At 36.9% G+C, this 72,089-nt stretch overlaps 1 long non-coding RNA gene across 2 annotated transcripts; it reads left to right on the forward strand.

The window, feature by feature from the left end:
• The first annotated feature begins 22,331 nt into the window (after positions 1–22,331).
• On the forward strand, positions 22,332–32,777 carry LOC113969504. Of its 2 annotated transcripts, none has more exons than XR_003534879.1 (3): positions 22,332–22,419; positions 30,114–30,277; positions 32,171–32,777. It is a non-coding gene; the product is annotated as an uncharacterized LOC113969504 (long non-coding RNA). The 2 variants fall into 2 exon arrangements; XR_003534880.1 differs by lacking the exon at positions 22,332–22,419 and adding an exon at positions 25,667–25,760.
• The last annotated feature ends 39,312 nt before the right edge of the window (positions 32,778–72,089 follow it).

Here is a 72,089-nt window from a genome sequence, read left to right on the forward strand (position 1 = left end):
ATTTTAGGAATACTTAAGAAGCACATAATGAATAAACCTCTTTTAGCTATAGATATATTTACTTGGACCATCATATAGGAGGCATTCTGGTCTAGAAGAGTTTGTTGAGCAAAAAACTGTAAAAGTTTCTGATTTCTCAAGAGTTTTAGAATTAGTAGTTGGTTGTTGGTTTTTTTTTTCTTTCCCAGGGGCTTAGGAAAAATTAGGAACTGGCTGTACCCTCATACTCAGCGAAAACAGAGTCATTCCCTTCTTCCATTTTACCAAAAGGTGATGTGGACTTATAAGGATCTTCCCAGGTTTTGTGATTAGCTGATGCCTGTTGGAGGCAATATTGGAAGGAGCAATTACACAGCTCAGTGCTGTGCTGCTCCCAGTTTCTCTCTCTGGAGCTGCAGGAATGGCAACATGGAGACAACCTCTCATTCCCACTTCTCCTCCCCTTGAGAATGGATGTCTGGGAAAGGTAGGAGCAGCCACTATTGAAACAAAACTGCAGTTTGGAATGGACTGAATGTCTGAAGGAGTTTTGTTTATTTTCTCTTCTGTGGTGGCACATAAATGGAAAGGGGTTTGGCAGCACTTATTGCAGCAGAAAGAGCAACACTGTAAAAATTACAAAAGAGGACTTGACAAACATGTAAAGTGGTTTTTAATTTCAGACACCCTGGAGCATGATGCATTTGAAAATTTATAATTGGGAGCTTGAAGTTTGATAGATTTAATTGCAGAAGATAGTTGAAATCCTGAGCCCAGCGAGTACAAACAAGGATATATAGAGTTGTGAAGCTTTCTTTTAATGTTAGAGAGCCACCATGTGCATAATATGTGTCTTGTTTGTATCATTCATGCCCTGACCCCTCCTTCCACAAGCAACTGAGTTAATCTCTAATTTTCAAAGCCTGTATTTTTGTGTCTCAGCAGCTATAAAATGCACATATTAGAAGAATATGAGTGGGGGAATTCATTAGCCTCAGAGCAGCCCTGTAACTGCAGGAACCACGGAGGGCTGTTTGTCTGCCAGGCTGAGAGCAGCCCATGTAAGTCCCATGTGTTGTCAGCTGTCAAGTTAAAATCACTCTGCTACATCCTGAACAGGGTTAGAGCATATTTCTTCAGAGAAAAAAAAAGAGTTTATATCATCTGTTGGTTTGGGGTTTTTTGGGGGTTGCTGGTAGCTTTTTTGTCCTTTGTTAGGCTTGCTTTATAAATACATTTATTTTAGTAATCTTTTCACATTTACTCAAATTTTCCAGCAGAGAAATTGCATATATATGTCGTCATCTTATTTAAATGCAGGGTTTGTTTTTTTTTTTATTTGTCTGTTTTTGTCACACTCTCACAGTATGTTCAAACACCATTCAGCTACACCTCTATTTACTTATTTAGACAGGTCTACAGAATTAATCAGCTCATCTGGGGGTCAGCAAACATTTAAATGTTTATGTTTCATTTAGAAGGGCTTTTTATTAATATTATTAGGCACTACCAGTGCCTCTGCTGGTTGAAGCTTGGAGAGCTCAGTGCTGGTGATGGTTGTTCCTAAAGCACATCTTACAGGAAAGCTTCTCCTTCCTCCTGGACCCTGAAGGTATTGCTGTTTAGAAGAACATTTTTAATTACTCTTTATGATGTTGCAAAACTTCCTTTGGGCTTTGTAGAGCCAGTTACAGATAGAGAAGGAATATTATCTAGAAGCCAGGAAGAATAATCACCTTGAGAGCTGAGGTGAGAGTTGGAAATCCTATGGTGTGAACAGAGTGAAGGACAGAGAGGTTCCCTACAATGTTGGAGGCTGCTGGGCCAATTGCTGCCTGTGTTACCTGGAGCTTCCAGAGGGTTTCCAGGTGTTCATCCAGATAAAAAGCTGCTCCAATAAAACTGTTAGAATTGTTTCTATGTTTCTTTGTTTTGCTGGCTCTTCAATTTTTTACTTTATAATACTTGTTTGATTAAGACCTTAGAGGTTGATTTGGTTTTTGTTTTCCTAAGTTTTATTATCAAATGCCTCTTCTGTTCCAAATATAGTCAGGGAGATACTTGTAAAAATTATTACACTTATTTAACAGAGAGAAAGTTAATGATACATAATATTAAATACAAATCTTCTTCACATTTTCCCAAATAAAAGCAACTGCTACAGCAAAACTTAAAAGCACTACTTAGCCTTGCTTTAGAGTAATCCAGGAGTGAAACATAGGTACCAATATTGTAACATCTTCTCAATCACAATGGGATGCTGAACTATGTAATTTTATATATAAATCATTTTCTAATATGTCTGCACTCTGGGTGGGTGTAAGTTTTCTCAAATAGTGTGAAAATAACAATCATATAATATTAGCATCTTATTTGTCTCTCTGTTGTGCTTTTCAAAAGATCAGAGCTTTATAATTTGTTGGAAATACCTAAGAATTACACAGATAACTTAATGAAGTTGTTTTGCTCCTCCATTGAGTATAAACATCTTTAGTGTTGAAGGATTATCACTGAAATCAAGGCTTCACTGGGTAACAAGTCTTAGTATAGCTATTTTGGGTAATACTCCTTTCAAAATGCAATTACTGATGGTACTTTTCTCACAAATAGCTTGAATGGGGCTGGTCCAAATAAGAAACTTTTTTTTTTTAAGAAATGAGATTGTTTCAGTCTAGACACTCATTAGCTTATGAGGAGTGGAGTGTAGGTTTCATGCTTCTGTAAAGAATTCAAGCCATTGGTGGGGGAATACATAGAAAGAAACAAGTGGAAAGAAGGGAAACTAAAGTAATTAATTGCTTTGTGTTCATGTGTTTTGCTGGGAAACTACAAAACTAGTTTTGAAAAAAAAATGTTCACTATGGCATTATATGGTCTTTCTTTCATGACTTTGGCATTTTTATTCAAATATGAGTTTTGGAAAATTTTCCCTGATTAGTTAATTCTCTGTTGCTGTACTGTACTTTGTCTGTAAGTTAATTTTCTTGTAGCTGAATAGCCCCTGAATGCAAAGAATCCATGAAAAAGAATTGGGTGGCTGGTAATGGAAGGAAGCAGAATTTGTCTTCCAGTCAATTGAATACTGAAAAATGCAGCAGAATTCTCTAAAACTTTACTTTATTTGGTGGAGCAATTGGTCTATTGTTTTTTCATTAATTCTGATATTCCATTTAATTTTCTGTAGTTTCACTGGAAGTAATCAACTTCCTGTATTAAAGCTGCTGTTGAGGAGAAGTAGGTTAAGGATTTAGTTCAGATTATATATATACCTATATGATGTATTTTATGCCCATGAGGAAATGAGAGCTCAGGTTTCAGCAATGCTGTCTTGAGATACTACAGACTTTGAAAGTCACCACTTTGTAGGACAGGTGTGTTCTGGAACTGCTGGGTTCTTTCACTGAGGAGATGAGATCTGAAGACACAGTAGAGATGATGCCTTGTAGACTTTTCTTGGGTTTTTTTGCATTTTGCCTTTAAAAATTTCCTCTTTTAATTGTAAAAGCTCTTCCTCTCATCTCACTTTACTGCCCTCTCACACTGATGCAGAAAATTACATCATTTTAATGACAACTTGGGGCCATTTTTTTAAGCTGTAGAGAGCTCTATTATTTAAGCTGATAAGAGTTCTAGCTTCATACCTTATAAATAGCTATCAAACCCTGGCCTTTAGGCACTTATTATCTACTGGTGACATTTTCTTATATCAGTGGGCTATATTCAGTGTCATACCTGGTCACTGCATATTGTTTCATTATTTTGGCAGTGATGTTGCAGCAGGAAGGATGTTTTCTTGCTCTCTGGTCCATCTCAAAGCAAAGTGGCAGTTACTCAAGCAGAAAGCTGATGTTTCTGATTTCCCAGCTTCTTATCTTTGATAAACTGGCACTAGAGGTGTCTGGGGACCCTGAACACCGGTGTGTTTCTGACCTTTCCTGTACATCATTCCTGTAGCAATGGCAGCAGATTAAGACTGAACTTCCTAAGGTATGGCTGAAAAATTCAGAAAAGCTTATCTTGGGTTTTTGTTATGTTTGTCATTACTAGGATTAATCATATCCACTCACACTATTTATATCTTTATGTTCCTTCAAGTAGTCAAGATCAAAGCCATTTCTAATCATTAAACAGCCAACATACGTATATCTCCAAAGCATGCAGAAAGGAATGCAAATTTGAAAGAAAACAAATCCTAAAAGAGCAGTTCTGCAAAACTCTGCTTCCCACACATTCCAGTTTGATTGATTGTCACTTAATATTTTATTAAGTAGCAAAGTCTAATCCCCCTTGTGAGACCTCTTAGTCCCCTCTCCCCCTGCTCCTCCTTCAGAATATATAACATTTAAATTCATCTCTCTCTGATGAATAAAGCTATTTTTAACCTGTTTTCAGTACTAATCTCACTTAACCTGGTTTTAGTATGCATGGGGCAAAACAATGCAGTTTATGAATTATGAGATTTTTGCAGCTAGAATGGGAAGGCATTAATTGATTGCTGTACTTCAATTAACTATTATTGGTGAAAATATACATCACATAAAAAGAGTGGTGCAGTGTGTGAAATACAGATTATGCCCTTCTTGCCAAATGTGGCACAAAACTCCGAGGGCACAAATCAGAGCAGTTCACCTGGGTTCATACTGACTGTCTGCTTCACCTCTGGGCAAAGGGTATTGGGGTAGTATCATTATTCCCATGCTCATGATGAATATTCTATAAATGCCTTTTTTATCCTGTTGGCTGAATGGGAAGAGGGGGTCAAATATCTGGGCATTAGGGGCTTTGAGTCTATGTGATTTGTGGAATTGGCTCTGTGTAAACTCAGGGTGACTGTGGCACATTGCAAAAAAGTTTCAAAAATTAGGATAGTTTTAAGATAAATGTATCGAATGTTATTTTGATTTTGAGACAGAATCTGGTTTGTATGAAGAGGTGTTTTCAGTGTGAGAGAATAAACCTTTTCCTTTGAATACCAAGACTAAAAAGAAAGTTACAATGTGCAAAGCCTGTGCTGATGCAGTTGTGTTTGTTGTCCCAGCAGTTCTTTCTGAACAGGGTCCCTTTTGGTGACAACATAAGAAAATAGAAGAGCCAAAAATTACCAAAAACCTAAATTTAATCATTTGAGGAAAAGGCTGTAGATGGTGGAAGCTTTCAGAAAACCACTCATTTGATTCCCAGGAAGGTGTTGTCAGTGGTGTTCTGTTTCTGGCATTACTTGAGCAGAACAAAGGAAGCTGCCAAGTGGCACTGTGGCTAGCTGTTCTTTGAAGTGTTTAATGTCTTTTAATTAAAAATATCATGAAGGTAGCTGTCAAGTTTTGAAGTAGCTACACAAAAGCACTGAAATGCATATAGTGAAGCAAACAAAAAGGTGTTATTTCAGAGCTCCAGATTTAATCAGTGCATTTTGCCCTAAAAATATGCATTTGAACAGAAAAGAAAAAAATGATCCAGCTCTTATGATTCTGCATATACTGACTTTCACCACTTAATCCTGGGTTCAGCTTTCCTAGGCTGAATTTTGTAACATGAGCACTGAATCTCCAATCAGGACAACGATGGCCAAGAAGTTGGTCTGAAGGGGCCAGTTTTAAGGGGTTTCCAGCCCAAGAACATAAACAGTGGCATGTGGTACTCAGCATGAGTTCTGAGCTCAGAGGGGTTTGGTTGTCCCCTGCCAGCAGCCAAGGATGACACAACCATTCCCTCACCCCCTGTTCCCAGCTGGGGGGCGGAAGAAGAGAATAGAAGAGAAAAGCAAGAAAACTCACATGTCAGGGCAAAGACAGTTTAATAAGGAAAGGGGAATTAAAAAGCAAAATGAAAACACAGGTAACTGCCACCTCCCACAGGCAGGTTGATATCCAGCCAATCCCTGAGCTATGGTGATTTTGGAAAGACCCCCAACCACCCCGGTGTGACTGCTGAGCATGACAGTCCATGGCAGGGACTGCCCCTCTGCCCTCCTGGGTCAGCTGTCCTGGCTGGGCCCCCTCCTGCCTCTTGTCCATCTGTCCAAAAATACACCTGTCAGTACAGAACTGTGCAAACAGCACAGGAAAGAAAAAGATACAATCACAAAGATTTATTCTGGAATTTCTGGGAATTTTTTTTTTTAGCCATTTTGGGAATACATATTTCTTCCTCAAGAGGTAATTGGCCAGTGTTCTGGAATTTTTGCAATCAGTATTTGCCTGAATAAGAAAACCACATTAAGACAAAATACTCAATTGAAATCAAGGCAGTATTTGGCATTCAGCCATTTTATAACCATACTCTCAGTTACAGATGCTATTGTTCAGTCAGATTGTGGATACTGGTTGAGTGTGGGTAAATGGGATTTGTTCTCATTTTAAAACTTGCCAGAAAGTTCACACAAATGAACTGCAGTCAACTGCATCTGAGCCCAATTAAATGGAGTTTATTGTATTAAAAGAATTGGATGGTTTGGATTTTACCAGTCATATCTGCAGACAAAACCTAAGTTTTGGTATTGTTTGCTAAGTTTTCAAAGGCACGTTTTCTATCAGACAAAAAACATTCTTTGTGATGTCGACCCTATTTTCACTCACTACAATATTTGCACTCTCTCATATTTCCTCTCTTTCAAAGAAAGTCAACTCTATCAAAATCCAAGTCCTCTCTTCAGTCTCTGTTTTCATTTGCTCTTTTACAAATGAACAATGAAGATTTCTTTTCTTCTCGGTCTTTGAACTGTGAGGCAAAGGCACAGGTAGGAAATTTATACATAGAATGGGTTTTTTCTGTTTCCTCGAGAGCTGGTTGAAACAGAAGCATTTTGGACATGGTGAGAAATGAGAACTTACAGAAGAAACCACTACAGCAAACAGTATTTTACTTTTGCTTTAATAACTTTCACATTTCTTGGAATGAATATAAAATAAAATGACTAGGAATATCTTAATTCAGAGGTGGAAATGTATATATTGACTGAGTAGCAGGAAAATTACATACAGATCCTCTCTACTTAAGGTCTGTTGAATTAATGCGCTTGTAGAGCTTTAGATTTCTAATAGTTTTTTTAGTCCTGTGAAGAGATGCATTTTTTAAACCAATGCTTTTGGATGGTTCATATGTGTTAATGTAGAATAATTCAGTGAAATGTGAATCCTACACCAGCATTCAGGTTGAACTTAGAGTTCTGTGAGGTGTAGGACAAGATAATCTCTGTTTTTCAGTATAAATGAAACAATTTTAGCACAAACCTCCATCTTTTCATCAGAAAACTTGTTATCATGTGGCTCACAGAGTTTAACAAGTTTCTGTAGTTGCTGACAGGGCAACTTCTGGAAGTGCCAGACCAGGTTTTAATGATGTTCTTTTATTCCAAGGAATTTGTCAGGCTTCCTTTGTACTTCTTAAACCAACTCCTCCTTTTCCTGGGGAGCCTTTTTGCAATTCACTGGTTACTGTGTAACCTGAACTACGTTAAGAATAAACCTGTAATTTCCCCCATCACATGAGAGCTCTCATTCACACATTTGACATGACATAGATATTTCATATTATACATATTATACAAATTAAGGTAAGCTTCTCACTTGCTGCATTTTTTAAAACAAAATGTTGTAGCAATTTCTTGCTGCTACTCTGAGCTACAGTTTCATGTATTGTAATGATATATCATTGGTGTGATCAAGAAGAGTTTTTCCTTAACTTTATTGCAAAGTAATTTGATTTCCACAATGCTTTTCTTTTCCCTGTAGTCTTTTTGAGAATATTAAAAGATATTAAAAGCTTCTTTTTCTTTTTTTTTTCCAACTGAGAGGTTTTTTTGGCCTACATTTTGCATTAAAAATTGTTTAAAAATTGTTTTTTCTAATTCAAAATGATGTTTCTTACATTTCAATTTTACTATGTGCAATGGCACTTCATTATTTGGTTACAGTTTTAATTTTAAGTTCTAAATTGTTGTGAGAATTTTCACACCACATAGTGAATGCCAGATATCATCCTCAGCTTAGTAAATATCCCTCTGTGTTTCAGAAGTGAGGAGCTACTTTTCAAACCCTTTTGACTTTGCAAAGCGTGCTGTGGAAGCCACAGGAACCACAGAGACTTCTTCTGCCCCTTCCGTTTTCCTTTTTCATTTGCAGTGTTAGTTTGTTTAATTTGACAAGTTCTGATGACCAAAATGTGATGCTAAAAGGCTGAATAATAGCCCAGCTGATTTCTGTCCTTTCTGGAAGAGAAATGTGCCAGAGACAAGCTGTCCTCTCTGGCAATCTTATTAGAGAGATTGAGAAACGAATGGAGCTGTTAGAAAACCCAGTCAGGATGTATATGTGAGGAATTATGGCTCTGCCCACGGGGGTGAAAAGCAATGACTCCATTTAGATTTTCAGAATTATGGTTTCCAGAAATGTTACAGAGGAGTAAAGAACTTTCCATCTCCATCGTTCATCACATAATTGGCTGAACCCCTGTCAGGGTTCACACGGCTCCTCACGTTGGCGTCATTAGTCTCAAACTTCCAAGACAAAGATAAGATTTCTGCTATGACATATAATCAAAAAGATATTACTTTTTAAAGATAAATAGTTCATTCTGTTCTCTGATCTGGATCTAATAAACTAAGATCAAAAGAAAGCCATTTTTTGCTAGTTTATGAAATGCTACTTTTGGAACAGGAGTCAAAGCTTATTCTGTCTCTTCAGTGCTGCAATTCTCCAAACTGGCCCTTTAGCAAAGATTATCAGTTGTTCTTATTTCATGATTGTGTTTTAGAATTATTGATTTCTGATAAAAGAACTATTCACTTGCTGTCAAAAAATTCAGTACAATTTGTTTTTAGAGTGTTCTGACTTCCTGACAAAGTCCTCATGTTTTATATATATATATAAAATGTAAATATTCATTGTAATTGAACAAAATAGACAAACAAATAGATAAAAAGGCTTAAATTCCAGCACCTTTTTGATTGTTTTACATCCTGATAGGACTGCAGGGTGGAGTTTTTATTGTGATATTTTTTCCCTTTACTGAGCTAATAGTTTTATTGAGCTGCTTTTTTTTTATTTCTTATGGGGTTTTCTGTTTGCTTCTTTTTTATGTACTGTATTCATTAATCAGTAAATAAAAGATGTGCAAACAACTTAAAATGAATTAGTGTGTTAAATCTTAAAACAGGTATATTCAAAAAGGAAACAACTTGACTCAGTGGATTTAATAGTTAGGATTGTTTTAGGTTTAATGAATGTGATTTATTTTCATAGTGTTGTTTTCATAATGGTTAACTGATAAGTTAGATTATCATTCCACCAGGGTAGTGATGACCAGTGTTTAACCAAGATGGTTCCAGTACTTTCACATTTCTGCTTGAGGGCTCAGCTGCAATTTCAACCATGTTTTCAGGCTAATTCCACCTTTCTGATTTCTCGAGCAACAGCTGTATCTTTACTGTCAGTCACTGATAGAGGTGCAGTTAACAAGTTAATACTTGGCCCAAAGATTTGGCTGTGGCTGAATTATTTGTATCATCCAGTTTTAAGCTTTTCTTGCTGGTTTGTGGGTTTAGCTCCCACTATTGCATTTAAATAGTTTTCTGGGATCTCTGCCTTGTGCTATAAATGAAAGTGAGTCGTGCACCTGCTGTTCTGAGTGTTCCTATGAGCTGTTGTTGCATTATTTGCAAGTTCCTGGAATATAAAAGACGTGTAGGGCATGAGGCAGGAACCAGTGATTGTGAAAGTACAGAAGTTTAAGGACGTTTTGAGCCTCCATTCTTTTTGTTCAGAAAGAAACAATCAATCTTAGTTAATACTGCATCACTTGTTTATCTTTTGTACCTTATGTAAAAGACCTCTTTTAGCTTCTGTTTCACCATTTGATGCTGATTCCACTTTTTTCTTCTGCTCTGATTGTTTCCAATGTTACTTACAAGGCATGTTATTACAGATAAACACCATAATTAGTGGGTAAATGATAAGGCTTAATTTTATTCTGAGCCCACAGGGCCTGAATTAGAGAATATTTGAAGAATGCTGACAAATTTCCCATTTTTCAAATGTCACTTTGTTGAATAATGAAAGGAAACATTAGTGAGGCCAACAATAGAAATTATTATAGTTCATTATATAGTTTGTAATAATCTTTATAGTTAGTCTGCAACATTAGATTTTGAAGTTCATTGAGTGCTCTTCTTATTATTACTTTATATTTTATGTCTAACTTAACTCTTGTTGGTAGCCTAACTGGAGTTCCTTTTGAAGAAGGTAGGGATCCTTATAATATCAGAAAAAAATATTTCAATATTTAATATATTTAAAGTTTAAAATTGCTATTTTAATTTATTTACTTTCATACATTGAGTTTCAATTCTATTTTTTATTTAGTTTGGATTTAGTAAGAAGATAACTGTCCCAAGACAAACATTCTCATGGACAGAGTATTTTAAACAGTATATTGCTACAGTAAGGAATGGAAGGACAACTTCAGTTTGACTCTGGTAAGTAAGTATTCTTCAGCTTGTTTTCAGATGTTGAACTGGTCTTAATAGCAAAATTTATGGAATTCATACAACTGCTGTTGAATATATTGGTTTAGAAGGACAGGATGGCAATTAAACTTAGATGATTGTTGATTATAATAGAGTTAAGTTGTTATAGCAACGAGAGCTCTCATCTTTCCACTGTGCACAGAAAAGCACATACTAAAGAAAATAAAGGGAAAAAGAACTATCTTTTCCTTTCTCCCAATAGTCTGCAACATAATTAACATAATTGATATTCAGAATTTTTCCTTTTCTAGTACTTAAACATTACAATGCAAATACAATTAATTCTGCAATCACCAGACATAATTCACTGAAATAATTCCATTTTTTTAGTTAATACTGAAATTAAGCTCTCTATCATCTTAACCATTTAAATAAAAATATGTAATAATTTCAGTCTTTTTAGAATTTATAGGAACATTAAGTTTGTTGTTTTTCTTTTCTTTCCAAGACTTAAGGAGGTGTAGTGCTGTACTCTGTCATACTGTTGTTAAAACTGGGTATCTTCTGCTGATTAGAAGCCACAGCAGTGCAATGAGTCAACAGCAGTTATTGGAAAAATTCGAGGCAGGAATATTTTCTGTGTGTTCAATGTATTGGATTAGTTTAAAAGGTATTAAAAATGCAAGTCCAAGGCTTCTGTTCCAAATTATGCCAGCTGATTCTTTTGAGTGCTGTGGTGCTTTTCATCAGTTTATGGGTGTTTAGGGAAAAGTTTCATAGTCAGCTGGCAACATTTTGAATGCTCTCTGTGTGTGAAACAATTGAAAATTAGGAAATCTTAAATTTATTTCCTGTTCTGCCCTGATCTGAGGTGGTAGCTAAGTTAGAGATGAGGAAAAGCCTTGATTCACTACCCATGGAAACCTTGGATCCTGCAACATGTGTGTCCCCTTTTTTTGGCTTTTTTTTTTTAAGTTTTTTTTTCCCTACAGACAACAGAACCCTGCTTCTGCGTTGTCCCTGATTTACTGCCAATCCTCTTGACCTGTCCAAAATTAAAAGAACACAGCTGCATGTGGAATAACAACAAGTTTTTAATAACATTTTCATAGAGACGTTTCTGAACGACTCCTTTCCTTGAACAAATGACACGATGGAATAGCACCAGTTTCCTTCTGAGTTGGTCATCAGAAAATGTGAATGCTGGATCTGTAAGGCACAGGAAATTGTGTTTGGACTTCTGCCTTCATGAGGTTAAAAGAACAGGAACTTTTGTTCTTCATTTTATATCAACTGCAAAAAAAAAAAGTGTTGTTTTAAATTTAGAGGTCAAGAGAAGTTAGTTTGATGTAAATGAATTGAAAAGCACTCAGGGTTTTGATTTTCTTAATAACTCCCAATTATTTGTTTTGAATATGTTTGCCATTTCTAAAGAGAACACTTTTAGGCTAGATAGAGCTGTTGAGAACTGAAATGTCAACTAATAGTTTTAATTACTTGCTGATGATCCTTTCAAAGGTAGTTTGAAAGAAAATGAACACACACTCTCCATTAAAACAGATGAGGTTTAAACGTCTCCAAATAATGTCTAATTTCAAGTTGTAGAATTTATGTAAAGAAGGTGAATGGCCCTTTTTGTGGAACCAGCTCTGGCAAAGGTAAGCTGTGCCATTTGCAATACCTGGCAGCAGAGGAGTAGTTAAGTCTGACCATTAGAAACCCTTATCATTAGAGTTTGCTGTTTAGCTGTAAAAATTTCCTCAGGGCTAAAAATTAGACTCAGCAATTCCAAACATATGAGGCTTTAAATTACTATTAAAATGTACACAAAAAGCAAGTTTGCTTACAAATCCATTACATCTACATCAATAGTTCTCTTCTAGTTCAATATTTTATGTGCTATGAGCTGAGTGTTCTGAAAGTAGGTAGATAATGTTTCTGGTCACTAGGTTAGAGCCTATTTTTCTATCTGCTCCAAGTTTTTTTCAGATCTTTTATGGAGCCTTTAAATTACATCTGTGCAAAGTTAAAGTATTTTATTTCCTCAGATTTAACTTTGCGGTTTTCATTTTTAATAACTTTCATTTTCTTGAAGTATGATATCCTCATCCAAGGCCATCTGCTTCTTTTCCTCCTCTTTTTGAAAGAACTTCTCTGGTTTGGGCAGCTTGCCTTCTGCTGACCAGAGGGTGAAATGATAGAGTTGTCCTGGTTTGACTGGGCCCCTGAGCCAAATCCCTCTGTAGTGCAGGTGTGTCCCTTTAGCAGGTGCAGCTTTGTTTGGCTTCACTTTGTAGCCACAGCACTATTTTGTAAAAAATCTTTCCAAAATACAGTATTTCCTAATCTCAGAGACGGGAATGAAGTGAAGTGCAAGGAAAGATTTAGAGCTGTAACAGAACGTAGGAAAACAGTTTCTGTGTTTCAAAGGATTTTGGTGTTTCACAGTGAGAGTGATTGGTTGGAACCCAAATTGCAGAAATTCCCTGGGCAAGAATTTCTCCACTGGCTGTTGGAGGACTGCAGGCCTGGGAAATGCAGGGTCTTGTCAGGCTGCTAGTTTGGCAGCTAAAATGAGCCAAGCTTGTAACCTCACAGGGATCCATGTAGGTCTCAATAACTTCTGAGCCAACAGTCCCACAGTCCTTGAGCCTGAATTCCTCTGCCACTTATGACAGGTTCTGCTGCTAAATTCCTGCTGCTCCTCAGAGCTAAACATTTTATGTATTATTTAAATTTAGTACAGTGAGAGGGAGAGTTTCAAAACAGGGGACACCTCTCTCTCCTTTGAAGTGCAGATTAGGCAGGACACATTGTGATGGCCATCTGTAGAAGTAGGATGTCACCTCTGCTTTTTCTCTTTGGAAACTGGAATAGTCACCTGTACAAACTGTCTCTGAAATAAATCAGGTCCCACACAGCACAAAATCTTCCTGTTTGCCATCTTTCTAGTACTGAGATTTAAATGTCTGGATGTTGCAGATTTATGTATTTCTCAATGTTACAAATAATTATTTTAATTAGTCTCATTTAATTAAACATCTGACAACACTATAGCTGTCAACATATATAAAAGACATTATATTACAGGCAGTATCCACATTTAATCTCACAGTATTTCCCTTTGGAATTCTGGGTCTGCATCCACTTGACTCTTATCTCAGTCCTACCTGCACCAGCTTCTATGGCTCTACTCTTGTACTTCACCAAGTATTAGAGGTAGATTAAAAAAAGCACTTCAAATAATTAAACAAAAAATAAATAAAATAACAAATAATTTAAAAAGCATTCAAATTTTATTTGCAGTCTTTGTCCATGAATATGATAATGTAAACATTTATCATCAATATTGTAACATGCCTTCAGTCTTCCAGACAATACTTGGGATTTCATATGGCCAGAGCTTTTCTTTTGAATGGGCAGAAAGTTCTTTAGTGCAGGTGTCACACTGTGTCACTGTGTCAGCACAGTTTGGGTGGGTTAACAGAGATGTACAACTCTCATCTGGTTCTGATGTAAGAGTTCACATCCTCTCAGGGCCATTTTCAGTGAGGCATTGCAACAACTGTATTTGATATTTCACTTGACTGCTTTATTAACACTTTATCAGCCTTATCAACATCAAGAAAATACATGGAAAAGTCCTTAGTTCTCTCACTGTGATCACAAAAAATGCAGAACATTCTCCTTCACAAAGGAGACAACAATTAGCTGGCTGTGCAGGCTGGAAATGGTGAGCTCCTTTCTCCTGCTTTGATGAACCAGAAGAAAACATTGTGGGTTTAAAGTCATTTCAATTCACAGAGAATTCTCAGTAGTTCTCACAATTATCCAGGTTATCTGAGGCTACAGTTATTCCCTGAAGCTCGGAAGGTGTCTGGGACAGTGGTTTTCACAAATGCAGACCCTGAAGAGTTCATTTATCTCCAGCTTTTTGATTTGCAAAAGTAGCTTTGAGAGTTGTATCCCAGTTTATGAGCTGCAGAAATGTTGCACTGTGTACTGTGTGGTTTCTTAGATGACTTGAAATAATGGTTGGTTATTTTTTTGGGTTTGAGATGAATCAGAGACAAACCCATCCATTTTCATGTCTTTTTCAGATGATTAAATCCAATCCTGAGATGTAGATTTCCTTGGTGCTTGAAGGGATAATTCACCCTTGCCCTCGTCCCAGATGTTTTTGGGCACAGTTGAACAAGTTAGTGAAGGCAGAGGTCACAATTTTCTATTGACATTCCTTTTTCATTTCCAGGTAACGTTAAGAAAACAATCTCTGGTGAAATTGCTCTTTTTTGTCATCTCAAATAAGTTACTTCTTTTCTTTAAAGGCTTTGGTTAAATTTAGTGCAGATGCACATTGAAGTGTAGAAAACAGACCATGTATTCTAATTGGGAAATTTGTACAGAGCTGCAAAAGTTCAGATAAAGGGAAGAGAGAGAGAGAGAGCAATTAACCTCAGCTTGTTCTGTAGAAGACACTGAGACCAAAGGAATGGAATTGGTTTGGTATTTTTAGACTGATTTGATATTTTCAAAATTGTAAGCACCCTAACTGAAAATCTGATGGACATTTAACCGAGTTTCATTAATGTCTTATTTTGGAGTAGTGCTAATTGAGTACACAATTTTTTCTACTACAGGGCTTAATTGATTTTATTCTGGAATGCTGTAAAATTTGAAGAGACCTGATATATTTCATGTTTTTGACTATTTGAGAGTGAGACATGCTTGTTGACTATGCTCTCTATGGGGTAGCAAACCAGAAATAATTACCCTCCAGAAGGTGAATTCTGAGAAATGTATTTTTATTTACATACTTTTCAAAGTAGAGTTTACAGTCTAGTTGTTATATCTTTCCAATCAGAACATAATACTCCATAGTAATTTATGTATAACTTTTTAGATTCAGTCTTCTTTCTGATCAACCAGAAAAATTGGTGCAGGTCCACCAGATTAATTACCTGTCTTCACATCAGCCAAGCCTCCTTTCATATCATCCCTGAGGAGCTGCACCAGCCTGATCTTGATCTCCCTTGGCTGAGCAGGAGACTCAGATTTGGGGTTTAAATCCCTGCCTTGATTTCTGTCACCTCTATACACTCATCTTAGACAAAGGACAATCTGCCCTAAATTTTCCATATGTCCCATTGCAGGAAATGCAAATCCTTATGGAAATTCAACAAAAAGAACCAATGGAAAGGAAGGAAAGAGAAGCTGGCTTTTACCTTTTCGTGGGATATATTTCACTGTAGAGTTGGTTAAATGTGACCATTATTTATTCCTGTGCAGACTTTCATTTTCCTTTTCTTCTGTATATTCATGAATTTATCTTCTCTTCCCACTTTGATATCATATATTGTTCTTCTTAACAATTGAGGCCTTTCAAATACTGTCTATTTTCTTTTCTCCAGAGGGAATTAAAAATCCTACGGAGTCATAACTAAAACCAGAGTAGATACATAAAAGTCTATCTGATTTTCATGTATTTTAATAATTGCAAGTATCTCGAGCATATTATGGAAGAAGAAAAAAATAATCTTCAGGATTTTCAAAAGGTAAGGAGAGTAATATTGTCACTGAAGTAGGTGGAGGCCTGGTAGATTTAATAATGTTGAATGTGAGGCAGTTATGCTTTATTTTTTTAATTACTTTTACTGTAATCTGTGTTAAAAGAAAATGTTTCCAACATGTAGGCAAAAAACCCCACCAAAACAACCAACTTTCCCCATTAAATACTTCACTATATTATTTAAAAGTTATTATTTGTAAATAAACTTTAAAGAGTCTCTTTGACAGGGTATAATTTATGCTGTTTTCAATTTTATTCTCTGAAAACAACATAAATTCTCGACTAATTATCAAACAGGCTGATTTATGTCACTTTATTTTCTTCAGTACCAATAAGTTTAAGTATTGTTTTAAAACTATTTATCATCCTGATTCTGCACAGGATTAAACACAGAAGTAGTGGTTCATACAATCAGTTTTAAAATCTGATGCTTGGAAGAGATGTAAAGATGACAATGACTTCTTTACTAGGCTGAGTGCTCCAGTGCCAGTCAACCTGCCTGTAAACAGGCTTTACTTCTCTGTCTCGAAGTTTCCAAAAATTTTGCAGTTGGAACCATGAATAGTTTGCTTTTGTTCTGACAATATAACGGCCAAAAATCAGTTTTTAGGTGTATAAGATCAGCATCGTTAAAAGGAGTAGTTAGCTGAGTGTCAGAGGTGTACTGTAATCAAAGGTACTGGGATATTTAAGACAGAGTCTCCTAAAGGATTCTTTTCTAATATTTATTATTTTATCTACTGTATGTTAAAGATCCCTCCTTGTGGTGATGACAACCATGAACTTCTCATTAACCACAATTAGTCCAACAGCACATTATACCTGCAATGACTTCTCAAAAGTTAATGAAATAGTCATTGGCAAAGTCCAGCACAGGAGCTGTAGATCCTGAGTTCATCATTTCATCTTGGCTGCTTGACTGTGCACCCCTCAGTGAGCCAGGATTGTTCAAACATCTGATTAAGGAGTTATTTCCTTTATGAAGTCCTTAAGCACGTGTGTAACCACTCACTGAGTAGATGAGCTGTTGTATCTTGGTCTCTCTGACCCTGGTACTCTGTCACAGAAATGTAATAAAAAAAGCCTGCAGTGAAAGTGGAATAGTTCAAGTAATACAAAAGAAGAATCTAAACCCTCATCTTGCTATATTGGCCCTGCTTTGCAATCTCACTGTGTTGTTCATAAGCAATAATATCATCCCACAGATTACCAAAAGTCAGTTAAAAATGGTGTTTCTGTTAAGGAGTTAGGAATAAAACAGAACATTAAAATTTAAAAATCCAGTATTATAGTATTACAGTTTTATTCAGTCAAGCTTGGCTTATTTTATACACCAAGAAAATGATTGCAAGTTAGATAGCAAGACAGTTTTCTTTATCCCATTTAATTATGGCTTGATTAATATTTGATGCAGGGTTTGCAGAAAAAGATTTTTTTTTCTTAAGGCAGTAAAAACTAATTTTGGATAATATAGGTGTTTCATCTCTTATCAATCAACAAAATATAATCCTCTTTGTTAGTGGGTTATTCTGCCCTTTATTGTATCAGTGACAGTCTTTATACTAATATATCTAATATCTACATTGACCAGAGCAGAAATTACTGCATGCACCCTGCAATTTATAATCCACTCTACCCAACTCCTCATCAATTATTTTTGCTGCAAAATGTAGTGCCAGTGATAGGTATTTTATCTTAGTACTGCATTCCCACTGCCTGCGGACTGTTGCTTTGAAGGCTCTTTAAAGCCTCTCTATTTAATAGCAGTAGCCAGTGCATCTGCTCTCAAATTTGTTCTCACTTGCTCACATTCTGCTTTTAACAATAAACTTTCATACAGAGATAGAAAACACATTTTGTTTAGTAACAATTTATTCCATAGTGAACCATTCTCAAATTCTTAGTGAGACTGTGTTAAAATGTGGATTTCAGAAAAAAATTATCTGTAGTCATGAATCTCTTGTATGATTTTGAATGGGAAGAATTTTCAGGGATTGTGCTGAGCTGTATTGTCTGTCTCATATTTGTGCAGGTTAATCCAGAATCCTCTTTTCAGGGCTGGATCTCCACCCATGGGCTGGATGAGGGAAATGGAATAGGTTTTGGCTTGTCCTTTGCTTTTCTTATTTTACAGAGAGTTAGGAAATCAAAGAACATTACAAGCTCTCTCTTGCCACCAGTATATTGCCCTTGGCCACAGCTAATCCAACATCTAGTTTGATGTACTATAGAAACCAGACAAACAAACCTCTTTTATATTAAATCTTTGTGTCTCTCCTTTTTTTGATGGAAACTACAAATTCTGAGGTTTGCTTTTTGACAAGTCTGATTCCTTTAATTCAGGAAAATGTTCTTTGTGTTTTTCATATCTCTCTGTGTCCATGCTTCTATTTGGAGTGTGGATTTCTTAAAGCTCACGTCTCATACATGTTTCCTTAAAAATAAACTTTGAGCATGGACAGTAAGTGAACTCATTCCATTTATAGACTCTGGAGGTTTGTGTTTGTTCTGGAAGATTTAATATTTGGCTGTTAAGTATTGGTAAGAGTGCAGTGGCTGTGTGGTGCCATCTAATCCAGGTCTGTGTTTCTCTCCCAGTGGCTGCATTACAGACTCTACATTCTGCATAAATCCCACCTTCTTATGTCACTGCTCTCTTGGTGAGTGAAACCTTGAGCAGCCTTTGCATCTAAAGACCTTGTTAGCTTTCTTTTTTTTCCTTCTTTTCCATATGCTTGCCAGAGCTTTTTGTATTCCAGCATCTGTCTTCTGATCACACATTGTTTGTGCTTCAAATAGGGAGCTGACCTTATTCAAGGTTGCAGACAATACCTGGCATATGGCAGCAACATCATGGTTTGTTACCACCCTCAGCCCTGCTAAAGCACCTAGAAATCATTTGGGTATTGACCAACATAGGTGAAGTGGTGTCAGGAAGATTCCTTATCTATCTAGGAATGTGTCAGCTGTTAGATTTGCTTGACCACTCTGTTTTCTGACTTATGTGAATGTGGTAATGGCACAAATTAAAAGGAAAGAAATCTTTAGGAGAGATGAGTCTTGAAGACTGGATAGCTCTTCTCTTGATTATGTGGGTCAGTCCTTTTGTAGATGCAGTATGAGATGTAGCTTCAGTAAAAATGTAGCTCCTTTTATCCCTAAACAGCACATGATAAAACCGTGACATCCCACCTTTTTTCTTTTTATGGCACTGAAACATTTGCAGGGCTTCAAGTCTGCATTGAGGATATTCTATCTATTTTATCTTTCAAATGTTGTTATCTCATCAGATGTGTGATGTAATGCAGAACTGGCTTTGACTAGGTTTTCTTGAGGTTGGGGGTTCAGCAAAAAGTTTGTTGGATTTTCAATATCAATATCATTAGAAGAAGTTAAGTCAGAATAATGTGTAATGGGAGAGGAGTAGGGACAGGAGCTATAAGAAAAAGAATGCAAAGATGGAAGGGTGTAGTTTGGAAGCCAAAGCATGAAACAATGTGTGAAGGAGAAATTTTATGTTATCTTTTATAAGAGGAAATTAATAATGTGGTGGTGTTATAGGAAAGATATAACCTTTATATAAATATCCTGATATGAAAGGTGCTGGAAGAAGCCACTTGTAGCAAATTGCAGATTTTTGTTGGTCTAAATAGCCCAGAGGTTGTACTATTTCCTGCAAACTTCAGCTTTTGTGACTTCGTTAATTATCAGTCAAAGACAGAGGTGCAGGGGATCCCTGAGTGAATGTGCAACAAATAACAATTTGTACTGAGTATCAAGTTCTCTGCTGGTTGAAACCATGTTTATTCTTAGTCTGAGTTGTCTGTGCAACCCTCTTCACACTTTCTGTTTCTGTTGTATACAGCAGCAGCTCTTGCCACAGCAGAACTAAGTGGGACATGAAAAATGCAGCTTTGGATTTAATCATTTGTTTTTAATGTCAACTTTTAGTTGCTGTATTTCTTTCTGTGAATCACATGAGTTAGTTTTATGTGTGCTCACTTTTTGGGAGGATGAAACCCAAGTTATAGGTGTGGGCAAATAATTTTAAGCACCTTAAAATTTTCACCATGGAAAAATTAAACCACTGCAGTGATTATTGGGGACTGCAAGCACACCAATTCTATATTAATACACCAATATAATTACTTTGTCCCACTCCTTTCTTTGTGAGCAACTAGTAGGTGGTAAGTAATCTCTTTTTAAGCTATTTTCCCCTCAATATGTCAGAGGAATTATTTGAAATAATTATGAAAGAGACATAGAATATAAATGCCAGAATAGATGTAGATGGGAAAATATTACTACAGAGGGGTTTTGTAATATGTTGGAAATGTCATTTATGGTTCTGTTTTAATGAATGGGTAATTAGTTGGCTGAACATCGGCTCACTTCTTAATGAAATCTTAGTGGATTAACTCTATGCCTCATTCAAATTATCCTACAGAATTTTTCTGCCTTTTTTATAATGAATAATCTTTTTGTAGTATGCCAGTATGAAAAAGGAGAATGTAGAAAATTTGTACTTTTGTGCTGTTAAGTAAATTTGGAGTCTTTTTAAAAAATGCTTAAAATACATACAGTGGTGCTGTTCCTATACTTCTTTCTGCAGAAACAAGCTATTTGGGTATTAATTCTTACACCTGCATTTTCTGCATGGTTTTGGTTTTATTTAATTATATTTTTCTATTTATTATCATATCATTGGGTTTTATTCTCCCTTTATTTGCCTACTGACATCATTTAAGAGTTTTCACCTTTAGATATCAGGTTCCTTTGCTGCAGGATCCCTCCTGTCCCACACAGCTGTGCTTGCAGGTCTCTCTCTGGCTCCAAGCAGGACAAGAACATCCCATTCTGTGCTTGCATTCCTCAGCCTCATGGACTGAATCCAGAAAACTGGGATTTTGCTTTGCACAGTTTGGACAAAACTGTTGGTTTATGGTTATCAAACCTGTCAAACCTGTCTCTTATCTCTACTATCAACTGGGCAATCCTGACAAATTGCACTCCTGAGCTTTCAGGTTCACTTAGGAGGCTGAATTTGGAATTTATGGCTGGTATAGTGCAATTATACCTTAAATTTTTCCAGGTTCAGAGGAGGAAGTGTGTAAAGTTACATAAAATGAAATACTTATAACACTTCAGATTGTCTCTAAATTTAAATGTTAATTTCGAAGTCTTTGTATTTTGAATCCTATAAAACTTTAAAAATCTCAAATACAGATGTTGAATGTTGAGCCTCCCTAAAAGTACCCAAAGAAAAATCAATTCAGCCCTTTGCTTTTCCTTATATATGAACCTGTTCCTGTACGAAATAGGTTTATTTTCATAAAAGCTTTTTAACATGTAAACTCTCCTTTTTGCCTTTGTTAGTGTGCATGACATTTTTGCTATATACATGCACTTTACACTTAAGTGTTTTCCAAAATGTTTTTCTGGTTGTCTAGAAGTTTACCAAGACTTAAAAAAATAAAAAATAAAATAAACCGCCCCCATTTAATATTCAATTAAAATATAAACATATATCTGTTAGTTTTACTTTAAAAACATACTTTTAATTTTCTGAATCAGCACCAGATACTGCTACCAGTTACATTATAACTTTCTGTAGTTTTATGTGCTTAGAAAAAACAAGGTTTCAGCTAAAATAACTTGGATTTGTAATTTGTTTTCATTTTCTTCTATTTACTGTCTAGCAAAGTGCTATTTGCACTGAAATTTGACATCTCAGCTGAACCATTATATTCAGCTGTAATTAGAATAAACTATCTGCATGAATTACTGTACATTGGGTTTAGAGATTTGTTTGGAGAGAACCATTTCTTACCAAAGCACAGACAGCAATTTGCTGTCTAACTTTGTACATTTGCAAAATACATTTAGTGTAAAATTAATTAGGTCATTAGAAACCTATTATCTCGTCTCAAAGAAACTGATTTTAAAAGTAAGCATGTTTTCTGTGAAAGGTGACAACTTTGCATTCAAATCTAGTTGTGATTCATTCTTCAGGTTTTGTTCTTGCTTTTCTTCATCAAAACAGAGAGGCATAAAAGCAGGTTTGAAGTAGCTCTCAGTATTGTGGTAACACTGAAAAAAAAATAATTCTTTAAAGGCCAACTTTAGTGTTTGATGACATTAATTGAGTAGAGTCCAATCCTGGAAAAATAGCATTTTCCCTCCATTTTAAGAGTTGTCCAAATACACAGCAGAATTTTAGTTAGTTCTGCAGTGTTCAGAACAAGTGCAGAAGTCAGGCTAATAGGGAAAGGTGTGTCTGTGAACTACACAAGGAAGGGGTTTTTTAAAATTAAACTGAATACTCCTGGTGACACCTGAATTGCAGCTCCAACCTAAAGCTTTTCTTGTCTCTACAGTCATGTCTCTATTGTGAAGAGATCCACCCTTGGTGAGTGTCATGGATTAAATTAGTTTATGATTTCCAATACAGGTTTGAGCATTATCTTTAGTACATGATCTGTAATGAAATTTTCAAGAAGAAAAAGAAAATCTGGGGAGTTCCAGGGCCTGTTCTCAGCTATATTTAGTCTCATACACTGTGTTTGTACTCTTTCCATACTGCTGCATTGCCTAGAGACAAATTGGCCAGTTTATGCCTTACACCAAGATTGACATTTTTATGGTGCCCAGAAGACAGAGTTTTAAAATTCTACTGTTTGAAAAATTGTCCTGATATTGAAGGGGAACAATCCGTGGTCCTGTGAAAGGGAAGGCCACAGTGAGCTACTGAGGGAGGAATAGTTCACCTGTTCAAAAAGTGCTCGAACTGAGGTCTTCTGAGCTGCTTGAGAAATCTGGGCTCCTTGGTTCCATCTGATAGAAAAAAATGCTCTCACATGGGGATATGCATTAAAGCCTGGACTAACAATAAGTCTCTGAGTGTATGTTGAGTTTAATACACAAACAACTGTTTCAGAAGACAATCCCCTTTTTTTTTTCTTTTGAGTAATTGTAAAGGATAGCTGTTTGTTTTACTTCTGTAGCTATCTCTTAGCTTTCCTTACTCTTCCTACCTCCAAATTATGACCTGACTTTTAAAAATTTATAACAATTCCAATCTTGAATATTTTGAAGCTCCAGCTGACCAGTAATGATGAAGCAGAAATGGCTCCTGTCTTGTGGGTAAACTCTCTGATGGAAGCATCTCACAGCTCTGTCAACCCAGAGAAGGCAGGGGATTGTTTCCCAATCCTTGCTTCCAGGCCCAGGTGGTGCTTCTGTCCCCATAACATCTTCTGTCCCCTGCAGCTTGTTCTTGTAGTCACCACTGAAACTTTTGCTGACTGATTCCCTCAAATAGATCCCTTCCCCCTGTCTCAGTGATTTCTTTAGTGTCTCCCTCTTTCTGTCCATTTCCAAAACAAATTATCTATAAAGAAATTGTCCATAATGAACAAGTCCTCCATGCAAGTTTTATCTTTTCATGCTCTACAATGTTTTCTCTCCACCCCTCAAAGCAGGGAACTCAGTGTAGACCCTTTTCCTCCCCAAACATGCTGTAGGCAATTTAACCAAATTCACTTCTAAACCAGATTTTTTTTCAGTACATTTCTCTGTGCTTTCTTTAAAGCCACCTGCCTAGTTTTCCCACTCTTTTGGAGACTTCCCTGCTGGGAGTCTGAATGCTGCTGATCATACAGGCAGCATTCAATTCAGAAAAACACAGCAAGCACAATTTACCTTTCAGCTTCCATCCCCTGTGTTGTGTCAGGGTTTTGTTTTTGCTTTCAGTGAATGTACAACCTTACCACAAATATTGTTTTGGCTGTCTTTAAAACATGGAAAATTTTCGTATTTTATATTCTAAATGTTTAGCACAAAACCCTAATAGACAAATCCAGTAACACTCTCAGTGTGGCAAAGAATTATTTTAAAATTAGACTACAGTATGTCAAGATATGTATAGGATAAAAGAGAAAAATAGTCATATCTCATTTACTACCTCTGTTCTGAGTCAACAAACTAGAGGAAGAGGCAAAAACTATCAGGCTTTAGTAAGAACTGTCCTGAAGTGGCTGCTTCAAGCCCCAGTCCAATGAATGTGGAATTCCATGGAGTTACAAACACAAGGCAACTTCCTTTTCAAGTAAAGGAAGGTTTTTTAGAGCAATCTGGAGAGAGTTGAATTAACACATCTTAGTCCTTAGATATTTATTAAAGGTATCTTAATAGGTACCTGTATTTTAATACTCTTTGTCTGAGACACTGTGTATTCAAATACTGAAACACTGAACTCCAGTACAAGTACAAATGCTTCATAGTGAGAAAGTGCATAATATTGATATAACCAAAACTTGGGCCCCTTCTGAGCTTTCTCAGGGTAAGACACAGCAGACTGACAGTGACTTCACAATTTTGCAGTGTAAGTTTATTTGACCATAATATTCATCTGATACGTTACAAGCTAAAATATCATTTCTGCAGAATAGTCAGAAAACAGTTAATTAGCAAAGCGCTGACCAGGCATAAACCCAGATCTCTCTAAAATGGGCAGATGACAGTAAGCTGATCCTGCAAGTTTGCTATGTTTTTAATTGTCTGCTTGTGGCAAGCTTGCCCAATATTGATGTGTATGCATGGTGCAGGCACCAGTAAGCATCCTAAAAACCTCCTCCCAGAAACCTGAGGTAAACCTGACTTCAGCTGTGCAGACAAAATGCTGTGCATCCTGCATAAGCCATGTTGTTGGGATTTTTCTTGGGGTTTGTGTTTGTTTGGTTTTTTTTTTTGAGGCATCCCTGGTAAAAGGTCTTCAATACCTGAATTCATTCAGCTGATCTCAGGGAGGCAGAAGACCACTGCAATTTTGCTTTGTCCTTTCAAAAAACCCACAGATTTTGCTGACAGGCTTCTGCTCCCAGTTTGCAGTAATTGGTGGCAAACACAAAGCTAATTCCTTATTACACAGTATTTTCAGGGGGTTAATGGCTAAGCTGTTGAATACAAAGCAGTAAGCCAATAAAGTGGCTCCTAGGAGAACAAAGATCAGTAATTCACATTCTCTAATGATGCATTTCTGGTTTGTGTTTCTTATCTCTGTTCTCCTTTTTGTAGGTTCACTTTATATAAAGTAATGCATAACTAAAAGCTGTCAATAGCAGGTTGACATAGAACACAGTGAAGATTTGGTTATTGATATCCAAGTTGTGTATGTTCATTTGTGTTGGTAGCTGTTAGGAACTGATAGTGTAGAAGAATTTTTAAAAGGGGAGACCTGAGAAAAATGAGTTATTTACAGCAGTAGAATGGACATTTCACTTAGAGGAGGAGAATGAGAGAAAATTTAACACTTTTCTCAAAGTTGTCTAGCTGCAATAAAAGAAATTCTCACCCTTTTTACCATAGAGGAGAACAGGTGAAAATAAAGTTGTTTTTACCCCCTTTGTTTTCTCTTTTTATTGAAATCCTCATTTTCATATTAGGATAATAGCATCGTATTCTTCCTTAATTGTGTATATTTGTCTCTTCATCTGGGGGGCTTTGTGTTAGCCTAAAGAAATCTGGCTGATATTGAGTTTTCTCTTACATCATCATAGGTGAGCTTTGTAATCTGAACTAATGTGCTCTTATTGCAAGAAGAGCTTGCAATAAGCTTCTTTCAGAAACCAATAATAAAAATAATAAGGACAAGAATACAGAGAAAGAAGACAGTAAGGCTCTGAAGAGTTTGGATCTTGAGTGCATCTTGAGTTTTATGGCCATTCATTTAGAAGTGTGTGTTGTAAAGAAGTAAGGTGAGCTCCTTAGAGAACTCTAAGAGAACTCCCACTTGTTTCAGAACTTTATTCCTAAGGCACTAAGTTCCTTCTGGAGTCTTTTACATACAGAAGGGCTGTCAGTTTGTGTTCCATGTCAGCTGTTCACAGCTCTGTCTTTCTAGAGTTCATAATCATTTATCACACTTATACCAGCCTGGAATGTAATGGGAGGTGGTTAACACATCGTTAGTTACTCTGCTTACAGCGTGGAAGGGAAGAGTGGGGAAGGTTTGGGAAGGGAAGGGAAGGGGAAAAGAGAGCCAGAGTACAATTTCTTTACTGTATTTATTTGAATCATATTTGAATTGATTGCTTTTCCATGGACATGGGAATTAGCAAGGAAGAGAAGGCAACATCCTTATGTGTTATTTTATAGAGATGAAATAAAAGCTATAAGAGTTTATTTTCCTTTATTTTGGCTTTTGTGCCAAGTAGTGCACAGGAGTTGTATTCTCCATATTTTCTCCCGGTGCTTGGGGGCTTTTCTTTTCTCTTACAAGGACAGTAACATGGCATTAAAAAGAGATAAAATAAATCTTGCAGAATGTCAATGCAAACTACCTCTTCTTGCCTCTTCAGGGGTTACCAACCAAAGGAAATGTGCAGGGAGTGGGTGTGCACTGCACTTCAACTTTCTAGACTGGAGGAAGTTACAGTCATGATATTTTTCAAATCAGAAATAACCCTTTTTAATTTTACGGTACATCTGGAGCTGGGGGTGTGGAATGGAGAGAGCTGCAGGTCCAGCAGCTGAAGCAGCACCTTCAGCACTGCACTGCCATCTGTTTGTTGTTTTGTTTGTGGGGGTCGATGCAGCTGTGTGATACAGGTTGGGTTATTTATGAATAGCAATGCTAACAAATTAATGACATAACAAGCCTGCTGCAAAGGCACTGACCTTTTGAAAGCAAGAGCAGTAGCACAAAAAGGTTGACTTTATTAGAATCTATTAGATGTTTTCACAGCCAGTCCCAAGGGTGGAATTTCAGATAAGTGAGAACTGCAGAGCACCTGATGAGTCATTAGGAAGGTAAACCCCATTTCATGAGAAAAATTGTATATCTGATAGCAAGACCACATGCATGAATAGTATCTTCACTGTTCTCAATGCTTCATGTTAATTTGAGCAAAATGTTGGAGGTTTTGTTTCTTGGTTGGTTTTTTTTTGTGTGCAATAAATATTTCCAAATACTGGATAAAATTAGGGTGAGTTGCCATTTTTAAATCAGTGCACTGTCCCAGAATGATTTTGGAGAGCTTCCCATCTGACTTCTCTACAGGTTGCTGTTGTCAGCTGCCAGACCTCGGGCTACTTTTGTCACTTTCATTTGATGTGGTGGGTTGGTTGTTTTTTTGGTTGTTGGGGTTTTTTGTTTGTTTGTTGGAGTTTTTTGAGTTTTTGTTTGGTTGGTTTGTTTGTTTGTTTTTATGAGCATTTTCCCTTAGTGTATTTGCTGAGTAGAAAAGGGATGAAGGTATATGAGAGCTCTTGAGGCTATTGAATATAACCCTTAAATACTTGGTTTTGAAGTTTCTGATGATTTGTACTTTGTCAATTTGACTTAAAATTACTGCTCATACTATTTTCTGTTGGAAAATACCATATTCTAGGTCAATAGAAAGTTCACTGTGATGTACTTTTTTCTGACATTCTACTGAATCATTTGTCATGTATTCTGTTATGGATGTGTGATTAGTACTTGTAAGAACAGTTTTGTGTGTCACATTTCAATAGTCCTTTTCTCCCCCAATCCTATTTCTGATGAAGTCTGTGAGAATACAGACTTGGATTTTGAACTTCACTACCATCATTATCTCATATTTCCATATGAAAATTGCTTTTCAGAACTCCAGCTGAGCCTTTGGGATGCCCCTTCTAGTTCTGTGTGCATTTTTAAGTGAGGTGAAAGCCTGCTTTTTGTTTCAACAATTATTTTTGGGTAGCTGAAATGGAGAAAAGACGATGTAGATGTATCTATATCTATATATTTTATAAAAATTAACTTGACAACGAAGGAAGTGAAAGAATATGATCTGTGGCTCGTTGATGATGCTCTTTGCTTTTTTTCCCCCTTTGGCAAGTTGGGGATCTCGTAAGCATCCACCTCCAAAAGGATGATTTCACCCTTAAAGTGTCATGACTATTGAGCAAATAAATGTCTGCTTTTTTTTCCCACTGAATCAGTTAATGGAAACAATCAGGGTGCCTATTTTGTGTGATGATCATGGATGAGAAGATTCCCAATATTGGACCCAAAAAAGAAAAAAAAAGCCTGCATTTTGTTTACCTTCCTGAAATGATCAGTGCTTTCAGAATGCAAGGTTCACTTTCAAAGCTCTTATGAATATTAATGCACTTGAAATGTCTTAGAAATATTTAGGGCAAGTAAAATTCCACAAGGATCAGTTTATTCATTATTTCCCGACTCCATAGGATAATTATGTTGACTGATTCTTTACTAAACAATAAGTCAGTGTGCTTAAATTCAGTCAAATTAAGTTAGTTGAAAAGTTTATCTGCTTATATGTGTAATTCTTTGATGGAAGTTTGAGGCAATTTCAGAGGGATGGCTTGTTAAGCCATAGTGGAGTAGAACACACTTCGTGGGAATTGTATTCTTGGCTATTCATTTAATTTTTCAAAATATCATAAATTCTTTTCCTTAAAATCTGACACATCTAAAGTTTAACAGTGTTTGCTAAATATTTTGCAATCTGGGTAAGGAAACTTTACAGGATGGTGAACAAACCCACTAACACTCCTTACACATGCAATCAGCAAGACTTGCAAGGTAAAGGGGTAAAAAAAAAAAAGCATGAGAGACCCTTGAGCTTAGTTTTCATGAGGAAGGAAGCTCATGAATCTGCCTGAGCCATGGGGGGGGAAATGAGGCAGAGCTGCTTTGCTTTTTGGGTTTTATTTCAGAGATAGGGCTTGTAGTAAAAGACTACTTGTATTCAGGGTTTTTTAAGTCATTTGAGGATAAAAAGTAAAAAAAACTGTGTAAGAAGAGTTCCTGGTGAAATGTGAGAAAAGGTGAAATCTCACAGAAAATGTAGAATAAACCTGTGAGAGGTGAAAGACTCAAATGAGCCCAGAATAGTTTTTTTCTTTATTCATCCTGGTGTTCTCCTCCAAAAGAATGGAAAGATTGACTCTAAAGTCACAGCAAATGTGACTGATCTGGTGTTGTATCAACAGCACAATGGTGCATAATCCACAGATTGGGTGGTTCAGGATAACCAGACAAAACACACATTACCTGTCACAGGAGAAACCTTTGGGTTTAAAACAATGGTAAATATCCTTTCCAGTGAAACACAGTTCAGGCAAAGATCAGGGTTATAAACTCCCATTTGAGGAATGTTGCTGTTATTGTGTATTATTGTCAAGAAAAGAATGACCTAAACAGAGACAAGACAGCTTGATTTAACTTCATATAAACTTCTTAGTGTATTGCATTCATTAATCTTGGATGCTGTCTCTAAAAATAGCACTTGAAAGTGCCTATCAATTAGATTTTATGACATGAAAATGTCATTTCTGAAAGAATCGGATATTATACGAGATATGACAGTGCCCAGAACCAAATTGGGAGCAAAACATTTCTATCTTTCCCTTAGGCATGGACTGAACTCTTACTTTGGATATAGGTTAAGTTATATAGACTTAATAGCTGGTTCATTTTGTTTGGTTTGGTGTTGGTTTGGTTTTGTTGTTTTTTTTTTTGACTGATTTCAAGGTCATTAAAATACCATTCAAAAGGTGTCTCCAATTTCAATTGCCTGTTTTTGTGCAACAGATTAAATTCAGGAATGAGAGAAATTGTAAATCAAGCAGAATTATAGCAAATTTACAATGTAGTAGAAAGGATAGGAAAGATGTTCTGAAAAGTGGTTTCTTGTGGGCATATGGGAAATTAACATTAAAAAAACCTAAGCACATGTTTGTGTTAAAATTTATAAAGGATGGTTAAGTCATAATAAAAAGATATCATTGTAATAATATTGCAACTGTAATAAGGGTATCAAGTGCCGTACACTCAGTGAAAGCAAAATGTGGTGAAAGTCATCTAGATTGGATCCTTTATATAATACAAATATTTTCAATCATTAATGGCTTCTTGTTATTGTATTGAGTCCCAGCTCAGTGTACATTGAAATGAGGGTCATTGAAAGTACACAGAACTGAAGGCAAAAACTTCTATCCTTGAGTTTTACTGGGATTTTGATATAACTGCAAAAGTGTTCTAGAGTTGCTGATATTACCTGAGATCTCTGATTTTGCTTCTGTTCACTTACACTCTTGCATTTGGTGTTCAAGTGTATTTTATGCTGGAATTCAGCACACAGAAGACCATAGCTGTGAGCAGTCCAGCAGGCTGGAGCTGGCTCTGGTGAGATTAATGCAAATAAATGCATTGGTTCTCCCTGGTCAAGCTTTTTACAGTTCATCTGTTTGCACTGAATACAATGGCTAAAAAAATAGTAAGTAAAAATTACTTTATAATGCTGAAGTTAAAGGTTTGTTTTTTTTTTCAGCTAAATCTTAATGTGAAAAAGGATGATGTCTGTTTCTTGTCTATGCTATAATTTTTACCATCCTGGGTCATCTCAGCTGTTCTTAACTTCCTCTTTAACTGAGGGATTTTATTTTTCTTTTTCTTAAAGATAACTAAATAAAGCTAGAAATCCATTCAGTGAAGTTTTGGAATCAAATACTTTTCATTCTGTATTCTCTGCTTACACATGCTGCAGGAGGAGGATTCTTTTGGCAAGTGAGGGAAAAAAGGAGTGAATTTGCAGGAGTCTCTCGGTGCTCCCAGTGCATCAGCTGATGAGCTACTTGCAAAGTCTTGCTGAAAGTGAACCTGCAGGTGCATCTCCTCACTCATACTCTAATTTTGTGATTTTGTTGGAGTCCAGCAGCACTTGGGAAACGGCATTGCCATTGCAGTACAACAGGGGGTTGTGCTGCTCAGGGCAGGATTTGGTTCAGGATTTCCTGTGATCAGATTTAAAGCTGCAAAAGCTTGAAGAAAAGCTGCCTGGCCAACACTTGCTCACCGAAGATTTTTGTTTCAAAGCTTTTGTATCTACTGAGAGTTAAATGGGGGTCAGTGGAGAATTTAAAGTTGAGAATTAATTAGAGGAGGGTGAAGCAGTAAAACACTTGGTGGAGGAAATCATTGAGGACATCGGTGAAGGGCAGAGAAGTCAAATATTAAAAAGAGGTAAGTTATTGTAGAAAATATACTAAAATGACACTGTGAAAGTCCCACCTAGTCATTCTTAGCATGAAATAATGTGTTAGAATTATATGTGTCAAGTACATAAGATTATGGTCACTCACTACTTGACAATAGTGGCAGAAATACCTGTGTGATCTGGTAATACACACTTAATAACTGAATTGCAGAGAACTTATTTTGCTAATAAGTCAACACATTCTTTAGAAACTAAAGGGAAAGAGAAAGCCTTTAAAAATTTTACTAGAATATTTTACAGAATAACACAGCTAGTACTGTGCCTTACTATTAATTAATAACCCCAAATCTGGTTATCAGGTGGAATCTTGGCACCACTGAGATTGATGGTAAAAATTCTGTTGTTGTATTGGGAAAATAATTTTATTGGGAGAATAATTTCATATTTTTAATCAGTTTTTGCCAGATATATGGTGCCTTTACCAGTGCCTTTGCACATTCTTTTTTTTTCAATCTTGAATTAATCTATCACACTAGAACATGTTGTGAATGTCAAAGGATACTGTACATCAGCATACATAGTGATACAGAAGGAATTAGCATATTCTCATGAAAGATAATAATGTAGTGTTAGGAAATCAGTCCTAGACATGTCAATGATGAGTGACAGGAACTCACATTGCACTGGATAGGCAGATGTTGTGAATAATAGTTTGCTTAGTGAGTGTAGACATTTCTGTGTCTCAGCTGGGCCTGCAGGTTTCAAAGGAAGGTCTCAAATGCTTGTTTTTCTTTCTATTGCATCTTGATTAGTTTGATGCAAACTGAAGATTGGAGGGAGATGATATGGACTGTACTAAAGGCACTGAAGATAATCAGTAAATGTGGTCTTTCAGCCATTCCTCTCCCCAGTCATCCTTTAAGCCAATATAGCTGTGGCTGGATTTGTGCAATGTTTTAAAGCCCATCTGCACTCACACCTGAGCCCAAGCTGAATGTACTTACTTAATCTCGTGTAGACTTGATTTATATGCTGGTAGGCGACGAAAGAGTGAACTGGGAAAGTATTTAATTCTAGTTCTTGGTGTGCTGCCATTAGTAAAAAAAAAACAAACAAACAAAACCCCTCAAAATGTGGTGTCCTGCTGTGACTGTTTATTTCCCTTCACCATAGGACAGCTTTCCAGATTCCTCTTCCTTCTTTCTTGTGAAATGGAAGACACCATCACAAGACAACCTCTAATGGAGTCTCTGCTGAATTCTGCCATCAAGAGCACACTGATTTCTGACTTCCAAGGCTCACTCTTGGGGACTTTCTTGCATTAAATAATATTTTGAGGAAAACTAGCTTTTGAATGTCACAGTGTTGCTTATTAGTGGTTGGTAGGTGTCAATGTGCTAATAGACACCTAGCCTTCAAAAAAAATCAATAAATCTCAGCAGCAAAGAGAAAGTTTTGCTGTTTGCATTATTCTGGCTGCAGCACAGTGGATCTGAGGAACCCAGGGGTGGGAGAGAGAAATGGTGCTTTCAATAAGGATTACTGGTGGGAGAAAAGGGAGGGACAGGAATAGTGTCTGCAAAGAAAATATAACAAGAAGAGAGCTTTTAGCTCAGCCAGGATCACAGAGAACATGGAGAGGATGCAAAGGCAGACCACAGAACTGATGAAAGCAAGAATTCTTTCAGTTCTTCTAAGTGAACTGTAAAAGATGTATTGGAATGAGAAAGCCATTGAAAAGTCATTTCATTGACAACCCAAAGGAGAAGACCCCTCTTGAAAAGGTGTGGTAAGCACTTAACCCATTTTATTTTTGTATTTTTTCTATAATATGCTTCGTTTTCTTTCATTGACAGCGGTCATTGTTCTCACACCTGCTCTGATGTGACAATAACATGTACAATAAAACCTTGCCAGGGAGTTTATAAAACTTTTTTGGTAGACTTGTATGTTTGATGTTAACAAAAAGTGAAAGTAGTACCCCTATTTCTTTATTACTTCAATCAAGTAAAATATTAATATTTTGAATATGATAAATAATGGTGCTTTTTCTTTCTTCCACCCTCAAAATTAAAGATGCATTGCATCAGTGATAATCTTGATAAAAAAATAATCTCTTTTTATGAAAGTCTTTTGCTGTTTAAGCAGAGGAATGGATTCAGAGAGAATAAAAGCTCTAAATCTGTTTTAAATGTTTTCACTTTTTTTACGACCCAACATTACAAAGCCAGTAGACAAAGTAATAAACTCTGTGTGTTTCAAGTATTCTACACTCTCTCCTGATTATCCCAGTGTAGCTTTATTTTCCTATTCACTTGTTGTCAAGGAATTCAGTCATTAACAACTGATGTCTGAAGGTGCCATCAGCCCAGTGACTTGATGGTGTCAATAAAATTTGTACAAGGCTCCAATCTCAGAAACTACTGGATTGACTCAGTCTAAATAAAGTAATATTACCTGAGACAGTAAACCAAGAACATTTAGGGAATCTTGTTAAAAAACAAGTAAAATGCTAAGAAATTTTATTTTCTAGAGGGAGATAGAAGTCCAGAGATGAGCAGAGATTATGTCTGACCTCTGAGATTCCATGGCAGAGCATTTTTATTGACCAGTTCTTTTTAACTGTGGTGGCAGAACTGGGGATATGGTGTTTGTCAAGGCCTTGCCAACTCATGCTGTGTTGTGTTTCTTTGCCTGCAGCTAAGTTTATTGCTCATTCAAAGCCCAAAATAAATAATAAAATAGAGCGAATGTAATCTTGGAATAAAAAAAACACAAAACCCCAAGAAACTGGACTATGCAGTCTACTAAGGCTTTCTGAATAAACACGAACCTAAACACTTGAATTTAAACAAAATGCTACTCCTATTTCTGTAAATGATCCATCTTTCTCACACAAAGAATTAAAAAGTATTAAACTCTCTTATTAAAGAGCTCATACTGTGGGATTCTGATGATCTCTCAATATTTTGTGACCTCAGAAACCGTTTCCTCTTCTTTTCTAAACAAAGCTGTTGAAACTTAAAACAAGCTCCCTCATGCACATCTGCAAACAAGTCAAAATAAACCTTTGCTTACATGACTTTTGGTCTGAGACTATCAAAATTTTCTATTTTAGATTAAAATCTTTAGTTCTTTAGATGAAATAACTTTAGTTCTTTAGGTGAAACTGGATGAACAAGAAAAAGCCAACATCCGTGACAGGAATAGTCAGGTTTTCTCATAGGAAGGAGAAGCTTCTTGTCAGTTCCTTGATTCCATTTGGCTTCAGATTTAGCAGAACAGTGTTTTTAAAATATGCTGTTCATCTCTGCTTCTAGAAGATCAGTAGATAAGACTAAGTATAATAAAAATAAAAGATATTTTATTTCTGGGGTAGGGATGAAACCACCAAGTGTAACCACTCAGGGCATATGACCTGAGCTTTGCCTTTGAATTCCATTATCATAAAACCAAATTCAGAAAAAGGAAAAATCCAGCCATTTGAGGTATGATTACTTAAACATTTTGCCAAAAGAAAAGTATAAATATTATAAAACTGAAAATGCAAATTTTGAAGAAATAGAACATCTGGTGCCAATTGCTTATAATTATTTTGCAAATGATGTTTTTCCCAGTGGCATTATATTGTTCTAATTGATTTCCCAATATTTGACAAACATATAAACACACAGTGCATGCCAATCATTAAAATTACTCTAATAATAAAAACACCTCAGCATTCACACTGGTAAGCAGTGAAATTATTTGGCAGGTTAGTTATCAAAGAAATGTCTTGCTGAAGCTCATGCAGACATTTCTGGGCTATTCTTGTTGGAACAGACATGCAAGTGAGCAACCTGTGGTTGTATTTGTTGTGCCAGTGACACAAGGAAAAGTAGAAGAGGTTCTGGAATCAAAATGTAAACACCCAGTTAAGAAGTTGATGGTTTGAAAGTTTTCCAGACAGAAAGATGGAGATGCAGCATTTGAAGATGTAGCTGAGGAGATGAATATGCTCTGTGAAAAATGAATCAGCTTCATTAGAAAATGAAGGAATTCTTTAAATAAAGGACTAGGCAAAGGAGGAATAATAAAAATTAAATTGAATTACTGCACTTAAATATAGACAGAAAAGCAAGGAAAAGCTGTATTAGGTGAAGATACCTTCAGCTTCTGTGACTTAGACCTGTCTGGCCATATCAAGTTTCAAAACTATATGATTTTCTTTTACAGCTTCAAAGCAGATTACACCAACAGAGGAAAAAAGTCTTATTTATATAAGACTCTAATTTGTATACGTTATCCTACAGCCAGTTTATAACCATTGAATGTGCTGACCACAAAGCAAACCCATCACATATTTAAAGGAAGATGCCAGCAAGAAATGTGGTTTATAACAGACCTTGAGTGTGAGCAAGTTTCCTAGTAAGGGTTTTGATCAGAGTAATGATTTTTACTGTTTAAATAGTTAAATTGATGCAGTCCCTATGGTGAATATTTAGACTGCAATAAAATAAAAGCATGTTTATATAAGTAAGTTAACTCACCTATGGATATGTAAATATCTTCATACCTCTATAATGTTCCAGTCAGTCGTTATGTAGTTAAAGTAATTATGGACAAGGTCATAGGAACAAAGTTCTCTCTAATGAATTGCCTTTTACACTCTTGAGAAGTTCAGCACACAGGAATTCATGGATAAAATAAAGAGCACACCCTTGGAAAAATAGTTTCTCCTACATAATGATGAGGGAGAGATGAATTTAGAGTTTGGTCAGCAGAACAATCCTGCTGAATGTTTCCCCCAGTAGACTCTTCTGCTGTTTTGTTGGTTTGTACTGAATGTTGGTTCTCCACTGAATGTTCAGTCTGAGCTGGGTGTATTTGTACAAATCACCTTGCTGATTAAAGGTCAAGTTTTATAGGGCCTGAAAGGAATATCAGGGTTTTTCTTTTACTTTATAATCTTATTTACAATTTCACTGTTGCATTTCTCATTACTGCTGTCATCGCGGAGTTTGCAGAAGTGGTCCTGATATTTGTGCAGTAGAACTGAATACTACAGTGAATGTTGGTTTGCAAGACAGATAAGGTTCCAGTGAATCCATTCTTAAGGCATTGTGAGACTCCAGATAACACCAACAAAAATAGGTTTGGGAAAATTTAACAATAACATGCAATTCATATGATGCTGGTGTAACTAAAGCTTATTTCTGCTAAGGATAGTAACAGCAACAGAAACTTACTGTATTGACAAAAAGTACAGTAAATTTCCATCCTATGTGAATAAGTTATCTCTGTAAATGAGATATGTGAGTAAATATCAAGTCTGCAGGAAGAACCCCGTGTGTGTGCAATGTGTGTGTTTGTGTATGTCCAACAAGGACAAGCAGAAATAGAAACAGGATTTTGAGTTTGGGAGTGGTTCATACTTTCCGTCCCTCAATTTTCCCTAAATACTCTGGTGCCAAAGTGCCATCTCTGCATGTTCAGCAGTAATAGAAGCAAAAATCAATGGATTTCTTGTGAGTTTGCAAATCTTCATAGCACCATGTAAATGTCTGAGTTCGCTGAAAGATAAAGAAGGGTCTTTTACTTTTTGAAATATTTTGGTGCATGTCCAAACTGTTTGGTGCCAATGCCTTGCTGAATCTACTCTTGTAAGTATTTGCTGAAAATTGGAATGTACCTATTGTATAAAAAGAGTGTTGCCCTGTCTGCTGCACCACTGTTCACGGGGGGGTGGCAGTTTTTAAAGAGATCAAAATTTTATATTGCACATATATTATATATATACTGCATATATACAGCGCTTTATATTCATATTACATGGTTTGGAAAATGGCAGTGGCACATTTAAAATTGAATACATGTGCTAGACTTTATCAAATTCTCATTAATATTGCAGCCCTAACTTCTGCACTCAATAAGAAACATTGGCTTGGAAAGGACAAAAATCATTGACATAAAATTCAAAGAATGCACAGGAAAAGGTCTCTGTTGCCAAAAAGTTAAATTTTTTAAAAAAAATTAATATTCTGGTTTTTCTGGCTTTCAAAACTTTTTTTTAATATAGGCATTTTAATATTTTAAAGTAGACTTATGAGTTTTCATAACTGTGACTTAGCTTCCCTTGCAGGCCTTTCCAAAGGTTTTAACAACCTTACTTTATTGTTGGCAGTTGCATATTTGCTTCTAATAAGTTCCCACTCCAATTTGTTTCTCTTTTGCTATTTTAGGGATTTAATTCTACAGTTTAGTTTAGTACAAATTCAAATATGGTATCAAAGACCTGAGATACAAGAATTTAAATTCTTAGACCGGCCAGCTTGTCACTTTTTTTATGTGAGAAGTGAAGAAATTCTGGTTCCTCTGAAGAGGAAAACATATTTTAGCTGTAGGACTAAGCAGGCTGTGCCCAATGCCTTGCATAACCACAATACTTGGTGTGAATTTTGTTCTGTTTGTGTTTCCTTAAAACTTTCCCTGATTCCCCTGATGTCAATACACTTAATGAGTTGTAAATCAGTGCAAAATTTAGCTTCTACCTGAAGCGCTAAACCAACAAAAGCAAAGCAATTCTGAATTCACTAAATCTTAATGTTGTTTGAAAATAGTTTTTAATGGGGTTAATTTCTTTAGGTTTTTCTTTCTCTCAGGGTACTATAACTTGATTAATATAGTTTCCTTTCATTTTGACATTGTAACAGGGTCTCATTAGGCCTGCAATGAAATTGAATTGCCGTCATAATATCACATCATAAAGGCATATTAACAAAATCTCTATAGACTTCTATTGGAATCATTTTTCCATCATAACCTTAATGTCATTGAAGAAGGCTCTTCCTGAGTGTAGGGAGAAAGCAGGGGAAGAAACAAACTGGCTCTGGGACTCTCATTTACAAGACCCAGATTTGTCTTGTGTTTCTTCCCAGTTACAGCGAGCTAACTAGTTTAAATGTTACAAATAAGTGCTGGGTAGTATCTCAGTTATAAATCCAATCAATTCTATTCCTTATTGTTTTGGGAATTTATGTTTTCAACCCTTAAAAGTCTAATAAGCCCGTTATGTTTTGCTATTTTGTAGAATGCTCTTCGTAACTGCTGCTCTTCTTAGACAAGCAAAATCAGTGTTACCCATTTACAAACTGACAAGATATCGCTGACATCTTTTGGTGGCAGGCAGGAGTTGACAAACTTTCTGCTACCTTTTGATCCTCCCTTCTCTTGTCCCTAAGAGAGATTTTAAGCTTCTCCACTAATTTCCTGGCTTTAGGTCTGGTTGCTTGGCTGCATTCTAAAAAGCTGAACTAAAACTCTTTTTGCCAACTGATTACAGGGCAGAATTTAAAACTCAGGGAACATTTTCCAAAGGTTTTTGGAGACTGTTGCAAAAGTTTATTTTCTGGACTGAGTTACTGTCTTTCATTACCCTTAATTGTTTTCACAGTGTCTGGGTGGGTTAATCAAGGACTAAACTCAGACAGTAGGTGGTCCATAAAGTTAGACATATATATTAAATCTTATTAATAGGAGTAACATATTTTAATGGAAATGAAAATATCTGCTTCAGTAGAGAACAGATAATTCATAAAAAATCTAAATGGTTAATTAATTTTGTGAAACTATGGTGTTTCTTCTACCATACTCTGTCTTTTTGCAAATGGTCTAATACATGAGAGCTTTAAAGAAGTTTAGCTGTAATATCAAAATATATGTTCTAGATTCAATCTTTTCCAGTCATTCCAGAGATAGGAAAGAGGACATGGTAGGAAAGGTTCAGATTCTGGTCAAATCTTTCTGGTTTTCATTGAAAGGTGGAATCCATGATTCCATGGAATCCATGATCTCACTCATCTTAAAATTTTCAATCACACTGAAAAGAAGGTGGAAAGAAATGATTCCTATGAGGAGTAAATGAGTTTCATCACTGGTGGAAGTGCCAGTCTCCAAACAGAGTGAATGAACAAGGGCCATTTAGGAACACCATCAATCTCCTCATTTGTAAAAAGTCTAATTCCACAAAGTCCATGTGTAAGCTTGAAGGTTTGCATAAGCAATGGAGCTCTTCTAAATTCCTTACTCCCTTCCAGCTGGAGCCACTGGGTCTGTACCTCCTATGGTGGTGTAAAGTGCCTGGCAAATTTAATATTCTTCTTATTAAAACTTTTTTAATTGTATTACTTTTTTGTCTTAGCATTTTGCTTGTTATTAAGTTTTTGTGCTGCTTGGTCACTGAACAATTGCAGTTCACACCACAGAATACAGATGCTTTGGAAGATTGCGGGCTGCAAAACACAGCCTTGCAAATTGAAATATCTGAAGACATTTGCATGATTAACTCCCTGACTATCCTGGGATGATTAGATCTGCCAAAGTTGCATGTTTAAAGCATTCAGCCAATTTAATCAGTCTGAAAAGGCTTAATTTATTTCCAAGTGTTTAGTGTGATTATTGGTTTAAATCATAAACAAAAGTTAACCACAACAAAAAGAAGCTGTGGGTGGTGCATTATTACAACTTTATGTAGCGAGGCATGCTGATATTTCATGGCATATTCTGACACAGAAGGAGAAGTATATGCATATTTTTTCATATTGGCAACTGTGTATTATGTTAAAATAAAATATGTAGGAAAAGCAACACCTCCCTCCTTAACTCAGCCCCCACTCCCCTTGCAGCCTGTGTGATCACAGCCTGAGTGTTCACAGCTCCTGAACCATTGAAGTGTTTGCAGTACAGAACTACAGAGCTCTGAGGAATGATGTGACAAGCAGTTCTCTTTCTCCCTCACTTTCTTTCTCTCTTGAGTATTCTTCCCAGTGCTTTTAAACAAGAAAGAAAATTAATTTAGGTGCTACTCAGCACTGTTTATAAGAAGCATTGAAATCCAGGAAAATGTCTAATTATAATGGGTTTTGTTGCTGTTTGACATACAGCACAAAAGCAGTCTGAACTTTTCAGAGGGCATCCTTTATGAAGACATTATTAATGCAAGGAACAGTAGCATCATGTATTAACTTTGGCTGATTATCATTCTAGGCTTTTGTGTTTTGAGGGTATCACTGAAACATTAACTGACTGGTACATGCAGCCTGCCTATAAGGTAGGTAAATAATATTAGAACTGATGAAATGTGTATCCCCAATAATTGTTTGATGAGAAATTGCCTGGTATTATTAAGAACATTTACTGAGATGACTTGGGAGGTGTTTCTCAGGTTTGCATTGAGAAACCAAGAGTGCTGAAGATGAGGAGTTTTCCTGCTGTCACAGAAAGCCACTGTGAGAAGTGAGCTACAAATCATGGTCTTTATTGCTGCAGTGTGTCTTTAAATATACCACAATTCCTTCTCCAAGGGCACCCAGGGAAAATCAAAACAGGCCTTTTGTACAGCCCCATAGGGTGGTTGGGTTTTACCTGTTGTGGTGCACATCCCTTTTTAGTAAATGAGCCTTGTGGGTTCCTCTGTGCTGAAAACTGTTAATTTTTGTTTCAGCACACCAGAAAGAAGTACTTTCCTCAGCCTGGATTCCTCAATCATGCAGATTGATGTCTCACTTGCACACGAGGTGTCACCACTGATTTCATGTGCTCCCCTGAGGTGCAGGTGGTGCTTGTGGTGCTGCTCCTGGGTCCTCCCCTCCCCTGTAACAACTAGAGTGCTTGGGGCACCCAGCCTGTGTGTTGTCACAGGTATTAATGAACACACCTTGACTGCCTGCTGATTCCTTCATTTCTGCATATTCAGTTTCACAAACACAACAAGGTAAGTTTTTTAATCCCTCACCTCAAGTGACCTCTTGGGCAGTTCAGGGTGAACTTGGTGCTCATGAAGTGTAACAGGCTGGGTTGTGGAACGATGGATGCTGCTGAGACTGTGCCACTCCTGTTCCTAAGAGGAAGAATCTATGGTGAGATAAATCAAGTGGAAAAATAACCTTCAACAATGCCTCATGTAAACATTTCAGAAAAACCCTTAAATTTTTACAGTGCTGGGTAAGTAGAGAATCAATATGATCCTTACCTAATCTGTACAGCACTCTTGTGTGTGCAAGCATGTGTAGTATTTTGGACACCAAAAAGTACCAGTGTAAATTTAGAAGGCACTCCCTTTTGTTCTTGTTGTCCATTGTCTTTATTTCTTTCATTTGGAAAATAAACAGATAATTTTGGGGTTTGTTCCCAAGACTGATATTGTACTTTAAGCCTCTAACAGAGGATAAAAGCAGAAAATGAGCTTCAGAAGTTACAGAGGTTGTTTGGAAAAGACTAAGATGCAGCTCAGAGGGAATAGTTAAAAGGATTCTTTGTGGGTAGTGCCACACGTGAAACATCCTTTGACCTGGGGAATTTGTAGTGAATTTAATTTTTTGGCAGTTAATACCAGCTTCTTGGCAGTAATCTGGATATTGGAAGGAAAAACAAAATCCTAAACGTTTAAATAAGCAACTTTCTTCCTCCTTTCTCAGGCTCAGTTTAACCCAAGTACCCATCCTCTCTCTTCCTAAACCCATCCTTCTGTTCCACCTGGTGTGGGTTTCCCATAGTTTTGGCTTCTCAGCAGCTCCCTGTTTCAGTTTAATCCTAAATTCCACCAATTCCAGTTGTTCCCCAAACTTTAAACTGCTGGAGAAACTCGAGAGGTGAGGGCAGAGCTGGCAGGAGGCTCAGCCATCCTGCCTGACAAAGTTTTAATTGTTGGGTCTGAGCGAGGAGCAGGGGAGCGTGATGGAACTCCAAGTGTCTCCAAATTGCTTCAAAGAGAAAGGGAATCATTTGTTTTCCTTTGCTGCTGGGGACAGGATAAAGAATAATGGAATTAAATGGCAGCAAGGCAGATTTAGGCCTGACATCAGGAAAAAAATCCCAGTTGTAAAAATAGTTGTGCTGTAAAATATATTGCTTGGTGAAATCCTCGAGTCTCTGTCACTGCAGCTCTTAAAAGCAGACTAAACAAGCATTTTCCAGGGATAATTTAAGCAGAGGGGGTTCTGTGATGCCTTCTGAAGATGAATTAATTCAGTTCTCCAGGTCCACCTTTCTGTTCCGTGTGGAAGCTGATTCCAGTCATGGAATAGATGGGATTTTGCTTTGGACTCAGTTGCTTTAGGACAACAGTCAAGTGATATCTCCCTCCTGTCCACTACAAGGATGAAGACAGAACAGAGACAGGTTAATCTTGTTTTATTTCAGGGAGTTGTTCTCTGTCTAAGAAAGGTTTTTCATTGCAGAAAGAGATGTTGCTTTTGCTATCTAGTTCCTGGCTGCAGACTACAAATTACAGCACTTTATTATCTTTGTATGTTTTTCCTTCTGTTTTAATCACAAGTGAAATAAATTTCTTGAAGATGTTGAACTACAAGGTTGACACTGTGTGCCTGTGCATGCACATAAATGCCCTGATAAACCAAGGAGAATAAACCTTCACACTTAATGTACTGAGTTCATCAGAATAAATGGCTAATGCATTAAAAAGGAAACTTTACAATACATTAAAAATGAAACTTTACAATCTGGAGTTACTTAATTTATAAAATATAATGTCATAAAGTGGATGGGGTTTTTTTAATTATTTGATGCTAGCTCAAGGTAGCAATCATGCATTCTCTAACATATGCCAGTGCAGCATGTAAAAAGAATGCCCCTTTAAAAATAGCAGACTATACTGAGCCTTCAAAATGTCACTACTTTTTACCACTGTCACTTGCTTATGGCAATCTTTTGACAAATTTATTGGAACAGATAGTTCATTCTGACAATGTTTTAAGAAAAAAAATGCATGTAATTTTTGCTAATTGAGGAGGAGCTTCTCCTAAGGAGAAATCATGGCAGATTGAGTGACTTTTAGTTTAGAACATCATTATTCCATTTGTACTCTTGGGTGAAGCAGTGGGTCTTGCCCTCTTCTGGCACAGGCATTTTGCATCACTGTCACTGTCTCAAAGGTGTTGCTCTCTGCATCAGCTTGTCTGAATTCAACTTGATTTTTACCTTGATTACTCAGTCACCACATATTTGATATTTCAACCCAGAAAACATTCAGGGCTGAAAGTATGGCACCATTTTTCCAAATGTTTTCAGGCAGTAGAGTTAATAGAACTAAGGGTATTTGTTGAGAACAGAATTAGTTTTTAATGGTTGGAAGGGAAAAAAATTCACTGCCTCAAAATGTTCACTCTTATTGGTGTTTGGGCTTATCTATGATTTCTGGACTTTAATGGTGGCATAAATAGAAAAAATTATTTAACATAATGCTCTCTGCTATTTGGTTTTATTTCTTATGAATATTTGGGCATTTTCACAAAAATACTCTCTCCTAATATTTAGCTGAACTTAGCTATATGCTATGCCAGTAATATCAGTTATCTGGGCTTGCTGTTTAGAATTTTGCATCACTCATTAAGATTTGTACTGGAATTTGTATTTGGATGTAATAGATTTGCTTGTAACAGGACAGGATATGGGAATTACACTAAGAAACAGCTGGGAAGCATCACAAATGACAAGTAGTACCATATAAATTTTCTAAAAAATATTATTAAAGTCTTCTTAGACTTGCCTTATCTACAAACGTTTTCTTTTAAGGTCACCTGATGATTAAAAAAGATGACAAATTTTATTTTCAGTGCTGTGCATAAAAGCATTTTTTATCCACTGTAGATTGCTGTTATTGCATCTATACGCAAATAAACCCCCATTTTTTTAGCTGCACAAGCCTGCCAGTTTCAAACAAGAAAATCCTCATCTCCACCTCAACATGATTATATTAAGTAGAGGATTATGTATATAATGCATGCACAAAATTGTTCTCGTTTTACTTTCATGCTCTCTGTGCCAAATTCAATTTGGGTTTATTAACTACAGTCTGATTTGATAGTAGTCTCCGGACCAGGAAAATATTTTTGGTGAAATTTTAACAGTCACATCACATTATGTAACAAATGTCTTGTGTCATGTACTATTATTTCAATCTCAGGATGTTTGACATGATGTAATGTGATCTGAGATATAGTGAGTGATGGAGAATAATGCTTGGTGCAGTGTGCCTGAAACATGTTCAATGTTCCTGAATGTTCTTTAGCTCTGTGTCCACATTACTGGTCTGGAGGGGTGAGCAGGTAAAAGTGCAGGTATGGGAAACACAGCAAAAATATCATGGGGAAAGTCCTGTGCAGGAATCCCTGTAATGAGTGGCTTCATTACCTTTGGATCAACCTTTAATCTTTGCATTTCTCTGGGTGTGACCTGCCTGAGAGCAGGCAGCTGCTTTACCAGGAAAGCTGAATGTGTTCCCTGCAAGGATTGCTTGAGATACACCAGACTTTGGACTTGTGCTGTCTCCTACAGGTAGCTCAGCCCTTCCTTGAAATTCAGAGCAAGCTCTGTCATGATGTTCATTTTATGTGCAAATGTTTCCTGCTAGGTGAAAACTGGAATTTCACATCCCAGACTCTGCCTGCCAGGAAGTATTAGGTCAATGCATATGAGCAGATGTCTGACACTGTCAAAATCTCAAAAACAGTCAAGGCATAAGTTTAAAATCTCAGTTTGTTGTGTTCCACTCACTTCTCCAAGTGTATTTAAACAAATGATTTTACAAACATTATCTTTCCCCGGTTGCTTGATCAGCCATGTAACATCCCAGATTCTTAATGTCTTTTCCAGAGATTTTAATTCTTTTAGACTGCATGTTTACTGACAGCTGTTCTCTTCTTACCTTCTTGTTTTCAGAGGAGAAATTAAAATGTTAAACAATATCTATTTGCAAAATCTTTTCTTAATAGCTGGGTTCACTGGTGACAGCCAGGAAGTTGTCACTCTTTCTTCTTGTCTTAGAATGCAGATCTGGGGAGAGTAACCAGGGGAACAAGGAATTTTCTGTACTTGTAAGCTCCACAAATGCATGCTGGAGGCATTGCAGGCTCCCTGTTATCAGTATATCACTTGAGCTCTGTGCAAACAGAATATAAAAATAATGCATTTAAAAAGGAAAAAGAAGGCAGGGTATGCATTATGTAAATGCACTAAAGAGCCCTCGGAATGATTTGCATGAAGTAATCTGGAAACTGAGAGTCTAATAGTTATGGAGACCTTTGGTGGCTTTTTTGGTGGTTGTTTGTGCTTAGTAAAGCAATGTACATATCAAATAGATGTGAAACTGCTTGCAGTGGTCAGAAGTTTCCTGCTGTGTGCAAAGGTTCAGTTCACAGCTGTGTGGGGTAGGCACAAAGCTGGTGTTGAAAAGTGAAGAAAACTTGTGATTTATGTAACATGCTTTGAAAATAGGCAAAGTCATGCTAGGCAGTGCTGGGTTTGTGATGAGATTCTGCTCCAGCATTATTGCATGGGAAAAGAGAGTGAAGCCAGCGCTTTGTGATTCTCAGTTGTCAATCCATACTTTGTCCAAAAAGAAAGAAAGAAACAAAGCCTTTGGATTTCTGCTTTCAGTTATATAATAGCTTGGGAAGGTTTTTTCATATGTATTTCTGTATCTTCTTCATGGGTCTCCCTGAGTTATTGAAGTCAGGCAAGTTTACATTTACCTTGTCTTTTAATGCTTTGTGCACAATGGCACCAACTTGTAATGAGTGACTGGGAAACCCTGAGAAACTCAAGGTAACAAATGGCAGTGCTGTTATTGCAGCTGGCACTCCTGCCCAGTGAACTGAAGTTTTAGTATGGCTGTGCAGTGGAATATTTCCCAAATATTAACTAATGAAATAGGGAAACAGATGAGGAGGCAAGTTGTGGGACTGCCTGTGGGGAAACCCCTTGTGACAGAGCTGCGGTTTTCCAAATGTGGGACTGTGAGATGGAGAACTTCACTAGAAGCAGATAATCTCCAGCCTTCCAAGAGCTGTAGTTGTTCAGCTTGTAAATTTGCACACAGAGAGAAAAAATTTAATTTCTGAAATGTCACAATGCTATGTGTCTTGTATTATTGTTTGGATTATGAGGAACATCTGCTTTTTCTGATGTTTGCAGCAAATACGATAACTTCTTTCAGGGTTTTTTTTGTATTCAAATTTATAGGGAAATTTTAATAAAATAGCATGTTTAATTCTGAAAAAGTCATTAGTTGCTGGAAGGTTTAGTTAAATAATAACTTACACCTTAATATGATGATTGCTGCAGTGATATCACCTCTGCATGGAACTGGAAAAAATGGTTTTGCAAAACTAAGGTCGTTGGTTGTGTTTGCTTAGAGGTAAGGAAGAGGTCAGGTTGTATTTCTCCTGGTTTTGTGCTCAAATTAATCTATTTTTCTTTCCTTTTAAATATTATTTTAATCTGGAAAAAGTCTAGAATATTTTTATTTTCTGATGGAGGGACTCTGACAGGATGGATGTGAATATGAGGGAGAAGCACGAAGTGGAACAATGCACAGCTGGGTTGGAACACTGGCAATGATTTGGTGCTTGATGAGGCCCACTCAGTTCCCAATCTGACAAAGTCTTTTCTGTCCAAGTCTCCTCTGTGGAGATGATGGATGAGGGGAAAAAAACACCTTTATTGAAGGGAAATGGTTAAAAATGGGAGTTCAGTACCTTTCTAAGGGTATTCTTACAGTGTCCTATTTACTAACTGCAAACTGCCACGACTGTTGCAGTAGCTTCAACATATCTGGATGGCTTTAAAGAAATATGCTCTGATGGTAGGATTTTAAAGAGTGTCACAAGAATAGGGATCAAATTTTTCAAACAAACCAGATTCATTAAATGTTGAAGGGTTTTTTCCTCTCTTTTCACTTAATAACAGTAATAGCAGGAGATGGAGTTATAGGAAAAATTAAAAAAGGAAACATTTGTTGTCTTACAAGTGGTGCATTAAATGCTTTGAGTGGAGTAGTCCTCAAGAACAAATCCAGAAGGAATGTTTATGTAAGACTTCAGCAAAAATAATGTTTTACATTCATGTATATTCAACTTTCAAACTGACAGAAACACGTGTGGAATCCAAGAGAGTCTGAATAGACGGAGGTACTTCCAGAGGTATCCTGGGGACTCCTCTAGAGTAATTCACACTGACCTTGATTGAGTTCAAGGACTGTACAATACAGTTCTAATGAACTTTAAACTGGTTTTGTATGGAAATTTTGGCCAAGCACAGCCCAGGTGTTCTCACTGAATTTTGCACACTATCACTGCTGTACAATATTGCTCCTGCTGGCTCAGCACAGTGGCCACTCCTGAAGACATTGTCATTTTTCCATGTCAGTGTTCTGAATGTCAGAAGCTGGTTATAAACCATCCTGACTGCTGGCTGGAAACACCAGGTCATTTCTGAGGGTGCAAAAGGCAGCCTTTGGTGTCAGCTTCTGTATTCATTACAGCTGTTTTTCAAAGAGCTTTATGCTTTCTTTCTGCCTGTGTTCTCAATCATATATTTCCATAGAAGTAAACAAGAAAAACCAGTCTCTGTTAATTTGTCATCCAGTAGCAAGTTAGCCTTTTACTTCTTGGGCTCTTCCAAAATAATTGCTGTACGAACCTGTGGAGTAGAATGATTTTCCTATTGTATTAAATATAATTAAAAAGTAGGCAGTGATTGATCTTTAAGGAGCTTTGCATACCATTGTTTCAATACCAAAGCACACAAAGGCCAAAAACTGTAAGAGAAGGTTTGAACCTGGTTCTCTAGGGTTTTAATACCTTTTCTGTTACTCTTTTTCCCTTCAAGTGAACTTGACACAAATTACTTTTCGGAATTCACTGGAACTGATGTTCTCTGTTCTCCTTTTGAACTCTGTTAACATTTAACCAAACTCATCCTGACAGTTTACCAGATCTCTCTGGATTTACTGAAATCAACATGACTCTCAGTCACTTGACAGGGATTGGTTTAATTTGCAAGTGTGAAATGGTTGTTGCCAGCTATAAGTACATAATATATCCACAAAAACATGTTTTATTTTCAGGCCAATGACAAAGATTCTTTGCACTACACACAGCACATGCTTAGTAAGTTGGAAATAAAACAGAAGCCTATCAATCTCTAAACTTGGCTAAGTACTTTAAGGATCACTCTCCTCAGGGTATTAACTCATTGATTAAACACATGGACCATTTACCAAGTACCCTTGACAGTAAATCAATAATCCTTTGCTCTATTCACCACCATTAACAATATTTAACATTCAAAATAAAACTCATCTAATTTTGTCTGCGCTATAATACTTCCATAATTAAAAAAGAATTAACAATCTGTCCCAAATAAGTTTACAGACTGTGATGTTTCAGCAACTCAGGCTGTGGACGTTAAGGTTTAACTTTCTAAGAGCTTTGAAGTAGGAATAATATCTCAGTATCACACTCCAGTTTGGTGGTGGATGCATGTCAGAAGTATGTAAGGAAGCAATTCATAGCTGTACTCCATATTTAATGAAAAGACACCTCTGAGAAATGGGTAAGATTCAATTCAGTCTTACTGGGTTTGTAGAAATTTAAGTGCATGTGCAAACTTAGAGGAATTCGGTGTAATCTCTTGTGTTTTCAGAAGAACTTACACTTTTCAGCTTATATGAGCTGTTGAAATTCTTGATAAGCAATTCCTTTATGATAGAAAAATAGTTGTTAAACTTGAGCTTAGATGTCATTTGGTATGGCTGAGGCTTCAGGAGACTGCTCCCTACATCCTTACCCACATATTTCTAAGGATATGAAATATGTCCATTTGGGTGTTGTTTTGTTTATTGTTTGTATTTTTTTCTGTTTGTTTTGTTTAGTTTGGTTGGTTTGGGGTATTTTGTGTTTTTGTTTTTTTTTAACAGCATCAGGTTGCTGAAGCAAGTGACTTTTAAAATTCTTAAGTTTGTATTCTCTGCAGGAGAATATTAGTGTGTCATTACATCAAATCTAGAGTTTGTGAGTACCATAGTATCTTGATAGAGAATTTTGATCAGGAAATAAGAAGTGCAAGAGTATAACAATGTAAATAGTATTTAAATAGTTCAAATGGAACTGGAGCTTAGGGAAGCAGCAAGAGTAGGGAATCAACATAAGCACGATCTAATTTTTTTCTCAATTAGTTTCATCCTAATATCAGAGCTGGTAACATCCTCCAAATGTGTTTTGGGTTTGCATCAATTTTTCACTTCAATGGAAAAAGCAAAGCCACTTCCAAAATACACATGAAGTAATTTTGAAGAATAAATTATTAATAAAAACAGTGATAAAGCTCAGTCCTTCTACTGACGATGACAGCAATGCTGTTGACTTCAGTGGGGTCAGGGCCTCTCATGACTGCAGACAGTGCAGAGAGAAAAGGCAGCTAAAAGCTATTTTTGCATTTCACAGTCCTTGGGATGCTTTATATCCCTTTTTAACACCGAGTTGCTTGAAAGAGGATCATGTTAAGTGCCAAGAACTGCCCCAGTGTCTGCCTGGAAACAATTTCTGATCTCTGAATAAATGATTAGTTGCAAATAGTGCACTGGTATCTGTAGTCTTTATCACCCCTTGTTTCCATCATGTGCAGGATTTTCTGTTTCTTTTCTTCAGAGAAGGAGCTCAACTGACAGCTTTATATATGATTTGTGCCAGATAAAAATTTATTAGAATTCGCAATGTGGTTATTATCATTTGGGATATTATGTGCCTGCATAAGTCATTGTGTAAAGGATTAAAAGCCTAAAAAATGTTAATAATAAAGCCCCCAGATCTAATAACTTTAGAGATTAAAATTAATTGAATTAGTCTTTGATCTTAGGTGTTAAGTTTTAAAAGAAAAGTTCAGTAGGCATTTGCCATTCTGTTTTCAAAGAACATTGCTAAGTCTGGGTTGGAATGCATCTGTACAAAAATCTGTGTGGCAAAAAGGGACACCAAAAGCAAGGCTGAAGAGAATTTTTCCATCCAGCTTTGTGTCAAGGCAATCAGAACTGAAGTGATTTTTTTCAGTATTTATAGGTAATTTAGCTTTTATTTTTAATTTGAGGAATGTTTGCTCTAAGATCTTTAATCACTGATGAGGTGGTGTTAGTTAAAAATGGTGAAGCCTTTGTGTATGGGTGTCTGAATACAATGATTACAAGGATTAAACTGACACCTAAATTATTCAATGCCCATTATAATATATATATTTATATATGATATTATTATATCAGCAGATGCACACTTACTCATACTGCTCTGTTGTATAAGCTTCAGGCAGGTAGTGAGATCAGAACCATTTATTTGAGATTATTATTTTTGTGTCGCATCTGTAAAGCTATTTTATTTCACGTTACTCCATCTTCACATTTGTGTCTAATGTAAATGCCCTAGATGTTCTTTTTCAATTACACAGGAAGGTGTAATGATACTAGAAAAATCCATGTCTGACAGTCAAAGAAAGCTCTATCTCCTGTTACTTTCCTGACTGTATCAGAAGCAGTAAACATATATCTCCTCAGCTGCCTGCTCTGCTACAAGTCATGCTTTTGCAGATAACTTCATCTTTATATTTGTGGTGCTTTTTATTATTCAGAAAAGCTTTAAAGACTCCTTCACTGCTGTGTGGATGTAGTGAATCCTGAACACAAATATTTCTTCCTGTCAGACGGTGATGTTTTATCTAAAGAGGTTTGCAATTAACAGGAAAGTTTGAAAAAGAAAAAGTAGAGGAAATGCAAAAGAAAAGAAAGGCAAAATGAAAGCAAAGCTACAGGAAATGAATATTTAGAACATAGTCTTGGATGTTTGTGGCTGTCCAAGATGTGCTACGCTACCTGACGGTATCTTAGCAACTTTGAAAACCTATTAAAGCATCTTTAATTATCTCTTTTCCCATTCCCTTTGGCCTGCAGTGCATCTCCAGGCATGTCTTTGCATTTGTATGTGACAGTGAAAGTTACCAAATTCCTGCATTGTGTTTGCTGTCATAATTAGTAAAGCACAGTGAATATTTCAGAATGAATAATTTATCCCATTAATTTATCCTCTTAAGTAATACACAAACAGGATTCAACTTTTTTTTTTCCTCACCATTTTAAATTATGGATGGTTTGCAAACACCTCTGTGAAACGTGGATTCCTCAGTCTTGTGAGTTGTGATGACTATTTCCATTTCTTCAGATGAATTTTTCATAGCATTGTTTACTTCATTGTCTTTAATGCCTCCCTGTTTATTAGTTAAATATTTTGCTAAATATAGGCAGGTTTGAGATATTCCTCAGTACGTGGCTGAAATGAAGCTTTCCAGTAACTAAGAACGATGTCCTTGCATCAGGAAAGAACTTATTCAAATCTCTAGGGGATCTAATTCCCTCTCTCTTCTTTTATTTCCCAGTTTTCTCTGTTCCCTACATGGAGAAATACCACCTCCATGCAAACATATTTCCCTGAAACAAAGTTAGATACCCTCATACATGCACTTATTTAGTCATCCAAGTAAAGTCTGGGAAGGGAAAAGACAGAAGGGCCTGATTTACCCTGGCATTAATAGGTAACATTCTCTTTGGCTTCAGTGAGATTTAGATCTGCCTGCTGACACACAGCTTAGACTCCATGACTCATTGTGCCAGTGAACAATTATGATGCGGGAAATTAGGAAAAGGTACAAACACTCAGGAAATTTCATCTTTCCTGGTGCATGAATATCCCAGACGTGGCTGTTGCTGCTGCTCTGCCTTCTCTCCTGCTCTAAGAAACTCCTTCTGGTCTCATACTTGGAGTATGAATTCGTCCTGTGACTATCAGTCACTAAAACATGGTCTTTTGATATCTTCCTGGGAGAGGAAGAAGGAAAAAATATCCTCTAAAATTGGAGGTCTTGACCCCCTTTGATCATAGCTGATGGAGGTAAAGCACTTGGGTCTGACAGAAGTCCTTTAACTGATTGGCAAATATAATAGGAGTGCTGTTAGTAGAATAGTCTGCAAAAATTGAGGTCAACCATTGATGTTAATCCCTTCAAAATCTAATAGGAAAACATATATTTTTGCCCTGAAGGAAAAATGTGGTTACTGTCAATCTAATCTATGTTAAAATCATGAAAGAACTGAAAAAATGGTGCACTAATGGAACTGTTCAGTGTGGCTGTCAAAACTTTACATTCCAGAACAAGAGACCCTCCAAAACTAAAAATCTAATGCTTGTGCAGCTCCTTTACATTTCAGTCATTCAAGAAAAATAAACTCTTCTTTAAGTGGGGGTTATGTCTATGGATTTTAATGTCTTCTTTCAAAAAAATTCTCAGTATATAGAGCTCTGTATATGATCATAGATACATATGACTGCATATTAATAAAAGCAAGAGGACAACCAGCATATTTTGTATCTTGAAGCACATTAAACAATAAAAAGTCTACATGAAAACAGATAATGAAAAATTAAATGTGTAAATTAGTGAGACAAGGAGGCCTGTCACTTAAGTTAGCTAAAAACCCTGAGGCTGGGAGGCAGTTCACTAGAACCAGAGAATCTCAATTTTCCACATGACAGGCTACCATCTCATTTATAATGATATTTTAATCATAAGACATCCTTGCTTTAAAAAGGAGAAAAAAAATCCAAGTTCTAATGAACAAGACTTTTATTGAACAATTCTGTCATGTCTCTCCTCAGCTGACAGATATTGCTGTTGGATTGCAAGGTTTCATTTAAGAGAAAGTTTCATGATAAATGTTTCCAGTGTGAACTAGTGAGCAGTGATTATCCTTCAGCTCATTACAGTCATGCCTCTAACTTACATTGCTGACACCCTACCTCTGAAATGTATTTGAACTTGATTGAATTGTTCCCTTTTGATCTGAAAGGCAGTGTCAAACTGGAACCTTGAGGACATCCTACCAAAATAGGTTGCATAAAGTTTGTTTAACTTCAGGATGAGAAAATATAATTAGAAATTAAGGATACTCCATGTCAATCTTATTATTTGAAATGAGACTTAAGTCTATATACATATGCTATATATATATATATATATATATATATATATCTCCATAGATATATATGCTGTGAATACTTTCTTCTCCAAGTTGGGTTTTGGAAAACATCCATTGTCCATGAGGATGTGAAAGCAATAAATTATTATTTTTGGGTTTAGATAGCTTAAATGTTTTAATTTGCTGTAATGAAACATGTAGGCCTGAGATCTTGAAGAATATTGTTGGACTACTAACAAGGAAAATAGGCTGTGTACTGTTGATACAGTGAGTGTTTCAGTCAATTAGTTGGCTAAAAGATGTAGATTTCTTAAAACTCTTTAATAATGGTGATATACATGTATATGACTTTTGCAGAAGCTGGTTACTTAATTATAAAAATATGCTTTAGCATCACTAGAGCTAAAAACTTCTGAAGTGCCTGGGAGTTCAATCTGCAATCCTCTAATCTTTTGGGTAAATTATTTGAAATTAATATTTTTTAATGTTTCTGTAAAAAAAACCCAGTAAGGTGGTACTGCCTGACTACCTTCTTATTTTTACACGTGGCACTCATTTTACACATACATATTGTGTTAACAAATGTAAATATTTTGTTTTGAACCTGAAAGCCTGAGTGCTTGGGTTGCAGAGGCCAAGCTACAGTGGCGTCCTGGTATCTGGGAGGGGTTTGCATAGCCCTAAATGTACTTTGTGTAATAAATAATGAGTAAAAAGATCACATTTTTTTCTCAATATTTGTTTCAAAATGCCCATCACAGGAGAGGCATGAGTGAATATATCAACACTGCTTTTATTTAATACTTTCAATTTTGTGTGCTTGATCAAACAAGCCACATGTATTGCATCTATCCACAGATGGATGAGCGTGGGCAAAGCTGAAGAATTGTTGTGCATGGAAACAGAGTAGTTTTTAAATGTGCAAATCATTCATACAATTGTATGGACATTCATGATAAAAACAAACTTTAAAGGGTCAATCAGTTGCTTGTGGAAAAACTCATTATGGTTCTGCAAGAGTCTACTTAATTTTTTTATTTTGCTCCAAGCTGAGCCATAATCACTTTGGGGAATACATGAGCAAACATGACTCACTGATGTTAAGGGAAATATTGTTGCCCTAAATATAAAAGTCCCCTTCCAGAGCCCTCAGTTGAGAGAGAGCCCATATACTACCCTCTAAATTTACTTCCTTTTTGCTCATGCAGCTGAGCTGATACACTTTGGAAGAGTTATGGTTATTGTATTGAGTTAACTCAGGAGCTGAAACTGCCGATTTGACCATGAATTGCAGGGTGTAATTTAGATTTGTTCTAATGTTATTAAAACTTGAGGCAGAGTCTGTAGCTGTTTCAACAGTGTCAAGGCTGGAGGAACATGAATAAGGTTCTCTTTTTCTTCTTTCTCTCATCTCTGATAAGTAATCAAAGTTGACCCCGGATGGTAGGAAACAAAACATAAAAATATACCAAGGCCTCAACTCTGTGAGTACTAATTCTTATGCAAATTCCTTTCATCTCTAAAATTAAGTATTTAGATATCTAATTTCAAAAACAAAGTAAGTAAATAAATGATGTAGGTAACAAGAAAAGTTTATAGCCCAGTTGTTTGACATACTGTGTACAAGTTCACTGACTGGGCACTGGGTACATCTCAAAACATGGTCTTTTTTGTAAAGTCTGGATAAAAAGAATATTGCAACAAATAGATTAAAATGGCTTGAAAAGAAAGAAGCATCTTGAAACACATTAGTCATTTTAATTTAACTGGGTTATCTCTTCAATGACCACCACCTCTCAGGTAGTTCTTTAGGCTGTTTTTTTTCTTTTCAGCATTCTTGTCCCTTTCATTGATGGGGCATATTGGCTGATACTTTGATTTCACATTTTTTTTCCTCAGAATTTGAAATGTTTTTAAGCTAAAATCTTGGGGAAATGTATTTTACCTAAGGATTGCCAGGGAGTTACCAGTATTATGAGAGAGGATAGTATAAAAAAGATGATGCTGTAGGAAACTTGTTCAGATTAACTGTATTTGCCAAAGTGATTTTTCATTCTAAAAGGCTGCGCAAATATTCCAAATTCAGTTTCTCTTCAATAAAATAAAATTTGAAAGTGTTTCCATTAAAATTAATTAGAAAATGATGCTTTGTCTTCCTACAGCTGGCCTCAGGGTGTTTTTAAGATTTTAAATTAAGTTCTAAATATAACTGAATTCTGTAACTTTTAATCAATGTCAGTTTAATACAACCTCATAGAGCTTTGCTGAGAAAAGAGTGTTATGCAAGCACAGACACAATAACACTCCACCCCACTAGATGTGTTTACAAGGTATTTCTTTGTGGTCATGCAAATCACTATTTCATAACTCATGACTCAGCTGCATCCAGTGGCAGAGATACCCTTGGAATACGTGAGATAATCAGTAAACCAACAGTGCACTCTGTTCTCGGGCAAAAATCCTGCGAAATGAGCAGAGCTGTTCCAACAGTTCCAGCTGTTCCAGGCTCCCTGTGGTTTGCAGGCAGTATCAGTTATTGGTGCTCTGTATCTTAGGATCCCAAAACTCTTCATTGAGGTGGTGTTCTGAGAAATCTGATGTGGTTCTCTTTTTTTTATATAATTTATTTAATAGAGGGTGAAATGTAGTCATAGAAAGCCTCATAGATGTGCCTGTTGTCATAAAGGGCTTAAGGGAAAATCAGGAGTAGGACCTGGAAGAGAGATTGTTTTATCCCTCTGAGAGGGCTGTCTCTGGACTAATTATACCAGTGATGCTAACTAATTTTATCTGCACACAGAAACCTTACTGGCTTCTTATTGCATGCCACAAGGAGATACCTGAAGCTCTCATAAACGTGTAAATATAAAAATACATCTTAAAAATACTAGTTTAGACATGCTACTCAGTGTCTGTATGAGGCTCTTCATCCAGAGTTTTGAATGTCATGGGGAACATGTCTTAAGAATTCTAACCAGCATGATTGGGATTTATAATCCTTCCAAAGCTGAATAAAATATAATTGAAATCCAAAGCTAAGGAGCTCAGATTCTATCAGAAAGGGAGGAGCAGATTCCAGTGGCTTTGCTGATAGCCACGAGATTTTGGTGGTTTGGGTTCAGTCTCCTGCTCTTCACAGGTTGCAGTCTTAGGAAGGAATGCTTGACCCAGGTTCTTTCATTCCACTTCAGCACTTATGTGAGGCAGCACAGAAGCTGCTGAACTCACAAGACTGAGAAGCAGCTCCAGAAGGTGTGTCAGATATCAGGTGTATGGACACTGCATGAACATCTCTTCTGATGGAGGAGCATTGAGCTCTCTTGTTTCTGCCCCTCAGTGCACTGGGCAGGACCTGAGGGCATCCTCCTCCTTGGAGTTTAGCTGACTAAGTCAGAGTTTAACTGGTGGAGTCCAAGGGCAGCCCCTGTGCTGACAGGAGCTGTGCAGGTCAGTCTGTGCCTGGTCTCATCCTGCCCCTGCCGCTGCCCCCAGCCTGCTGGCTCGGTTTCCCAGCTTGCCCTCCCCCTGCCCTGCTGCTGTGGACTTTCTGGGTAATCACTGCATTGTGGACAGTCCTGACCATTGCCTCTGGCCCTGATCCCAACCTGGACCTGCAGCTCTGCATCCTGGCTATATTTGGTAAGTTCTCTGCCTTATTCCTGCACTCTGCTCCAGGCTCAGCTCCCTTCATGGGGCACCTGCCCCTCACTGCTCCCTGACATCCCACATGTTGGGTGGGATGAATCTGGCTTCATTTCCCTGCCATTGGATGTTCAGACAGAGGACATTAGTCAACGGTGGAGAAGTTTGAGGTACTCAGGTTCCACATCTCTGTCCTACACTCATTGTTAAACAGCTCTGTAATAACACTGCATAACAAAGCCTCATCATTACACACACTGTAAGAGCACTGTGACAGTATACACAATATAAATAGATACTGTAGCATTAAAAGTTTGTGTTTAACATTTTTTTCAAAGGAATTAGAGAGAACATTCAGTGGAAGTAGGTGTGGAACTTACAGTTCTTATTTTCTTGCAGCTCTCTTTAAAAATAACATACAAATGTAAGGGAACCTGAATTTCTTATTTGCACTTGAAAATCTGTGAGATTTACAATACATTCATATCTATGCCCAGTATAAACCTGGTGCTTTAAACTGTTTTTTTAGCCGAGTGATTTGTTCAAGGTCACATACTAATTGCTGGCAGAGCTAAATAAAGAATCCAGGAGTATCTGCTCTAACCAATACATCATACTCATTACTGGTTATTTTATTTTTTCCTACTGACTGGCTCATGACTCTGGGACACCGTGTCTGGCTGAGTTATTACTTTTAGGTTTGCAGAAATTCATAAACGTTGAATGCTTCAACAAATAGCTTCCAGTATAGAGAAATGACTAGCAAAGTATCCTTAACTTGCTCTTTCTTTATATAGAATGTCAGATTTATTGCCAATTTCATGATGATCTCGACCAAGCTTAATTTTTTAGTAGATAAAACCATGACCTAATGACAGATTCTGAGACTTTGGGAGTTGGCTGGTGCAACACAGTGCTTCTAGTTTTTGTTTTCTTTTGATTTGGTTTTGTTTTGTAAATAGAGTTTGGAGTAATTATCTGTGATTTATTGGCATACTTGACAAAAAAAATATTTAGCTGTTTCTTTACAGGTAACATGACATGTAGAATGTGAAACTGTAGGTAGTTGATCTGACTTGGACTTGATAGTTTTATTAGAAAACTGCTGGAGTTAGTGATGTTTTTTTTCTATCTCTTTGAATGAACTACTGTGACAAGCCCTCTAATGTTATGTGAATATAAGGGGAATAATAATTTTGTAATGTTTATCTGTTAATAGAAATGAAGTTGTCTTTTCTATAGCTAATCTGGATGTAAAATATAATGACTCAAATTATTTTTGATCCTAATATAGTTAGGCAGACAAAACTCCTGGGACTGAGCCAAGCTTTGAAGCAGACTTGATGCAGATTATTCCTATGCTAATGTCTCTGTTAAATGAGAAGCAGCACCTATGGAAACAAGGAACAGTTCAGAGGCAATGAAGAGAAAGAGCTGGTCTTCTTTATGCTTCCTTCCCTGTGTTTCTAATTACTCAATTCAGTTTCAGTAGAAATTGTGATTTATATTCAAGTGCTTATAGAAACTAGCAACTAAATTACATGACATTAATGCTGTTCAGCTCCAGGTTTTTGTGTCACAGGATTGTCTCTTTCTATAGTTTTTCCCACTGAATTCCTCTGTCTGGAATATTCTTGTCTAGCTCAACAGGACTTTGAAAAACATGGTTGAGAAAATTAAGAGACTATTTTCCCTAAAATGGGATAGATTAATGAAAACTGTAGATTATACTTTTAGTAGCAGAGAAGGGACAAACTCCACCTTTATCCTGAAAATATGCTTTATGAGCTGAAAATAAGCTTTCCTACTGGCTATCCACCATTAATGGAATTGAAAAGGAATGTTCTTCTTTCACTGTTTGGAAATTCAGTAAGGGCTGAAATGGGCAGAGCAGAATAAGGCAAAGAGATTTGCTTCCCTTGCTGTCTGCTGGGTATGGCTGTCACAGTCTGATTATCTTGTGTTTCTTTGTGGCTGCAAGTAAGACAAAGTGACCTCCCAGCTGTTAACAGGAGACTGACATTGAAGTAGATCTTTTACAGTCAATCAGTTTGCAGCAACAGCAAAGAGAATGAAAATAAGAAATAGCAACAAAATGGGGAGGAAAACCTGCAATTTCTGTCCATCACCAGAGGCATCTTGACTGCATGTTTGCAAGCACTAGAAAGCTTTAGGAGATTGATTTTGCACAGCATTAATAGGATTAGGTGCAGTCTGTCTTTGTTCTGACATGTTTCTCTTTTGGACATTTGTAATGGGAAAGGTGTTTCTCAGACTTTGGTCTCCACGATTCAGAGGGAGGCACAGAAAGCACTTCAGGAGCTCAGAAAGGCTCATGTTTTTTCTATAAAAACACATAATCCATGAGCAGATTGCTTACCTGGGTTACACTTTGGGTCTGAATAAAGCATGTAAGCAAGGACTTTACACACCAGTAAAGGTATCAGTTATCACAGAATCCCTGAGCGTGTCGAGTTGGATGGGACCCACAACGATCATCGAGTCATCTGATACTCTGCATTAAACCAGCTGGGCCTGAGAATCATTCCCAACTGGGCAGTATGGAATATTATATTCAAATTTGGGCCCCTTAGATCGTGAAGATATTAAAAACTGAAGAGGCCACAAATATGGAGCCCAGAGCACAGGGCTCTGAGGGGAGGCTGAGGTCCTGGGGCTTGTTTGGTCTGGCAAAGATGAGACTTACAGGGGATGGGGCAGAGAGTAAAACAAGGACCAGGAGCTACAAGATCAGAGGTTCACAGTGCACGTTGGAGACCCCTTCCTCAGTAGGAGGGAAGGAGAGCATCATAGTGGGTCCTTTGGAGGGTCTGGAGGTTTTAAAAGCTGAGCCTGACAAGGCTGATCTGGTTTGGTACAGCTTCACCTCGAGCTTCCTTCCAACCACTGTTTCTATGATTCCATAATTATAACTCTTATTGTTAAAATTCTAAAATGAGAGAACAAAGATAAAGCTAGAACACATTATTAATATTCATTGCATTATCTTGATTAATTTTTACACAAGAGAAGTTGTGGTAGACAAAGACTCCTCTTAGTGGTTAAGACAGAGAAAATATCAGAAAGTAAAAATGTTAGAAATGGAATGATACCGTGTGTCTAGGTTTACTTCCTTCCTTCCATTCTCATCTCTATTTTCATCTTGGATGGCAAAAGAACGTGGTAAGATATTTCCTAAGTTGTGGAGGTTGTAATTTCTTTGTCTATACAGAACGTCGTATAGTGTTACTGTAAACTTGAAGAAGGTACTGCTTATTATGAATTTTCATTCTCTATTATTAGTTGAAAAATTAATTCATACAGATGTTAACCATTGCTGAAAGTCTTCTTTAGAAACTACCTATAGAGAAGTGAAAAAGTGAGCATAAATTATAACCTGAATTTATCACAGAGCATTGCAGAACTTGAAGTAGGGTATGTTGGAGACAAAACCCCATCATTCTGTTCCTGACTGTATGTACTGAAAATATGTAAAGTCCTGCAACTGAGAAGTTTGCCAGACATTGGCATCAATGGAAATTAATTTTTGTCCACATCAGAGACCTACATTTAGCAGATGAGAAGATGTACAGTGTTTTTTTAACATCTGAATCCAACGTTACAATGCTAATCTGTAATTCATTAATCACCTTTTTAATTCATGATCCCAGTACTGCCCACTGTGCAACATAGATGATACTGGTTAAACAAGATCAAAAGACCCCCTGTGTTTTTAACAAGTTGCCTTGTTTCACCAGTTTAAGCCTCTCCTAAACCAACCTGCACATTGGTCAAAGGAGAATCCTCTTAATGCAACTTCCACAGTGAATGAATTTTTAATCATTAGAATATTATTCAATAAATATAATAATATAATGTGGCCCCATTTTCTAGATGTTATCTAGATATATTTGAATTAATTTCTTCATTCTTTTTTGCAAGTGAAACAGAATTGTGATATGATAAAAGTCCTTTTGTGGGGACAAATCCAATGTCAAATTCCCCCCTCCACCTGCCTCTGCTGTCTGATCAGGTAACACGCTCAGCACTCACATCTGAATTACAGGGGCATTGGTTAAATGATCCAAGCTAACTGAAAATCTACCCTCTCCCATGTGTGAAGAGAAAATGGAAGCATGTCATCTGTGGTAGGCTCATTATAAATTTGATTTCTCGTTTGGATTGCTGTAGGTTTGACAGACGGCCTTGTTTTCTCATTTATTTAAATAGTCTCATCGTGGCTAAAAATTTTGAATATACATCTGTGATTTTTAAAGAAATGCTCTCATTTTTGTTCTCAATTTTATAGCCTTCAGATCTGCATTTACCAGCACTTAACAATGTAAAAAATTAATATAATATTATAGAAATTATATGAGCTTTGGGTTGCAAGAAGTCATAGCTCTAACTAGAACATTATTTACCGGGTCACAAGCGTAAAAATTAATTTACCAGAACTTCTATCTTTCCCTCTCTCTGGATGAATTGTGACAGTAATGAACCTTAACTGATTTCTATTCATGTGGCTGTTAACTGCTGAGATTTGCAAAGAGAATTAAAAATAAGACCCTTTATGTTGTCATCTTTTCTCCTTTCATTTTAGTTAATAATTTGATTCACACATTTCTGTTTAACCAGATATTCAGGACATGAACAATAATTTCAATAACCTCCAGAGTGGCATCATGCTGAAGTGCAGCTCGAAGAAAGGGAAAGAAAATGAACTACTAGGCAGCATGGTGTGTTAAGAATAGCAGGACTCTGACCTTTTAGTAGAGTGGATGTGAGTTTAGCAGTTCAGTACAACCTTAACAAGAAAACCAAAAAATAAGTAGTAATTTGAGCAAGTAGCCTAAATCTGTCTGTTGATGACTCTGTCTCTGATGTGTATTTGCAGCTGCATGAAGAGCCACTCCTGAGTTCCTGCAGCCAGGTTTGGCTGGCACTGATGTACATGAGATGTAGGAGTTTTGGTGGGTGTGCCCCAAGGTTATTTGTTCCTCAGCAGGATATGCCACTGGTGCTTTCCAGGCAACTGAGGGAGAATTTTTGTGTCCATTCCAAACATAAGACTGGTGTGGGACAGCACTTGAGGGCTGTCAGTGCTTGGACATGGTCACCTCTGCCTGCACAGGCTGCTAAAGTCCCCTGTGTGACCATCTTTCAATTTTAGCTTCTGAGTCAGCTCAAGTGAAAAGAAACACTGAAGTGAGGTGAAAGGGCAGTGGTAAGATCAGCTACATCTTAGGAATGTTGCCAGAGTGTCTGCACTGAATTCCATGTAAATCCAAATAAACTGCATTATAGGTCATTTTTTCTACACAGGTGTTGAAGTCCTTGGAAGTGACACTGAAAGTTGATCCTTACTTTAGTCTCTCTTGGTTCCAGAAGTTCCAGGTAGCTGTTGCACAAGAAAAGTGCTCTTCCATACCAATCCTTGTCACACTTCTATGTGCTCCTGTAGTTGAAGTGATATATTAGGAAAAAAATCTTACTACAGATTTCAGAAAGATTTATTCTGAATCCTCTCAAATAAAATATCATAAATCCTTAGGCCGAGATGCTTTCATTTTCTTTCCTCTCCTAAACGAATAAGAGAGGCTGAAAATCAAAAAAATTGTTTTGAACAGTCAGCATTCTAATTTTTGAGCCAGTTCTTGGCCACAAATAGCTTTTTTTTTAATATGAAATGTATTCAATAATTTAATGTCAGATTTCCTTTTTGATTGGTGTTCTTGTGACTGATTTGTATTGATATAATTCTTTTCAGATATCTCGCTTGGGTGGGTTTTCCATTTCTTTGTGTCCAGTACTTATTCTAGCTTATCTTAACATGATATTGACCTTTTAAAAATCCTTCACCACTCTATGGAAATTCACTTTTTTTATATGAACAGTAGTAAAGTCAAATGAGCAGTATTTAATCTGGAACAAATGAAATGACTAATGCCCGAGGGTACTAAATAATTGAGAGATTCATGTGCTAGAACTATTATTTTCTTCAGTTCCTGATGCATGTAGACTTTCTCCAAGCACTTCAGTCTATCATTTTGAAGATCCAAATAATGTGAACTAAGTAGAATAACAGAGCTAAATCCAGTGCTGTCTTTGCAATCATCTGTGTCAGCCCTCCATTTATACTTCCTTCTCCAGGTCTGGGCCCTGAGCTGAGTTCTTCCATGTCCCTGAAGATTAGCAGATTTAGATCATTTCAGAGTGGATGACTGTGGAACACGGCTTCTGAATTTCCTGGTTATTATCCTGGCATCCAGGTTATGGGTATTACTGACTACTGCACTTACTGACAGTGTATGAAGTCACTGAGAATATTTCTTCTCTTGATAATATATCTGGGTTTCTTCTGACTTTTTTTTTTCCTAGCACTGATATTGTTTGCATTATTTATGCCATTTTCAAGTGCTACCTTTTCAGAAATGCTGTAGCCCTGAACTACTGTGTTACAACATTCCTTTTTTATTTGAAGAAGAGAGAACCGATACAGGATTCAATTCCCAGACAAATCTAAGATTCTCTGGTTCATAATCCCCTCTCCTGCTCTCTTCTTTAAAAGAGTCAAAGGTTCAGTTTTTAAGGAGTATTTACAGGAGACAATTGTTTGAACAAAACACAGATGTTAATAGCTAATTACCAATTGGCATGTTTAACTATCCTGAGAAAAGGTATTATCATGGGCATTTCACTGATTTGCAAAATTGTGTTACAGTGACAGAAATAAAGTAAGACAGAGGCTGATGAATTTATCTCATTAAATATGACAAGCAGAATATAATATTATTTAGTGCTTTTATGTCACTCACCAATTAAACAGAATTCCTGGGGACTTTAAGGAGATGTTTGGTTTGCACATTGAGGAAATAAACACTGAGATTTTTAAGAAGGAAAATGGCCATAGGTCAGTCACCATTAGTAGATTCACTCGAAGTCTGTGAATCATTATCTGCACAAACAACTCATCCCTCTAAAGCAACTTCAAGTCTGTGCTTAAAACCTGAGCAGATGCCCGTGTTTGTTGTTTGAATGTTAAGTCTCATCTCACCAGAGCAGATTTTGAACTGACTGCTGAGACACAAAAACACTCACAGATGTGGTGATCACTGTCAATAGAAAAAAATATTTTTCCTATATAAGCACAAGATTGCATTTCAAAGGATTTTATCCTTTCCCTATAGCAGGAGGGGCAAAAAAATAGACAACACTGGAACAATTCCTGGAAGCAAATTGACATGTGTGAAAGCAGAGGTTTACCTCTGTGATCAAACAGACTGCTAAGGGAACAAGGAGTGAGGAAAGGAGGTTTTCATTTGAGTTCTCACATCGCAGATTTGACCTGTAAAACATTCGTATCATTCATCTTCTCTTTTTGGTCACTGTTGAACAATATTTGTGGCTGAGCAGGACTGCTGAACGTGCATTTTCAATCCACTTGAAACATGCTTATATTTTTTCATCAGGATGGCAGAACCAATGTCACTGTAGGATTTGAAATCACACTGAAGATGGGGAATAAAAGTCTGCCTGTGATTTCAGGTGGCTGTGGAATAGCTCTTGCTATTTCCCTTTGTGTTGCTGAGTTTGGAGCAGGCCTTTTTCGCAGGTCTCCCAGTGAAAGAACACTCAGTGACATTAACCTTGAGTACCTGAGAGCAGCTGCCACAGGGAGAGCTCCTAGAAATGTTTGTAAATGCTGATGCCTAAAATGCATCCAGAATCGTGGTACTCTATTAAGGAAAAATATCATTCATAAGCAGTATCAGAAATATGCCTGAATTGAGTGAATGGATAGCAAAAAAATTATATAAAATTATCAGGATGACACCACCAGCATATTTTTTAAAGAAATATTCCTTAGCATTCATTTTGTGTTTGGTTATCTCCTTATATTTACTATACTTGCATATTATCTCTGTGACTTCACACACTGGCATATTAATATTTTCTATTGTACAGGAAGTGTATGGTAAACATTGAATTGACACTTCAAATGATGTCTTTAGTCCATCTTGTTCCTTTCTTATTCAGTATTGTCTGCATGGTTTAAAAACCTGTGAAATATACCTTTTAATTCATTATTTTTACCATTGGATCTTGATCTGTGGTGGAAGTTAAACACTGCAGATATAGGGGGAGATATGGGCACTGCAATTAGCAGCTTCTCTCAGCAACAATGGCAACATTCCTGCTAAGTGATTTGTTATGTTTTTAATTACTGGATTATATCTGAAATCAAGTATTCAACTTTGCATATTTCTAATTTGTTCAAATTATAGTCACATCATTATGTTCAAATCACAGCACCCAAAATGCGGTTTTGCTACAGGATAATTAACCAATGACTTTGAATTATGCAGGCAGGGAGTCTCATTTAGGGAGACAGCACAAGAAGTGAGGGGAGCTGGTGATGCATTCCATTGCATTCTTATCTTTTGAAAACAAAGCTTCAATTTGCTTTGTTCTTTCTTGCATTATTCCATGACAGATTTTGTGATCTATAGTTATCTTACATTGCTGCAACATTGAAACCCTTCACCCTTTAACATGTGCTCCTGAACTAATTGCTTTGAAGTTCTCCATAGAATTACTCCAGTGAAAAATAAATAGAATTGGGAAGACAAGTTTAGTGATACGAGTAGTAAGAATAATGAGTTGTGCATACTGTGATTCTCGCTGTATTCCAGCCAAATTATTACATATTGGAATATTTATCTTCAGAAGGGGTCATATTATACCTTTATTTTTCCTTAACAGTTGAATTTGTGCACAAAGATAGGGTAGAATATGGTTTTCAATGAATTATCAAGTGATATTATAACAATTGTGCAGCAGTCTTGGTAAAAGTGCTAGAGTTAAAAGAGTGCTTTCCTACTTTCATTTTCTGATCCATCCATCTGATCTATTTCTGTGAGTGTCCATCTTTTCCACATCAGTGACATTTCTAACCCTTCTCTTCTAAAAAAATGTATATATTGTGTGACAATTTGAAGTAGGTATATTCTTTTTTGTGAATGTTTTAATTATAGTAAATGTTTTGCTTAATTTTTAAAATGCATTTTGAACATGTGAATTTAAATCTAAGACATATAGTCAGGCTACACTGTAGCATGTTAGGACATATAATAATAACAATAATAGAAACAAAGATTTCAGTAAAATATATGGCATCCTTAGCTGTTATATATTAATCTCTCATCCTTCTAAATACCTTTTCTATTTGAGAAAGCCAAAATCATTTTGCTGTGCATTTAGAGGTAAATGACAGCTATCCTGGCCTTCAGTTGCCATATATGCTGGCCACTATGGATATTAATTGCCCTAATGATAGAATGAAATTTGACAATAAAAAATGACCAGACAACTACATTACTTTGAAATCACTGCAGCATCTCTTTCAGATTAAAATGAGTTCTCATAACATTTCTGTGCATCTCTTTCCTCCCCACTCACTGAGTTACTTTTCCTGCATCCCTGTTGTGTAACTCCCCACCCAGACACGTCCTCTGGATGCCTGGCAGTGCTTCCCTGAAACAGCCATGGGGCAAAAGGGAGGTTCACCCCCTCCAGAGAACCTCAGGGACGAGTCAGTTCTTCCTGATTTGGGACAAGCAGTTTGCAGGACTCTCTTGGAAGGTATTTGAGCTCTCTAACAGATGGATGCATTTTAGGAATGGAAGATTGCGTGTATGAATATAAATTCATGAGCCCTCTGTGATAATACTGGAGTGTACAACAGGGTAATTTATTGGAATTTCTGGATTTGATTACTGAATTTGTATGGGGAATTTCTCCTGTTCTGTTCCCTATTTTGCTTTTTAATCCTTACTCATGTTGGAATGGTCATTTTTCTATAGGAATTCCCTTTGTAGAACTGTGCTTCTTTTAGATCACCCTCTCCTAAGTAAATGTAAGGATGAAAAATAGAACCATGATCCTCATTAAGAACATTTCAACATATTTTCCCATTCCTAATATCAACGCTGATTTGGAGTATGGTCACATAAATCTATAAAGGGATGCTTATAATTTAATAAATCTATTCTTAATATTTATTAGATTAATTTTGAAACAGGGGTTAGCAAGAGAATGTCAAAAATCTATAAATGTCTACCTGCTCTTTAAAGACTTAATGCCTGTGGAAAAGTTCACAAGATGATTTCTGGCGTGATACAAATATTACAACAGTATATATTGTGGTGGATGGGTATAGATAACAGTGTTAGGTGTGAATTGACCTTCTATCTGAATTTTGTTACGTATAATATACACTTAGCAGATAAGGCTGTGCTTGAACATGTTTGAAGGGTGCAGAGAATGTATTGCTTTTCTAATCTAGAAATCATTTCTTTTTATTTTGGTGCAAATGTAGTTGCACAAATGATAAGGAAAGTGTTCTATTAAACCCAACAGAGAGCTCAGGCACAGTCTTCATTAAAGTGGTACAAAGACCAGACCATCTGCTGCCAGCAGCCCCAGCTCTCCCTGGGTTTGTTTGCTCAGTAGTTCCTGCTGGCTGGAGCCACCTGTTCACTTAATTAGAAACACGTTCTTAAAACACGGCCTGCTCCAAGCTCTGGGTCTCTCCAGAGATGGGGTTCTCAGGCAAAGAAACAAGATGTGAGTAAGGCAAAACTTTCTTTATATCTTGTTTTGGAAACTGGATAAGTGAAAGGAGGAAATAGGGTGTAACTTTCAGAAAATACTGTACCAAATTTTGTTTTGCTGTAGAAGAAGATGTCTTTACTTCTCCCTCTTTTTCACTACTTGTTTTATTCAGCCCTGCTAAGTTAAGATAGTTTTGCATTTCACTTACATAAAGAAGAGAAACTTGTGACCTTGCAAACAACATTAAAGGCACAATAAGAGCAAGCACAGCTCTTAGTTTTTTACTGTCATCAGAAATCAAGGTATAAAATGAAAGAAACAGTTGCATTTGAAACCAGAAGGTAACAACATGCAAGTGAAAGTTCTCAGGTCTGATCTGAAGCATTTGTTCTTGCCAATCAAAAGATGAGCAGTGTTTTCAGGCAGACTATAGTCTGGCTCATTAGAATAATCACAGTTTAGTATTATGCAAAAAAAGTCTCCATGAACTCTGAACTTCACATACATTTCAGTTTTCCCAGAAAAGATAAAAGTTCTACTAAATGAAAATAAAATCAATAAAATATCCAGCTATTTTACTGGGTAAAGGTGACCCATCTGGGTCCCCTTTCAAAAGGAAAGTGAATTTAAGAACATAAAGGAGAATATTGACATGAAATGTTAGGCACTGAAGACCAGTTTCAGTTCCAGTTGGGACATGTGGATACTGTGCTGCTGGTTTTCTGACTTTCCTTCTTACTCAATAACTCTCAATAACCATGTAATTGCTCTGGATTTATATCTGTGTAGTTGCAGGATTTGATCTACTGAATTCAAAATGTTGATTGGGATTTCTGGAACTGTGTGTAATAAACAGATCTGTGTTCATCTCTGCTTTGTTTTATGAAATTTGTGGGTTTAGCATTTTTCTTAGGCTTTGCAGGGTAGACTTTTATCTCAAACAAGCACACACGTATTCCTGTGCAGTCTTTCCCAGCTGAGATTGTACAACCAGCAGAAAGTTCTGAAGAGATAAGAACTCAAAAAAAAGTGTTCTTCAGTTTTGTTTTGCATAACTCTAGGACTAGATCATTACTATGGTAAGAAATAAGTGTTAATATTTTTTACTGTTAAAAAGGATTATTAAATGTTGGACCTGCAGGGTGTGTCCCTGTGTAACTTGCTTGCTTTTACACAAGCAATCTTAATGAATGGGCTAATTACTTAATGGAACTTGAAGATAATAAACCTTCACTAAGAGTTTAATATTAATTATGACTATTATCATTATTATTACTCATTTACTGCAGAAGAGACTGGAGTATGGCTGCTGGTACAGAAGATATTGAAGAGTTCACAGAATCTCTTAATTGTGTCCTCTGTTTAACTTCAGGGCGGTTTCTGGCTGTGAAGAGGGAGAAAGAGTTGAATCACATAAGTGAATTATTCCCTGTTGGAAACTCGACAGTGTATACAATACTTCATGACCAGTCTGATTTCTTTCTCCCTCTAATCTCTCCTGGTACTGTTCTCTCCTATGTTGCAGTCTTGAATTATTCCTTGCCTTGTGTAATTACAGATCCTATTATATCCAGTTTCCTTTCCAGTTGTGCTGTAGTTATTATTCTCTTTAACCCCCTAAACTCCCTTTGGGGTCTGCCTTAATTTTGGTAGTTCTAGGGCTGTGTGTTCTGATTTCACTGGTAAATCAGATATCAATGACATTCAGTGGAACAGGTCGAGCAGAGGTAGCTCACCAATTGCCCTTGATGTTTCTGAGCAGTGAGTTTATATTTCTGTGAACTATTCATGTGTAGTTCTGCTCTTTCCTTTGCCCATAATCTATAAATCCAAACATAGCATGTGAATTAACAAGTCAGGCTATTCCATGGATGCAGATGAGGAAGAATGTGGGTCTGGTGTCTTCAGTGAACCAAGGATGTGGTTCAGTCTGGTACCATCCTCTGAATGTACAACAGTTTAACCAATCAGTTGTTTGACCTCTTTTCTCCCATGGATCCCAGGACAAAGATCAGGAGGTATTTTGTGTGTTCAGTTCCTGCAACTCTGCTGTTAGCAGGATATTGCTCTTGTCGAGTTGTGTTCACATGGGGACTGGGTTTTTCCAGAGGTTTGGAACTGAGCAGGATTCTTTTTTGAGGGATGGTAGAATATAGAATCACAGAATACAGAATAGTTTGTGCTGGAAGGGACCTCAAAGATCATCCAGTGCCACCCCCTGCCATGGGCAGGAAAACTTTCCGCTATCCCAGGTTGCTCCAAGCCCCATCCAACCTGGCCTTGGACACTTCCAGGGATGGGGCAGCCACAGCTTCTCTGGGCAACCTGTGCCAGGGCCTCCCCACCCTCACAGGGAAGAATTTTTTCCTAATATCTAATCTAAACCTACTGTCTGTCAGTGAGAGCCTATTCCTCCTTGTCCTGTCACTCCATGTCCTTGTAAATAGTCTCTCTCCATCTTTCCTGGGGGCTCCCTTCAGGTACTGGAAGGCTGCAATTAGGTCACCCCAAAGCCTTCTCTTATCCAGGGCTAACAATCCCAATTTTCTCAGCCTTTCCTCATAGGAGAGGTGCTCCATCCCTCTAATCAACTGATTATGGAGTCTGAAGTGTAAGAAAAGATGGTAGAAAAAGATAATTAGAGAAATTGTATTTTTGCTGAGATATATATGTTTTCCTTTTTTAAAACTACATCAGGGTATAAATTCAAAAAGTAGCTGTTGATGGAATACCCACAGGTCAAGTAATATTCAAAGGTTACCATGATTTCACCCCCAGCTGATTTAATTGGCTGTTAGACACCTTTAGTCATATGCATTATGCTAGAAAACAGTCAAGTACCTTTTATACATGAAATAAGTTGAAACATATATTGAGAATTTGTTGTTATTCCTCTTTAAGTACCATAAAATATGGATGAATTCTAACAAAGAGGTAAATGCATCTGAATAGAATTACTTCTGTGTATGTCAAGTTGATCTAGCAGTTACCATGGAAAACAAACATTGTACATAAATACTGAAATAAATAGTTGTATATTTAGAAGAGTAATAAGCTGTTAACCAAGACTTAGACAATGATAAACAAACCCTGTAGAGAATCCTGGAGCTTTCAACTGTCTATATATATCTATTCATTTAGTGAACTTACAATTCAATAAATTGTTCCAGCCTTTAATTGGTGGCTGGAGAAGCAGGAGAAGGAGGAAAAATAACAGTAAACATCACAGAAAGTTTTAAAAGAAATAAGAAGTATTCTGAATTCACACAGCTTGCCCTCACAATATTAGGGTGCTCCCGAGAGATGGGCATTAAAAGGGAACATAAAATTCAGTAGGAGTCACAAATCCAAGTGTTTTGATGATGAGTTAAATCCCATATTTCAACACAAATCATTATAGTCTTTTCAAGAAAACCAGACCTTGAATGTTTTTATCTCCAAAAGAGGATTAAGTGCATCTCTGTTTAGACCACGGGGGAGGGCAGCATTCCAGCTAAAGACAGAAGGTGAGATCAGTGACTGAAAACAGAAAGGATTTGGGGCAAAAAATAAGCAAACAAAATGAATTATTTTGATGCTACTTCACAACATTTTAAAATAGTAGATTTTTAAATAGTTCATAAACATCAGTGTTCTTGTATCCTATGTTTTAATATAACATTTGCTTGTGTTCCAGTGCCAGTCTGGGGCTGCAGTATTTTGTATGTACCTTTTGATTTTAACTGTGTTTAGCTGCTCAAAGATTCTTTCTCTCTTGCCTTTAACTCCTTTCTCCCCAGGCTTATCCTAAGGCAGTTAGGTGTTGTACCTCACTGCTTCTCTCATTTGACTGTGGAATGATTCATGCTAAGAGCTTGTTAAAATAACTTCCCACTGTCACTGTCAGCAGCCCTGCTGTCAGACCAGCAGCCCCAACTAAACACTTACACACTTTCCCTCCAAGAACTTACCAGTGGTTCTCTGTGGGGTGATAATATGGCCTGCATGTCCTTATGCACCATTCAGGGTTTAAATGAACACCAGGACTGTACCCCATGTGCTTCTAATGAATTAATTCATAATTAATGATCATCCACGCTGTATTACCATCATCAGTGCAGTTGCAGTATTTTGTGCTTCTCATAGAAACCATCCTTGAACCTTGTACTTTCTACAAAAGCAGGTTTCTGTGGCAAAAAGAATGATTGGTTTTCAGGCAATAGGTTTAAGATTAATGTCTGTCTGATGATATATCCTGATTCACCTGCACTAGTGCTGTTTGGGAATGATCTAGTCACAAGCCAGGGAAGAATCTTCTCACTGTTGGACAAAGATTTTCCACTTCAGGGCACCCCCAGCTGTTGGACACTCCCAGTCATCAGACCTTGAGGGAGGGACGGGGCTGGAAAGAGGATCAGGGGCTTGGTGACCATGACCAGAGTGGAACAGCCCCATCCCTGCCAGCCAAATCCACAGGGGTGGGACAGGGCTGGGATCAGGCTGGGACACCAGCTCCTTGGTTGGGATATGGATTAATGGGGTCCATGGCTGTGCCAAGGGCAGGAACCTGATCCGAGAGCACTTCCCAGGGGCAGGGACTCAGTCCTGGATCCTGCAGCACTGCCTGGGAGCTCCTCTCCCAGGGGAAGGAGGCAGCCCTGCAGCCACACAGCCTGCTGCTCTTGCCATCTAAAGGCATTCTCAGAGTTTTTCATTTTTAAGTCAAATTAATTGCTATAAAATATTTCAAAATTGCTAAACCTGGGCTCTGAGGACAGGACAGTGGCCATGATCTCCAAACTGTGTGATGTGTTGTATTTCTGTTTGCTGCTGGACGTGTTTCAAGACAGTTATTGTGGAGCAGGTGAATCCAGTTTTTAATTATCATCTCTTCCAAATAACTGCAATTGTAGCACTCCTTTCTCATGTGTTTATCATTAATTATGATTTATTTTACTTCAGGGAGAAGCAAACAGAAGAAAATGGTGCCATGCATTCAGCAAT

This window comes from Neopelma chrysocephalum, unplaced genomic scaffold (assembly GCF_003984885.1).
Source record: "Neopelma chrysocephalum unplaced genomic scaffold, ASM398488v2 Primary Assembly neopelma1_73b, whole genome shotgun sequence".
NCBI classification, from domain to species: domain Eukaryota; kingdom Metazoa; phylum Chordata; class Aves; order Passeriformes; family Pipridae; genus Neopelma; species Neopelma chrysocephalum.